Source organism: Acomys russatus, chromosome 20 (assembly GCF_903995435.1).
Source record: "Acomys russatus chromosome 20, mAcoRus1.1, whole genome shotgun sequence".
NCBI classification, from domain to species: Eukaryota; Metazoa; Chordata; class Mammalia; order Rodentia; family Muridae; genus Acomys; species Acomys russatus.
Window position 1 is genome coordinate 64,965,305 of NC_067156.1, and position 70,802 is coordinate 65,036,106.

General features: G+C 39.7%; 1 protein-coding gene and 1 pseudogene across 1 annotated transcript; both read left to right on the top strand.

The window, feature by feature from the left end:
• Positions 1-8,671: 8,671 nt before the first annotated feature.
• Positions 8,672-9,606, top strand: LOC127204300 (translocon-associated protein subunit delta-like). Its single transcript, XM_051163229.1, has one exon. It carries the CDS (start codon positions 8,672-8,674, stop codon positions 9,446-9,448), a length of 777 nt encoding a protein of 258 aa, XP_051019186.1. The 3' UTR covers positions 9,449-9,606.
• A 16,164-nt stretch (positions 9,607-25,770) lies between these two features.
• Positions 25,771-60,730, top strand: LOC127204301 (TAR DNA-binding protein 43-like; annotated as a pseudogene).
• Positions 60,731-70,802: the final 10,072 nt, after the last annotated feature.

Genomic DNA, 70,802 nt, shown 5'->3' on the forward strand with positions numbered 1-70,802 from the left:
AGCCTTACAGAAGCTTCTCAGCCTCATGAGGTCCCATTTATTAATTGTTGACATTAAGGCCTGGGCTGTTGATATTCTGTTCAGGAAGTTGTCTCCTGTGCCTATATGTTCCAGGCCTCCTCACTTTTTCTTCTAAGTGACTTAGTGTCAGAAATATTTTATTACAGAAGAGTGTTCTATTAGTATCAAATTGACCAAATGTTGGTGTTGGTTTGACCTTCCCTCACATTGAGAAGGTGTGCCCCTGTATTTTCTCTTTTTGTTCATTTGTTTGTTTTTGTTTTTAAGACAGGGTCTGCCTTGGCTGTGGTGGACTGGCTTTGTAGACCAGGCTAGCCTCAAACTCAGAGAAATCTGCCTTCCACTACCATTCTGAGTTGGGAGTACAGGTGTGTGCCATCATGCCCAGCTGTGTCCCTGTAATTTCAAACATTAATTCTGTGCCAATAGAGAGCTAAATGCTGCCAGGACTTTGTTATTGTAACTTCTATAGCCCATCACTGGCTTTCTATTTGTAAATATTTGTCTTTCCTCACCTGCCTGAAAGCAACCCATAAGAGATGGACTAGGCACTTTCTTGCTGCTTATTGGTTCAAAGTGAAATGTGGCGTTTTGTATAACTAAGAGCTGAGGGCCCAGAGCTGGAGCAGGAAGTAGGGGGGTGGGACTTCTGGTCAGGCGGAGACTCTAGGATGGAGCAGAAGGGAGCTGGAAGCAGGCAGTGAGAACCATATGAAGAGACAGGATGGTGGGTAAGTCAGGATAAGTTAGTAGCTAGCTGAGAGACTGCTTCAGCAGAAGGCCAACAGCGTTAAACTATATAGAAGTCTCTGTGTCTTAATTAAATTGCAAGTGGGATTCCTGAAAGCACTGCAATGTGCTGGAATTTAGGAACATGTCAGAGGAGAAAGTTAAATGCTAGTAGAGAGGAAATTTTTAAAGAATTAAGGCTTTCTTCAAACAAATTAAGGAATTATTCACAAAAAGCTTTGTGATGAGAGAAATAGCTATATTTTTTTTTGCTGTGTAAATAATTCATGTTATTTTAATAAATCTTTACATTTGTAATACATATCTGGCCCAAACTGTTGTGTATACGTGTACTACAGTGTATGAAAATGTAGTCAGCATTGGTGTGAGGTAATCACAGTTTGGCTTCCAGCTGTGCTAGATTGAGGGACTTGAGCGGATTAGTGAAGCCACCTCTGGATGTGTATGTGGCAGATTCCTTAGACTAGTATATCATGACACTTGCTGCTCATGGATTCTTTCCTCGCTGTCTTTGGAAGTGGCAAGGACTATAAGGTAAGGCTTAGTGAACAAAGTAGGTCACTAGGGGCATGTCCTTAGAGCTATATCTTGCTATGGTCCCTTCCTGTATCCGAGTTTTGTTCCATATCTGCTGTGTGTGTCTTTCTCTCTCCTTCTATGTACCTCCATGGACATGATGGATGGTCTCTCTTCAGATCCAGCAACACTGGACCAAGTGACCATGTACTGAAGACTCTAAAACTGAAAGGCAAAATAAATTCTCTTCTATTTGGTTTTGCTGCGTATTTTTTTTACCGCCGCAATGATAAAGTTAACTAATACACCGATTTTACAAGTGAATAAACTTAGATCTGGAGAAAGGAAATGGCCCAGAAACACAGGCATAGTTAATGGCAGGGATAGTGTCTGAAGTCCAAGCTGAATTACCTGGTCCTCTGTCTACTTTGCTACCAATGTCTAGTTCAGTATGCACATCTGTGAGAGACAAGGCATAGTTGATTTAAGGATACTTCAGTCACTGTTCAGAGTGGTTCATGAGGGACTGGGTAGATCTTTAAGCCCTTTGCTTGCTAGCCTTCCCATTCAGTTCCCTTCCAAGAGGGTGACTCAGCCTTGGAAACTGCCAGAACAGCCCAGGTATGCAGGCTTTGGAACTGAGCTGGAAAGTAAGCTTGATCTTACCATGACTACCCTCTGGAGTGGAAAGCTCATTAAATTGTATTTTGTGATGTTCAATGTGGAGAAATGATCATATTATGTTACATCTTCCCTGTGAGATAGAGATTCATATTTTGTTGGGAACCAGAAGACTAGCACAGTGGAAACAAAGTCACTGTCTAGAATGACTAAAGTTTGGATTAGCCTATTCATTCACTTTTTTATTCTTAAACACTAACAGGATATATGAAGAATAGCTGAGATCCCTACTCTCCTATGACTTGAAATCTGAAGAAAAAGACACACACAGACACACAGACACAGACACACACACACACACACACACACACACACACACATACACACAACCCTTTGATGTTGACTAAGGTGCTATAAATTTCCCTCTACCCAACTTCAAGGTGTCATCTAGAATTTTTCTCTATGACCTAAGTCAACGTTCCTCATTTATCACAATGATGCTCTGGCCATCACCTTCGCTATTATGCACACGTGCCTGGCCCACCTTCCTTTGACACATGTTTCAGAACTTCCACAGTACATCAGCCACTGTACCAACTTTTCAATTACTACTGAAGATCAGATGCCATGGCTGTCACCTTCTGGATCTGTGAGTCAATGTGTAGGATTTAGCACCAGGGAACTCTTTTTTTTCTTTCTGAGGTGTTTTCTTGAGTAGTCGATGTCATGTACCTTTGAATTCTAGTAGCTCCTACAGTAGGCTCCTTACAACAAGAAACATACTGGTTCTCAAAAAAGGGAAATTATTGCCAGAGTCTAATGTCATTTACTTTTGAGGCTTTGCCGAGTCCAGACAAACTCTTTGAGAGATGAGACTTGAAGTAGCCATAAGGAAGAGAGTTTGGCAAGCAAGAGAAAAGTTGTCAATGAAGAGACAACATGATTACCTTTAAAAAGGATTTACCTGGGAGGATTGTGTGGAGGGATACACATAATAAAAATGAGTGTATGAAATTCTCAACTAATAAAAAACGAGAAAAATTATATTATATTCATGTATCTAAAACACAACTCAGTTTATAAAATTTCAGTTTGCTTAACACTGTCCAGAAATACAGACTGAGAATGGTGAACCAGAGCAAGCAGTTTTCTGAGAAAGCACAAAATTCATTTCCAAAGTGGCTGTACAAGTTTGCACTCCCACCAGCAATAGAGAAGTGTTCCCCTTTCTCCACATCCTCACCAGCATGTGCTGTCACATGAGTTTTTTATCTTAGCCATTCTGATGGGTGTAAGATGAAATCTTAGAATCATTTTGATTTGCATTTCCCTGTTGACTAAGGACATTGAGCATTTCTTTAAGTGTTTCTCAGCCATTCTATATTTCTCTGTTGAGAATTCTCTGTGTAGCTCTGAACCCCATTTCTCTCTCTCTCTGTCTCTGTCTGTCTGTCTGTCTCTCTGTCTCTCTCTCTCCTGCTTTCTCAAATAGCTTCTCTTTCTTTTCTGTTATTTATTTATTATAATTTATTGATATTATATCCTGATTGTTATCCGCTCCCTCTTATCTTCCCATTCTCACCCTCCCTCCCTCTTCTATCCTATTCCCCTCCCCTAGACCTCTGATGTGGGGGGTGGGAGTGGGGGGTGGGGGAGGGGGCTCCTCCACTACTGTCTGACCACAGCCTATCAGGTCTCATCAGCATAGCGTGCATCCCCTTCCTCTGTGTGCCTGCAAGACTGCCCCACCAAGGGTCAGTGATCAAATTGTGGGCACCATAGTTCATGTCAGAGGCAGTCCCTGCTCCCTGCCTCCTGACTACATGTTCTCTTTCAAGGTGGGCATATCCTATTCTGACTCATTCTCTCAAATATTTCTGTCACTTTGTCTGCCTTTCAGTTAGACATCACTCTCAAACATGGGTGCTTCCTCCTACAAACTAACTTTACTTTCACTGTTTGGGATGAAATGTATGTACTAAGGACATATATGCACACCAGAGGGATCACACAGACCTAGAAGGTCTTTGGATGTGATCAGAGCAGCAATGATGCTCTGTTAAAATTCCTCTACAAGAGCGTATTAGATTTTTCAAGTGATCAAGCTGGTGCTCAGATGATAAATGGCTTGGGCTGGCTTGAGGAGTGCAGTGCAGAGGGAGATAAAGTTTGGAGATTTATTATGGCGGAGCTAGCTTGATGAAACATCTATAAAATGTTAAACATGTTGACTCATTTAGTGATAATTTTTAGGATTTTAACAAGTTCGATACTGTGCATAATTTAAGATATGACTCAAGATATGTCCCACATTCAAACAAGTGTGACCCCTTGACATGCCCAGAGACCACCACCCTTCCCTCCCCAATATCTTCTTTCTGCTTTGGCCAACACTTGTCAAACAGCCCTTCCGGAAGGACTCGCTGTGCTGATGGTTGTTTCTCTTCTTCTTCCATGTGCTTTGGTGCAACCCTTTGTCTGGACAAGCTGTCCACACTGTGATCACGTGCACTGAGTTATATCTGTTCTAGCACTCAGAAGCCATGGGGGATTACAAGTCAGTTAAAAGAATTTGCAGCCAGTTTAGTCAACCTTATCGGTTATGCCCAATTTCAGAAAGCTGGATTGTTTTCCTAAAATCAGTTATTCTTGAAGATCAGCCTGTGCCAGGTTGAGATTGCAGTGTACCCTTAGAAAAGAAAGTCAAAACATGAAAATCAAGAGTAAGGGAGTTTTATTCATGACTTAGAGGAACTAAGTGTTTGGGGTCAATACCCATGCTTGTTACTTACCATTTTTCATGCTTCAGGGATTATTAACTTCCTATGTTTCAGTTATATTACCTATAGAATGACTTTAGGAAAAGCACATGTCTCATTGATTGGATAATTCACATTAAGTGGTTTAAAAATACAAGTGCTGAAGAGATACCTGTAGTTATAGTTTTAAATAATTTTACTATTGTTGTTCTTATATGGGGGGTGTTGCTGGAGAGGTTGAAGTCTGAAGTTTTTTGATAGCCTCTAAGCACTGTCTATAACGGTACGCTCTCTTTCTTAGAGGGGTTCCTACTCTGAACCCTAGGAACTCTAAGGAGTGTCACATAGGCCTCAGGGAAGGTGACAGGCCTGACCCTTTCCTGATAGCAAGTCTCAAGGGAATTCCTGCAAGTACCCAACCCTATGCAAAGGAGATATTAGTCTCCAGCAAATGACCTGGAAGTTCTTTCCTCACCCATAGGATAATTAAGTACTGTGTTTTCCTTCTTGTGATAGGACCCTCTGCCACTGCATGTAAATGAGGTTCTGTACCCCAGCATGCAGTTTAAGTATCCTGGCACCTCAAGCCCCAGAGAATCAGACACCTTCACCCATAAACCCTCTCTGTTGCCTGAGGTTTATAGATAAAGGCTGGCTGGTGTATGCTTTTGGGCTCACCATTCCTCCACCATGACCATCTGAGATTCCATTTATTGCGGTGAAGAACTGCAGTCGGACATACAGGGCTTGACTGCCTGTTGAGGCAGCAATGGTGGAGCTGTTCCATCATCGCCAGCGCAGCCAGTGCTGACTGCTGGTGAACAGCAGCCTGCATCTCACCAGACCTGCCATCTGGATGGTTTCAAGCTTCCACTGGCTTTGTCTGCCGTGCTTAGCATGGCACAAAGAGCTGTAACACTTTTGGTATCATCACCGACTTGTGGAATTGCTGAGTCTCCATTGCTGTCTGGTACCAGCAATCTCATTCTAAAAGAGTTCTGCTGTATCATCTGGTGGAAACTAATTTTCCACTTCCTCCAGTAAGACCGGGAACCTGGCCTAATACCTGGGCCTTGGTGTCACCCTGAATGCTCTAAGCCACTCATGATCGATAAACTGGACCTTGGGGACTTTGATCTCAAGGTCTGTCTGTCCTCTTCTAGAAGCAAGCGGTATCCAGACTGACCCACTGGACATGTAACTCAGTCCACCTATCAGATGCTGAAGAACAGGGTTTCACTCTGTTACAGCTATGTAATCCAGACTGACCACAAGCTAGAGGTAAAATGCCTATTTCAACTTCTTACTTACCAGAATAATCTCATTTTCAGATCAGAAAGAATAAGATCCCAATAGGTATCTTACCCATGATCAGAATGAATTCAACAGTGTAACACAGCCAAACCTCGGTTGTCTTTTTATTTTATCCATTCAGTTTTCCTTAGAACTTCCTTTAAAACTTGACTTCCTATGTGGGATTCAAAAAAATTTCAATTACAATGTGTAAATGAAGTGCTGATGGATTAAGCTGCCCATCCATTAAATCACTTGTGGCAGGTCCATATGGAATTCTGATTGCCACATTCTAGGTGCCACATTTTCTACAACCCATTTTGATAATTGTGCCCACTTGGTCTGTACAAGTTAGGAACTCCATGTGACTCTGCTTTGCTGTGGTTCTATTGTGGTAACTGAAATTAGGGAACTCATTCCAATTGCTGTGTATCCTGCCATCACCGCAGACGACCAACGTCTCAGACCTTTCACTGCTCTGGACCCACTACGGCACACATGTGATGAACAATTGGAATCTGGGTAGCATATGGTGCTTAACATTTCTTCTTGGCCCTATAAGCTTTCACCAGAGAAACAGTGGTCTGATGAAATGAAGAGGAAGCTGAGGCTGAGACAGGATATTTATGGCACAGAATGATGTAAAGAGTTTATTTTACTAGGTAAATTAACTAATTTCTTCCAAGGCAAAAATAGCTGCTTCTCCACAACAGGATACAGGGGACTGTGTTTGAAGCTTTGGGGTTTCCAAGAATGTCTCATTGCTCTCATTCTCTAATGTTAATAAAAATTCAACATCCAAAAAAAGAAGGATTATAGTTTTGGGGAATGAAAGCTTGGTTTATTCCCAAATAAAGGATTCCTGTCAACTGTGGTGACAGTTGAACAGATAATACTACATCCTGAATGATGAATGTAAGATCAAGCGTAGCTTTGTGTTGAGACACAGTTAACTCAATTTTTTATTGTTACTACATTAAATATTTCTGTCCCCCCCCCTTATTTTATATAAGAAGCATCAATCATGGCTTGCTTGGAGAACAGGTTCAGACTAAGACTTAACAATAGGCTGAAATATTGTCATCTGAAGACAGAAAAGACTGCTGAAATTTTGTGTGATCCTTTTACTGGGCAAGGGTCAGAGTGTCAGCATTCAAGTAAGAAATGATTCTATCAATCCATTGACAATGTTCAAAAGCCCAAATGTAGAAAGTTCTGAGTATCCATGGGGGCTGGCTCTGTTACTATTTTGCTTTGTTTTTGTTTTTGTTTCTGTAGACAAGGTTTCTTTCTCTGTGTAGCCTTCGCTGTCCTGAACACACTTCCTAGACTAGGTTGGCCTCAGACTCATGGCAATCCACCTGCTTCTGCCTTCTGAGTGCTTTATTACATTTTAACTGCTGTGCCTCCATCCACACTCACTCCTCTATACATCGCTCCAGGTGGTGAGGCTCAGACAACAAACTACATTTCCCAGTCTCCCCTGACAGCTAGCTTTCTATGACCAACTTCAGTAGAAGGGGCTGGAGGAGGGGGAAGAACTTGAGAATTCTAACACCCGAGCTCCCTCATTCATGAGTATTACAGGCTCATCTTGAGTTAAATGCCCCCTGGTTTTGAGTGTTCTTTCCTCGCGTCCTCAGCTGCTGCTCTCTTGCAATCAGATCTTAGTTGTAATAACTCTCTATTTCCTGCTCAAAAATCTTTTATTCCCCCCGCTACTTCCTTAATTGAAGGCAGTAATTATCACCACATTTTAATTCTTTGAATGGCAGTTACTTGAAATATTATTATTTTCCTAAAAATCCATTTACAATTATTAGAATGTAAACTCCATGAAAGTAAGGATCCCTTTGCTTGTCTGATTGTCTGTCTGTTTGTCCTTCTTTCTGACCTCTTTTATAAAATGCATTTATCTATCTGGTGTGTGTGCGTGTGCATGTGCACATACATGCGTGTGCAATCACCTGTTTCTGGGCATATAGAAACTAAAGGTCAACACTGGGAATCAGATGTCTTCCTCAGTTTCTCTACTTTTAATAGGATCTCTCATTTAATCATGAGTTCATCAATTCAACTAGATGGGCTGGCCTGGGAGCCCCAAGATCCTGCTTCTATCTGCTTTCTCAGAGTGAAGGTGACAGATGTATGTCACTGTGCCTGGCTTTTATGAGGATGCTGAGGATTGGGACTGAGGCCCTCATATTATCCATGTAAGTCCTTGGTCCAGTTTATACACTGAACCCCACCACAGTCTTATCCCTTTCTTCCTTTTGAAAAAATAGTGAATATTGCACATTAGAAATTGAGCATACAATGAAGATATGGAAAATTGCTAAATTATTTTCCTTTACTAATACTTTCACCATTTCTAAGTTGAGTTAACTTCAGAATTATCATCTTCATTATCATGAGTATCAATAAGGGGGGAAAATCCCAGGATTCTATTTCTGGAGTCAAAACTCTTATACCAACAGTCTGACTTAGGATGAGAGCTGGGAGGGGGAAATGGCTTCTTTTCAGGACAAGAAAGCAATTTGAACAAGTGAGCATTAAGGCTCTAGACTGTGAGGATATGGGAACTGTACTGAACTGAACTGGGCAGTTATCCACTTAAGGTTTTTATTAATTTACATATTATGGCACCAAAGCTAACGTGACAGTGGTAGACTAGTGCAATTGGCAAGAGGAACAAAAGATTTAAGAGTATCATGATAAGTCGCCATCTTGGTGGTGGTGGTGGTGGTGGTGGTGGTGGAGGCGGGGTGGTGACGAGAAGAAAGGAAGTGCGACCGGTTGGAACCCTGGCTACGGAAGCAGACACGTTAGTGCCACCAGCTACGTCACCATGCCTGGCCCAGCCCACCAGCGCACCATTGGGTGCTGAGGCCGCTTACGCGTCGCACTTCCTTGTCTGTTCCGCATGTTCAGGGCGGCTTGCTCTCTTTTCCTTCGGCAGAGAAGAGGCCATGGCGACGGCGGTGGCATCTTTCGGCTCCCTGGCGCTACTCCTGGTGTTCGGCCTATCTTACTGCTCGGCAGAGGCTTGCCTGGAACCCCAGATCACCCCTTCTTACTATACAACCTCAGATGCCATCATTTCTACAGAGACCGTATTCATCGTGGAGATCTCACTGACCTGCAAGAACAGGGTCCAGAACATGGCTCTTTATGCGGATGTTAGGGGAAAACAGTTTCCTGTAACCCGGGGCCAGGATGTGGGCCGATACCAGGTGTCCTGGAGCCTGGAGCACAAGAGCGCCCACGCAGGCACCTATGAGGTCAGATTCTTCGATGAAGAGTCCTACAGCCTCCTAAGGAAGGCTCAGAGAAATAACGAGGACATTTCCATCATCCCACCCCTATTCACAGTCAGTGTGGACCATCGGGGTACCTGGAATGGGCCTTGGGTCTCCATGGAGGTGTTGGCTGCACTAATTGGCATAGTGATCTACTACCTGGCCTTCAGTGCAAAGAGCCACATCTAGGCCTGGGGGCAGCATCCTCGGCCCTCCATTACTTTGCTCAATAAACAGTCGCTGTTTGCCATGAGTACACTTAAGGCACAGGACTCCTGTGTCTATGGGGAGAGCTGGGGACCCAGCTGCCTTTGTCTGCCTGGACAGCAGAGATCCTGAGTGAAGAACTGCACGTACTGTCCTCTTTCTGTGCTTGTCCTGATATCCAGCATGGCTTGTGACTTGGTTTTCTCTTTTCTAGTATGTGGACTCAAAAACAAAAAAACAAACAAACAAACAAACAAAAAAACAAAACACCAAAGAGTATCATGATACCCATGAATTAAGGAGGACAGATCACACAGGCAGGGAAAGCACAGGAGGGAGATATGGACATTTTCTTTTTGTACAGTTAACCCTAGGGACATTTGTTTAATCCAAAGCAGCACATGTTGAAAGTGACACTTTCAGAAATGATGCAATTTTTTTTTTTGCTGCTCAAAGACAAAGAAGCGTGCACATTAAGGCTGTCCTGGAACACCAAAGTTTGAAGCGTACGAAGGAAGCAGGGCTCTGTTAAGCAAACATCCAGGTTTTAAGATGTAATACCTGAAAGGTTTTTACCCAATAAGGAAAAGCTTGAAGAACACTGGTCTCTACAGGACCCCATGTATGTGACCACTGTATCTGAAGAAAGATATCATATCACCACACTCTAATTCCTAACTAAGCATGTCGAGCATCATTGACAATTGTCAGCTAAGACAGGAGGCAAAACAACACTGAATAAGTAAAAAACTCCATGGATTGCAACCTATATCGTTCCATTATGATTAATATAGTCAATGTACACATTAGCAGAAAGTTGTGACCCATAAAAGTGAAATGAAATATCAGAACTGAAGAATAAAGCAACTAAAATAAAGAGTTTACTAGATTGATATTTTCAATAGTAGTGTAATATATGACAGAAATAACAAATTAGAGATAGAACAATAGAAACTACCCAAACTAAAATACAAACATAACTTAAAGTGACAATATGGAAAGATTACAAAAGGCATATAAATCATTATAAAGATAAATATATATGGGAGGAGGAGGATGGAGAAAAAGGGAGAGATGGAGAGAAAGCTAGAAAATTGGTAAAGAGATAATATCTGATAATGTATGAGTTTGACAAGACATAAAGTTTACTATCTGAAAATACTAGAGTAAAACTTCAGAAAGCACCCTTCGCCAGTAGCACACCAGCATGCACAGTAGTTAAGAACACAACGGGAAAGCCATATACTACTATGGTTTGAAAGATTGGCTTTTAGAATTCATGTGCTGCAAACTGGATCATCCAAGTGATATATTGTTGGTATTTGGAGGCAGGCCTCTTGAGACAGTTCAAGGTTTGATGGGCTATCAAGGGAGTGATTGGTATAAAAACCAGTTGTTTCAGGCACAATTGCTTTATATCATATAACTATGAAATACAGTGCCATACACAGGGGCAATATGAATGTCTGTCTTTCTACAATTCTGCTATCCTAATAACATCTTTAAAAATCACATAGCAGGGGCTCCAAGGACTAACTGCATGCCTGGTGGAGCATGCAGCTTCTGACCTCCGGGGCTCAGAGGAAGCTGTATTTTGCAAAAATACCAGTATCTTGGGATTCTAGGCCAGAATTCTATGTTCCAGAGCCTGGAACACAAGTGGATTTGATCTCAGGTCACCTGGCCAATCCACAGAAAGTACCAGGGTCCATGCAGGCATGGGTGCAGCCTCCAAGGACTAACTGCATGATGCCAGGCATGCAGCTTCTGACCTCCAGGCTCAGAGGGAGCTGTGGGCTACAAAAACAGCAGTATCACCCAGTGTCCTCTACCCTGAGGAGGACAGTTGGCCCAAGAGAGCAACTCTCTGCTCAGATATCTTTCTACATGTTCTTCAGCTGACTGGCATACCTGGGTCACAAACAGGGAGCCAGCAGAGAGAGTGAATGCTGCATAAGTGAGTAGGACTTGGAACATAAGCCATGTTGTCTATTCCTACCCCCAAACTCTCTGACCATCAGAGACCACCAACCTGCTCACACCAGAGAAATCACAGTGGGAAGAGGTCAGCATAAAAATACAGGCAATAATTCCCAGGGATGTTTTATACCAGAATCCAGCAGTCCCATCACCACAGCAAGCCCTGGAGATACTATCACATCCAGCGTACAAGTGAAATATTTCAAATATGAGGTTATGAAAATTATAGAGGCCTTAAAGGAGGAAAATAAATCCCTAAAACTAGAACAAGAATACACAAAGAGATCAAAGAATTAAACAAATGGTAAAAGAAATTAGTGAAAGAAAGCAACTACAATCAAACAGGAGAAGAAAATGAATAAAAAGATTCAAGACCTAAAAATTGAGATAGACACAATCTGAGACAATCCTGGAAATGGAAAGCCTAGAGAACCGGACAGAAAGTAGGGACACAAGCATCACCCACAGAATAGAAGAGACAGAAGACAGAATCTTAGGTGTAGAAGATATGATTGAAGAAATAGATACAACAGTCAAAAAAAAATGTGAAATCTAAAAAGCTCCTGAAACAGAACATCCAAGAAATGTAGGACACTACAAAAAGACCAAGCCTAAAAATAATAGGATATAAAAGAAGACTCCCAGCACCAAATCCCAGAAAATATATATTTTTTAAAATATCATAGAAGAAAACTTTCCTGACCTAAAGAAAGAAATGTCAAGAACAGTCATAGGGAAGGAGAATAAGGGGAAAATGGGAGGGAGGGAAGAATGGGAGGATACAAGGGATGGGATAACCATTGAGATGTAACAAGAATAAATTAATACAAAAAATAAATACACAAGAAGCTTAAAAAACTCCAAATAGATTCGACCAGAAAATTCTCCTGCCACATAATAATCAAAACACTAAACATACAGAATAAAAAAAGAATATTAAAAGCTGCAAGAGAAAAAGGCCAAGTCACATATAAAGGCAAACCTATCCGAATTACACCTGACTTCTCAACAGAGACTATGAAATCCAGAAGAGCCTAGATGTATGCTACACAGATACTAAGAGACCACAGATGCCAACCCAGACTACTATACCCAGCAAAACATTCAAGCACTAGACGGAGAAACCAAGCTTAAATAGTACCTAGCCAAAAATCCAGCCCTACAGAAGACACTAGGACAAAAGCTCCAACCCCAAAAGGCTAACATTACCCAGGAAAACAAAGAAAATAAATAACCCCAAATCCACAAAACCAAAAGAAAGGAAATACGCACACTCTACCAACACCAACATAAAAACAAAAGGAACTAACAAGCACTGGCCATTAACATCTCTCAACGTCAATGGCCTCAACTCCCCAATAAAAACACAGGCTAACAAAATGGAGGCAAGATCAGGACCCATCATGCTGCTGCATACAAGAAACACACCTCAGCAATAAAGATAGACATTACCTCACAGTAAAAGGCTGGCAAAATATATTCTAAGTGAACAGAACCAAGAAGCAAGCTGGAGCAGCTATTCTAGTTTCTAATAAAATATACTTTAAGCCAAAACTTGTCAAAAGAGATGGAGAAGGACACTACATACTAGTCAAAGGAAAAATACACCAAGATGATGTCTCAATGCTGAACATCTATGCTCCAAATTTAGGAGATCCCACCTTTGTACTAGAAATATTACTAAAGCTTAAATCACACATTGAACTCCATGCACAAATAGTGGGAGGTTTCAATATCCCACTCTCCCTAGTGGAAAGATCATCAAGACAGAAACTAAATGGAGGAATAATGAAACATTAGACATCATGAGTATCTACAGAACATTTCACCCAAACACAAATGAATACCCATTCTTCTCAGCACCTCATGGAACATACTCCAAAGTTGATCACATACTTGGTCACAAAGCACACCTCAACAGATTCAAGAAGATTGAAATAATCCCTTACATTTTATAAGACTACTGTGAATTAAAGCTGGGACTCGACAATAATAGAAACAACATAAAGCCTCAAACTCATTGAAACATAACAACTCCTTACTCAATGACCTTTGAGTAAAGGATGAAATTTTAAAAATTAAAAACTTCTTAGAATTCAATGAAAATGAAGGCACAACATATCCAAACTTACGGGACACAATGAAAGCAGTGCTAAGAGGAAAGTTCATAGATCCCATACAAGCAACTTAACAGTTCATCTAAAAGCTCTAGAACAAAATGAAGCAGACCCATCCAAGAGGAGTAGATGATTGGAAATCATCAATCCCAGGGCTGAAATCAATACATTAGAAACAAAGACAACAATTCAAAGAAACAATGAAAGCAACAGCTGGTTCTTTGAGAAAATCAACAAAGTAGAGAAACTCTTAGCCAAACTAATAAAAGAGGCAGAGATAGAGTATTCAAATCAACAAAATAAGAAATGAACAGGTAGAAATAAGGACAGACACCAAGGAAATCCAAAGAATCATCAGGTCTTACGTCAAAAGCTTACATGCCACAAAATTTGAAAATCTAAATGAAATGGACAATTTTCTTCATAGCTAACAATCACCAAACTGAATCAAGATCAGGTAAACAAATTAAATAGTCCTATTTCTCCTAAGGAAATAGAGGCAGTCATCATAAGTCTCCAAATGAAAACAAAACAAAACAAACAAACAAACAAAAAACCTCAGGGCTGGATGAATTCAGCGCAGAATGCTACTAGACCTTCAAAGAATCGCTAATACCAATTCTGTTCAAACTATTCCACAAAATAGAATCAGAAGAAGTATTACCCAACTCATTCACATCCTATGAGGCCACAATCATCTTGATACCTAAGCTACACAAAGACCCAACAAAGAAAGAGAATTTCAGACCAATTTCTCTTATGAACATAGATAAAAAAATACTCAACAAAATACTCAGAATCAAATACAAGAACACATCAAAAATATCACTTACCATGACCAAGTAGGCTTCATCCTGGACATACAGGGGTGGTTCAATATATGGGAATCCATAAATGTAATCCCACATATAAACAAACTAGAAAAAAGCCACATTATCATCTCCTCCGATGCTGGAAAAGCATTTGACAAAATCCAATACCTATTCATGTTAAAGGTCTTAGAAAGAGCAGGGATACAAGAAACATACCTAAACATAGTAAAGGCAATATACAGCAAGCCTATAAACAACATCAAACTCAATGGAGAGGAATTTAAATCAATGCCTGTCCCACTGGAATCAGGGACAATACAAGGCTGTCCACTCTCTTCATATCTCTTCCATATAGCACTTGAATTTCTAGCTGGAGAAAAAAGACAACTAAAGGAGATCAAAGGGATACAAATTGCAAAGGAAAAAGTCGAAGTATTACTATTTGTAGATGATATGTTAATATACATTAGTGACTCCAAAAATTCTACCAAGGAACTCCTACAACTGGTAAACACCTTCAGCATAGTGGCTGCATACAAAATAAATTAAAAAATATCAGTTGCCCTCTTGTATACAAATGACAAATGTGCTAATAAAGAAATTATAGAAACTATACTCTTCATAATAGCCACATATAATATAAAGTATATTGGTGTAATTCTAACCAAGCAAGTGAAAGACTTGTATGAAACAACTTCAAGTCTCTGGAGAAAGAAATTGAAGAAGATATCAGAAGATGGAGAGATCTCCCATGCTCATGGATTGGGAGAATCAACATAGTAAAAATGGCCATTTTATCAAAAGCAATCTACAAATTCAATGCAATTCCCACCAAAATACCTACACAATTCTATACAGACCTTGAAATATCAATTCTCAACTTCATATAAAAAAAAAAAAAACAGAATAGCTAAAACAATCCTCCATAATAAAAGCTCTTCTGGGGGAATCTCCATCCCTGACCTCAAGCTGTACTATACAGCAACAGTAATAAAAACATCATGGTACTGGAATAGAAATAGGCTGGTCGATTAATACAATAGAACCAAAGACTCAGGAATAGATCCACCCACCTATGGACACTTTATTTTTGACAAAGAAATAAAAAACATACAATGGAAAAAAGATAGCACCTTCAACAAATGGTGCTTATCTTGCTAGAGGTCTACTTATAGAAAAATGCGAATATATGCACCCACACACACATACATACATATGTATCACCCCACACAAAACTAAGGTCCAAGTGGATTAAAGACATCAACATAAAACCAAATATGCTAAATCTTTTAGAAGAAAAAGTGGAGGAGAGCATTGAATTCACCAGCACAGGATACAACTTCCTGAAGAGAACACCAACAGTTCAGGCTCTAAGGTTAAAAGTTACAAGTGGGACCTTATGAAACTGAAAAGCTTCTGTAAGGCAAAGGACATTGTCAATAGAACAAAATGACAGCCTACAGACTAGAAAAAGGTCTTTACCAACCCTATATCCGACAGAGGCCTAATATCCAAAGTATATAAAGAACTGAAGAAATTTAAGATCACAAAAACAAATTATCCAATTAAAAACTGAGGTACAAAACTAAACAGAGAATTCTCAAGAGAGAAATATCTAATGGTTGAGAAGCACTTAAAGAAATGCTCAATGTCCCTAGTCATCAGGAAAATACAAATCAAAATGACTTTGAGATTCCATCTTACACCCATCAGAATGGCTCAGATCAAAAAGTCAAATGACAGCACATGTTGGTGAGGATGTGGAGAAAAGTGAACACTCCTCCACTGCCGGTGGCAGTGCAAACTTATACAACTACTTTGGAAATCAATCTGGTGCTTTCTCAGAAAACTGCATTACTGCAAGACCCAGCCATACCACTCCTGGGCACATACTTGAAAGATGTTATACCATACAGCTAGGATATATGCTCAACTGTGTTCATAGAAGCTTTTTTCCTAATTGCCAGAATCTGGAAACAACCTAGATGCCCCTCAACTGAAGAATCGATAGAGAAATCGGTACCATATGTCATATACTCATGTATAAGTAGATATTAGCCAAACATAGATGTCCTCTGAAAGAATCCACTCAGCAATGAACTGAGACAGATACTGGGACTTGCATCCAAACTCTTGTCAAAGAGCTATGAGTTGTGTGGAAGAGATAGGGGATGGAAGGGTGGAGAGGGGTTGTCAGGAGCCCCACAAGGAGACTATCAAGGCTGGCAAATCTGGATCCAGGGGAGCCTACAAACAGATGCACTAACCTAGGACATTGCAAGCAGAAGACCTAGAGCCCCTGTTCAGATGTAGCCATTGGACAGCTCATTCTCCACTTGGGAAACTGTGGACGAGGGGGAGACTGCCTCTGACAGGAATTCTGGTGCCTGCTATTTGATCACTGCCCCTTAGTGGAAAGGCCCTGTGGGAACACAGAGGAAGGGGATGCAGGCTATCCAGATGAGACCTGATAGGCTATGGTCAGAAGGTGGGGGAGGAGGACCCCACTTGTCAGAGGTCTAGGTGAGGGAAATAGAGCAGAAGAGGGAGGAAGGTGGGGAACTGGAAGATAAGAGTGAGGGTATTAGAATTGGGATGTAATGAAATATAATAAAATAAAACAATACTATCACATAGCATGATAGACTATCTTAATAACCACGTTAAAAATCCTGGCTACCTCAATGGAATTGTATTTCAAGAGAAACCACATTCTGAGATACTAAAGGTTAGAATTTCATCAAATCTTATTTGAGAAATGAAGCCCATATCAATACTACTATTTTATTACAATGAACAGCAGAAAAGTAACAAACTAAAATATCTCATAGCAGGTAGAGATTTGTTGTAGTTTACTTTGAGAGTACTGACACCAAGACAGAAAGCAGGCCTTTAAAAACCAGTGGAGCAATGTCTGAAAGAAAACAATTTTTAGCCCACAGTTCTATGCCCATCAGAAACCCTAAAACCATCAATGTGAAGTGAAATACTGTTTAGACAAACAAAAGTCCTAGAAGAAATGTTATAGGAGGTTTCTCATACGGAAGAATAGTGCTTGTAAAGAGAAGTAAAGCACACCAGAAAGTACAAAGTGTGTAAGTTGGTCTAACTCAATATGTACTGTGTAAAGTAAAAAAAAAAAAATCTGGTAATCTGTGTTCCAAAAATTTATGGTAATAGTAATTTAGAACAAAAAGAACATAGGAAAGTTTGGAGGGTTCTCATATTGCTAGGGAGCAGTGCATACTATAAACCTTAGGAAAATTACTTTCACAATAATGATGATGAAAATGATGATGATGAAGATGACAATGAATACACAGAATGAGATACTGGTATGTAATAACAAAAATAGAATTCACTCAAAAAAAAAAAAAAACAGCTAGAACATAGTAGAAAAGAGAAAAAATAATGAAACAAACTGAGGTGTTAATAGCAATATTTAATGGAACCAGAATAAACATTTGAGCAAAAATAAAAATTTTTATCAGGAGAGACAAATCACTACTTCCAGGATTTGGAAAGCTAAGTATAAGGTAGGTTTGTAAAAAAGAATTCAGAATATGGCACAGCATCTCAGAAGAACAGAAGAGCCAACTTGAAAGCATTCCCACTGGCAAAATCTGATAAAACTAAAGCTTAAAATTAACAGTGGTGGTTACTAATTGTAGTTCAGTGAAATAATAATCTAAGTGGAATATTGTAATAAAAATAAATGAATGATGGGTTCAGAATTTAATATCTGCCAGTTTTATCAACTGATCAAAATAGTGGGTTAAACTTTGAGAGCTATCAACATTTTTATGTAGTCTCAAAAATCCTTCAAATATTAATTAGTTACAAGTGGAAATATAAAAGCTTTACAGAGGAAACCCATGGATGATAATCTTATCAGGTAATTGAAAATTATGTTACTAATAACAATTTGTGATCTCTAACGAGCCATATTGAAATTAACACAATAACATTTCAGTAGTATTCTTTCATCAAAATAGATCCCAAACTTAATCAATCATAAAACTCATACAATATGATGAAGAATGTATGTTCTGTAACCTACAAATTATTATAAACAAGAAAGAGATAATGGTATTGTCCATTTACATATTTCTTATTTTAATTAATATCTTATACAATATATTTTGATTATCTTCCCACTCAATAACTCCTAACAAACAAAATCACAATAAAATAACAAAAAGCCTAAACAAAACATAATTAAACACAAGGTCTCCAAAACAACAACAACAACAACAACAAAACGTGCAGTTTGTTTTGTGTTGGCTGACTACTCCTGGGCATGGGGCCTGCCGTGGAATTTGGTTGATATACTCAGAGACACTTCATTGGAGAAAACTTATTATTCTTTACCCTTAGATATCAATTGCAGATAGCTTCTCTGCTAAGGTGGGGGAGCCGGTGTCTACTTCCTTCTCTCAGATCTGGAACCCTACCTGTCCTGAATCTGTGCAGGTCTGTGTGTGCTGCCATTCTTTGTGAGTTCATATATGTATCAGTCCTGTTGTGTCTTTGGGTTCATCCATTACCTCTATCCTTTAAAATCTTCCTGCCTTCTTTCTCACATAGATTTCCAAGCCTTGAGGAGAGGGCTGTTCTGAAGACATCCCAATCAGGACTGAGATCTGGAAAAACCTTGAAGATTCCACCCAGGATACCTATACAGATGATAAACATGTTCAGCAAAGTTACAGGGTACAAAATTAACACAGAGAAATCAATAGCCCCCCCCCCCATATACAAATGGCAAATGGGCTGAGAAAGAAATCAGGAAACTATACTTTTCACAATAGTTTCAAAAATATCTTTGGATAACACCAACTAAGCAAGTGAAAGACTATGATAAGAAATTTAAGACATTGACGAAAGAAATTGAAGAGATGGAAAGATCTCAGACGCCCAAGATAAATAGCATTCATACTGTGAAAATGACTATACTACCAAAAGCAATCTATAGATTCAAAACAATCCCCATCAAAACTCAAACATAGTTTTTATAGAAGTTGAAAAAATGTTCTACTTCATGGGGAAACATAAGAAACCCAGTATAGCTAAAATAACCTTGAAAAATAAAAGAATTGCTGAAGGTATTAATACTAGCAAAAGAAAGTGTTTTCAAGAATGGTACTGGTCAAAATAGATAGTTACAAATAGATGGATCCAAATAGATCCTTGTCTATCACCCTGTGAAAAATCACCCCATGTGGATCAAAGCCCTCAAGTAAGACCAAATATCTTACTATAACAGAAGAGAAGGTGGGTGAATAATCTAGAACTCATTGTCACAGGGAAAAAAGCTTTTGAACAGGGTGCTGATGGCACAGGCACTAAGATCAACAATTAGTAAAAGGGCCTCATGAGCTGCGAAGCCTCTGTATGGAAAAAGGACACCATCATTCAGACATATCAGCAGACCACAGAATGGGAAAAGAACTTTCCCAATGATCTATTTACATTCTTTAGATATTTCCTTTTATTGAAAACACCTTCTCTTTTTCCGTACAATATGTCCTGCTTAAAATTTCCACTCATTCTACCCATTCCTGTTTCTCCCCATGTACCTACCCTCCACTCCAGAGCCACTCCCATTTTTTTTCACCAGAAAACAGTCTTCTAAGAGATGACAAGGAAACATGACAAAATAAAATGTAATAAGGTGAAAAAAAAAAGATGTGTTATAGTGAAGTTGCTTATGGTAACCCAACAGGAGGAAAACAGCCCTAAGAGCAGGCACAAGAGTAAGAGACCCACTTGTTCTCACAGTCGGGAATCCCATAAAAATACTAAGCCAAAAATTATAATATATACACAGAGGACCTGGGCAGACCCATATAGGCCCTGTGCTTGCCACTTAGAGTTTGTGAACTCATATATGCCTTGCTTAGTTGATTCAGATAGCTTTGTTCTCCTGATGTCCTTCATCCCCACTGCCTCTTAAAATCACCAATGAATTCCCTGGGCTCTGAGAGGAGGGGTTTGATAAAGGTGGTGGGTGTTTTGAATAGGAATGGCTCCCATAGACTCATGTGTATGAATGCCCATAAAGTGTTACTATTATGAGGTGTGACCTTGTTTGAGGAAGCTTGTCACTGTATAAGTGGGCTTTGAGGTCTCATATGCTCAAGCTAGGTCTAGTGTGACAAACACAGTCACCCTCTGTGGCCTGTGAGTAAGTTTTAGGACAATCAGCTCCTCCAGTACCAAGTCTGCCTGCAGGTTGCCATGATACCCACCATGAAAATAATGGATTAAACCTCTGGAACTATAAGCCAGTCTCAAGTAAATGTTTTTCTCTATAAAAGTTGCTGTGATACAGCTTGTTAGAGGTAGATCTATTCTCAATTTTCTGAGGAGATGCCAAATTAATTTTCAAAGTGGTTGTACAAATGTGCACTCCCACCATCAATGGAGGAATGTTCCTATTGCTCTAAATCCTTGCCAGCATGAGCTGTCACTTGGGTTTTTGATCTTAGCCATTCCGATGGATCTAAGACAGAATATCAGAGTTCTTTTGATTTGCATTTCTCTGAGGACTAAGGATGTTGAATATTTCTTTAAGTGTTTGTTGGCCATTAGAGACTCCTCTGTTGAGAATTCTCTGGGTAAATCTGTATCCCAATTTTAATTGGGTTATTTGGTGTGTTGATGTCTAGTTTCTTGAGTTCTTTATATATTTTGTATGTCAGCCTTCTGTCAAATATGGCTGCTTTGTCTAGCCTCAATATAAGAATATGCATCTCATGTTACTGCAACTTGATATGGCAAGTTTATATTCATGGGAAGATTTCCCTTTACTGAGGAGAAGAAGAGGAGGAGTGGATGGGGAGAGGTAAGGGGCACTGGGAAGATAGGAAAAGGGGAAACTGCAATCAGGATGTAAAGTAAATAAATAATGATGATGATGATGATGAAGAGTTGATGTGGTCATGGTGTCTCTTCATAGCAATAAAAGCTCAACTAAAGCACAAACCATTTAGACTCTCTCTCTGCATAATGTATGGCTGTGTTTCTCTGTGTCTGTTCCCATATACAGCTAGAGGAAGCTTCTCTGATGATGACCAAATAAGGCACTGATCTTTGAATATACCAGAATATCATTAGGAGTAATTTTATTGATATTTTTTGACCAGTAGTGTTAAACTTAGTTTCTCGGCTATCTAGTTTCAAGCTTTTGGTTAACCCAGCAGTGTGGGGTATGGGTTTCTTATCATGGAGCTGGCTTAGGACAGTTCTATGCTGTCATTACCCTAACATATTTTGCAAGCAGGACATATTGTAGGCCAACAGTTTTGTGGCTGGGTTGGGGTTTATATTTCTCTTTCAGTAGTTGGCAGAGTACCTTTCTATACCAAGGACACTAGAACAAAGGGGTGAAGGCTCCATGTAGGCACAAACTTGACTTCTTCAAGTTCAACAAGTTGTATGGGTGTTGCTTTAGCAAAGGGGTCCCACTTTCAGTTTGCAGGGAGAATCTTTTGGCTTAGCAAAAGCCAGGGTTATTTCAGATTTCCATGGAACCCCTCACGAAGCTGTTCCATGCCAACAACTCAACTTGAGTGCATCCCAGTCCTGCCACTAAAAGCCTTGTCTGGCAACAAGAGATATCCAGTAGAGACTCCATATCCTGATTATCAGTAGTACTCATTAGAATCACCTGCGTAGATTCCAGGCATTCTTCCTTGCACTAAGTTTCCACATTACTCCACAGCAGAACACCAATTCTAGCCATCTCTGCCTGCACTCTGTCCCTGAACCTCATCTTTCCTACTGCCTAGCCCTCCACTCCTTCAATCATCCTCATATGCTCCCAAAATTAGGGAAATAACACCTTTCACAATAGCCTCAAATAACATAAAATATCTTGGGGGTAACTCTGACTAAGTAAGCCAAAGATTTTTTATGATAAAACTTCAAGTCTTTGAAGAAAGAAATTGGAGAAGATATCAGAAGATGGAAATATATACCATGCTCATGGATTGGTAGGATTAGAATAGTACAAAAAAAATGGCCATTCTATCAAAGGCAATCTACAGATTCAATTCAATTCCCATCAAAATTCTAACACAATTCTTTATAGACCTTGACAGGACAATTCTCAACTTCATATGGAAAACCAAAAAACAACAACAACAACAACAGCAAAACCCAGAATAGCTAAAACAGTCCTGTACAATAAAAGAACTGGTGGAGGTCTCAAATTGCAGTGCATAGTTATTATAATAAAACCACATATTATTGGCACATAATAGACATGATGATCAATGGAATTGAACTAAAGACCCAGAGCTGCATACATATGGACATGTGATTTTTGATAAAGAATCCAGAAATATACACTGGTAAAAAAGGCAGTATATTTAAAAAATTGTGCTGTTAAACTGGATATTTGCATGTAGAAGAAAGCAAATAGATCCAATTCTATTACCCTGCACAAAACTTAAGTCCAAGTGGATCAAAGACCTCAACATAAAACCAGATACACTTAAAACGATAGAAAAGAAAGTGGGGAATAGTTTTGAACACATTGGCACAGAGATGTCTTTTCTGAACAGAACACCAAAGGCACAGGCACTAAGATCAACAATTAATATATGAAACTTAAAAGCTTCATTAAGGCAAAGGATATCAATAGGCCAAAACAGCAGGCTACAGAATGGGGAGATTTTTTTTAAAACAATCCCACATCAGATAGAGGATTAATATCCAAAATATATAAAGAACTCAAGGAATTAGATATCAAAAAACCAAATAATCCACTTAAAGATTGGGATACCAATCTTAACAGAATTCATCATAGAGGAATCTCAATTGGCTGGTAAACACATAAAGAAATGTTTAACATCCTTATCTACCAGGGAAATAAAAATCAAAGCTACTTTGAGATTCTATCTTACACCTGTTAGAATGGCTAAGATAAAAAACACAAGTGATAGCACATGCCCAAGAGAATGTAGAGCAAGGGGAATACTTCTCCATTGCTGGTGACATTGCAAAATTGCACAACCACTATGGAAATCAACATGGCAGTTCTCCCCAGTAAGTTAGGAATTGATTTACATCAAGACCCAGATATACAACTCTTGTGCATATACCCAAAGTATGCTCCACCTTAACACAAGGACATTTTCAACTATGTTTATTGTGGCTTTATTCATAATATACAGAAACTGGGAACAACCTGGATTCTCCTCAAAAGAAAAATGGATAAAAAAATGTGATATATTTATATATTGGCGCATTACTCAGCTGTTGAAAAAATAGAACATTATGAAATTGGCAAACAAATTGATGGACTAGAAAAGTCATCCTGAGTAAGGTATCCCAGAATTAAAAATATATATATATATCACACACATATATATAATGTATTCACTTATAAATGGATATTCACCATTACATAAATCATAAGCATGCTACAACCCAAAGACCCAGAAGGCTAGTTAAAAAGGAGGAATCTTGGGGCCACATGCATCTCCCTGACAGAGGGAATAAAATAGATTTTAACCATTCACATTTTGATTCAATACTTTGCTGACAGCCCTAGTCAATGCAATAAGAAAAGAAAATGATGACAGATATAATGGTCAAAGAAAACGCAGGAAGCTCTCCTTTTGCCGCTCTCATGTTGTATATAAAAATACAAGTGCTGTTTTCTGTGTAGAAGTTTGATAATGTGCTCCTGCTGGCTCAGCAGGAGGGCTGTTATTACATAGGACATTCTTCATTGAGGTTTTGGATAATCATGCAAGTCAGTATTGGTTGAGCAAATACGATAACCGGAACTTGTTGAATTCAATGGTTGATATTTATTGATTACTATGAACAATGTAGAGAAAGAACCATGACTTTTTAGAACATTCCTGAGGAATAATTTTAAGTAGTAGGCCCTACTATTCATTGAAGTGCTTCCCTCACATACATTATTTGAGTCTTCTAAGGTGTTATAAATTAAATTGAAGCTATCACTGCTCTCCTTTCAGAGGAGCAGGTGCTGCTGAGCCGATTTGATGGACTTTGCTTAAGCACTGTGAATCAATGGTAAAACTGAGATCAGAATCAACATCATAAGTCTTTTTTGCTGTAGTTGTGTTGTTGTTTGTTTGTTTAAAATCTTGCTTATTTGCTGTATGAAATACTCCATTTCCTTAAAAGTTAAATGTAACGATACATAGGGTACAAAATATATTTTGCTAAAATTATTTTTTGTGTGTGGTTAAATTGCTTTATTTAGAACTTAATAGAAGTTAAGAATCCTTCAAGTAAACTTTAGAATTATAACTAAAAGGTATTTAGTCACCCATTCTTCGTATTTTTTAAAAAATAAATATCACTTTATTGCAATGAACTTACAATTAACAACATCACACAGCTATATTAATGTGGCCACTCAAACACTTGCTCATTCTCAAACTCTGGACACCTCACTGAACTATACAATTAGAATGCCCATTCTAAATTATGGAGCTTTATATGAGGTTTTACACTTACAGTATCAATTATGTTTTTCTGTAGTTACCCACCAAATGGAAAAGATAAGGACAGAATTAAATCTAGAAAATCAATTAGCTTCATGACTTCTTCCATGACTCACATGTTCATTTCCCTATCCAGTCTCATCGCCCAAATGACCTTTTCCTAGTCTCCTTACTGAATGTTAAATTATACCATATTTAGACCTATTAGACTAGGTTCTTTTTTTCACCTTAGAAAAAGTTCATTTGCAATGGATTAAAGACCTTAACTGAAAACCTGAAAATGTTGGGTGAGGTGGTGCATAGTTGTATTCTCAGCACCCAGGGAGTCAGAGGCAGCTGGATTTCTGAACTCGAGGCCAGCTTGGTCTACAAAGAGAGTCCAGGACAGCCAAAGCTATACAGAGCAGCCCTGTCTCAAAAACCAAAACCAAACCGAAGCAAACCAAATAAAACAATACCTGAAAATGCTAGCGGAACACATGGAATGCTCCAGAATACTCTGCAAGACGTCAGGTTGGGGTGGGGAAGAATTTTCAGAACAGAACTTCAATCAAAAGCACTGGAACAAGCATCATCTATCAGCCAATGAGACTACATGGGATCAAGAAAAGTCTGCACAGCAAAGGAAGATACCAGCAGAGCACACAGACAGCCCACAGAATGGGGAGGGAAGTCTTTATCAGCACTGCTTGAGATAAGAAGGTAATATGCAGAATTTACAAAGAATTTCAGACATTAAATGCCAAAGACGTAAAACTGTCAATCAGTAAATGGGCTGATGAGACGAACAATTTTCAAAAGAAGAAACACAAATGGCCAGTAGCTAATTTTTTAAAACCATTTATAGTCATCAGGGAAATGTGAATAAAACTCCTTTGAGATACTATTTCATTCTAGTCAGAATGGCTGTCATCAAGGAAATTGACAATGAGTGTGGGAAAGGATGTTAGAGGGAAAGAGACCTCATTTTCACTGCCAGTGAACAGCCATTATGGTAATCAATTTGGGGATCCCTCAAAATTAAAAATAGAACTACCCTATGACCCAACTATTTACTTTCTGGGCATAACCTAGAGAACCCCATATTCTGCCATAGAGATATTTGCAGCCCATGTTTGTTACTATTGTATTTACTATAGAAGTGAAATGTAACCAACTTAGATGTCCATCAACAGATAATGGATAATGAAATACTGGTACATACATACCATAGAATATTATTCAGCTCTAAATAAAAGTAAAATAGTAAAACTTGCAGAAAACAACTGGACTTAGAGTACACAATATTTAAAGGTCATCCAGACTCAGAAAGATAAAACCTGAATGTTTTCTGTCATATACAGAAGATAACCTATTGTGTATATTTGTAAACAGCTATAGGTTTTAGCAGTTTTATTTTTTAAGACTAAACGCTATTCATTATCATTTCATAATAATTTTATTTTTCTAACACTAGGGAGGTTTTTCTCTTTTTTTTATATTTTTATATAACATATGCTCCCTTAAACTCTAACTTGTCTAAGATCTTACAACCTTCCTACAACTCAACATCATTCTCTCTCTCTCCCTCTCCCTCTCTTCCTCTTTCTCTCTCTCTCAGAACACTACAAAATTATTTTACATGTTAGATTACTCAGTTTACAACTCAAAACTAAGCAAATAGCTTTAACTTTGGAATATAAAAGAAAATCAAAACAATCCTCATTTTTCATTTTCTTCACATCTTATATGTTCTTAAAACTTTCTCTTCATTCCCACAGTTTGTTGATAACTTACATTCATATTTGAGTATGTGATCCTCAGAATGACTTGAGCATGTTGGTTTTTTTTTTTTCCCCACCAAAGTCCAACTGGGAAGGTTTGGCTCAGGAAAGACACATGTTATGTGTTAGCAGGACACAGTGACCCACCTCTAGACCAAACTTCAAATCCCTCCAGCCTGTGCCACTGCTGGACATAGATGTGACACTGCAAGGAGCGTCTGTCCTCCTGCAGTAGATGAGGGCTCTCCAGGAAGAGCTGAACTGCCTTGGAGCAGAGAGCCGAAGGTAGCAGCGGAGATGCATTGATTACCACTCCAGGCTTGGTTCTCAACTATCTATAGTCTCGGAATCTGTGTGATTTAATTTCTGTATATTTGAGAATTCTTCATCCATCATGTTTCAAATTTTTTGCATTGGTTTTGACTTATGTAAAACTACTTTTCATATATTACCTTAACCTAGAGATACTTCTGAATATTTAAACAAAGAAGCTTATTACCATAAATTACAATGTGATGATAGTTACAATGTGATGATAGTTCAGTAAATTTTTGACTAGCTTTAAACTATATAGATGATGGTGACCATGATATCTCTCAATACTAAATAGTGAATCTGGCGTCAGAAAGCTGACATTAAGGTGTGTGTGTGTGTGTGTGTGTGTGTGTGTGTGTGTGTGTGTGTACGATATATTCATAAATGCATATAGATACAGATATAGATAGGTAGATATAACAAAAATTTTAACTTTGGTAATTTTAACAAGTTATTATTATTATCATCATCTATGTGTTTGTATATGTATATATGTGTGTGTTTGTATGGGTTTACATGTACAGAGTGCCACAGTGGGCATATATGGGTCAAAGAATAACTTGCAAGAGCCACTTCTCTCTACCTTATTGTCACAGTCTCTCTCATTTTTATCATACTTTATACTTCAGGCTTGATGGCCATTAGCTGCCTCTCCATGCTCTAGTCTTCATCTTACTTGTTTGTGTATAAGACTGAGCTACATTTGTACGTTTCTGCTTATGGCTTTGATGTAGGTTACAAGAACTGAACTCAGGTTGTCAGGCCTCGGTGGGCTGGTACTTATACCCGCTGAGCCATCTCCTTGGCCTCATTTTTTGCTTATCATAGCTCCTGGTAAAAGGCAAGACATTGGAAGAACATGCCATTTGCACCTGCACTGTGAGATAAATGCTATATTTTCTGGCATACAGTTTTCTGGCATACAGTTAAGACTTCAGCAATAATATAGAGATGAATTTAGTGGTAAAGGAAGTACTAAATTGAAGTTCAGCAATTCTGGATTGCTTTAAACTCTAGGGACGTCCATGAGCCCAACAAATAAGTGAAATAAAGTGCATTTGGCAAAAAAAAGCAAGGAACTAACTTGACAAGAAGACTCCTGTTCTCAATTACCTCAGGAAGGAAGAGGATACGTGCGAAGAGCCAGGAAGTCAGAGACAAGGTGAGTGAGTGTGAGAGAAAGTTGGGGAAAGTTCCAGAAGACATTCATGAGAAACATGTACAGACAGGCCAGTAACACTCTGATTTTGTGACTGTAAGAAAGAGCTTTATAAAGAAAGATTTGTTGCTTATGCAGTTGAGCTAGGTTGAAGTTTGAGGCTGAAATAAGATCAAAATAGTATTATTAGGAGATTATTGGTTCTGTGTTGTATCCCTAGAAGAAATGCGTTTTGGAACAGCATCCCTCAGGAGACAGCATAAAGACATCTGGAAGTTCCTTTGTTCCTCCTTGTCTTTCACATGTGTGGCTAATTTGGCTCCAACTAAGAACACAAAAGAACAGGTTGCCTTCTGGTATGTGAGGGGAGAGAATTTGGGACAAATTAAAGAAAGCCCTTGGTGTGTGAGACTGTCCTTTTCATACAAAGAACACTATAATGATACATCAATTTTCCCTTCCAGAATATAGTGACATGAAAGTTGTTCCTGGGAAGGCTCCTGTGGAAAGGTGGAGATATGGTGCTTAATGTATGGCAAATAGTTCTGCTTCTTCCAGACACTAAGCCAGTCACTCATTGGGGCATAAGAGGGTGAGGAGAAATAAACAAAAGCTGAGGCCTTTGATGGAACAGGAAGGAAGCCCAGGTTTGCTCTCTGCTTCTTGGACCACTTAATGTGGTTGCTCTACTACACCAGGCCTTCCTGGAAACAAAAGACCAGAAACTCTAGAGTCAGAAGCCAAAGGGAGTATTTGTTGTTTAAGCTCTCCACTGTTGGCTCACAGCGACAAAAGTCTAACTGGTTCCCCCCACCCAGGACTTTGAAGATATGCAACATGATAAATATACCTCAAAGCCCAGCAATTGTTAACCGTCTGTTTTCAGTACTAGGGAGAGAACATGGGGTCTCATTCATCTGAGCAAGCCACAGCTCCACTTTTATGTATTTATATTTATTTATTTATTTTACTTTGAGATAGTGTCTCATATGTTGCTCAGGCTGTCTTTGAACTTACCTGAGCCCGCCAAGCAACAAAATTATAATCTAATACCACCTGGACTAGATAATTAATTATTAGACAGCTGGTACCAATTCCAAAATTGTGTTGGGCACGGAGGTTCACAGGCAAATCTTACGTTTTCCATCTACCTCCCTTAGAGCTACTAGGGAGTAGAGAGAGAATCTCACAATTGAAGATGATGAAGTGAAAAGACAGGTTTTGGCTTTGGAGCTAAATACACGTTGGGCTAGTGTCTGCATCTGCTATTGATAATGATGATTGCTCTTTTCTTCGTTATTTCATTTATAATTGAGTTTGTATGCTTCAAATTCAGACAGGGTCCATATAAAGTGAGAGGACATGCACACCATACAGCGGTATCTCAACATATTTGAGTGCGTGTAGTAGCTCAGGGCCATTCCTATCACTTGAGAGCTGTTTGTGGAGGAAGCATCTTTAGTGCTGAGTGGGCATTTCCACTAATTAGAGAGAGCTTCACAGGGTGGACGTAGAGATTATTAGTCCTAATGCATGAAAAGAATGCTTGTTTATTTGTTTGCTTTTGTCACAATCCCCATGCTGGCTGGTTTTATGTCAACTTCATACAAGCTAGAGCCATTTTGAATGAGTCATACTCTACCTTACCACACCTGATTAAGTGGCTGCCACCAGACTGGCTCCTTCCTAGTCAATCTTTCTTGTTCTTCCCTTCATGCTGTGCTGCACCCACATATACATTGTTTTACGTAGATTATTGCTTAGACTCTGCATATGAGACAGAGAACCCATGTCTTACTTCTTTCTGAGGTTGTATGACCTCACTTAATATTTATATCCTGAGTTCATCAATTTTCCTGGATATCTAAATAATACATTTACTTTAAAATGTTCTCAATAATTCAAGAAAACAACAAAAACCAAAAATATCTTCTTTTCTTGTACACACAGGATAATTTCCTCCACCTCACCCTACCCTGACTCTCTGTAATAGTCGTGGATCTTTTCTGTTGTTTGTTTGTTTGTTGTGGGGGTGGGGCTAGGGGCCTCGCTTCAGGCTTTAGACATGGGGGTAAGGTCTGCATCATTGAGCACTGCTGTTGATCTCTGATTTAAAATGTGTATTATAGTAAATGTATGTGGAATTCCCATTTATTGTGAAAGAAGAGGCTGAGATATTTACAGGACTTGCTCATAATTACAGAGCTGGTAAGTGAGCAGGCTGGGGCTCCTAGAACCACGCTTTGCTTGATACCTTGTATATTTTGTGTTGAGAGAACACTTGGGTGGTAGTTAAAGCCCGAGGATCAAGCAAGGTCTTGGCACACACATGAGTAAGATGGGTGGCTGCAGAACCAAGAAATCAACAGACATATGCTACTGAGGAATGAATTGTGGGCACTGAAGTCTCCCTGTGGTTCCTTTGTCATCACAGCTCTTGCAGTGTTTGCCTAACATAACTCTAGCCTAGCCTTCAGGGCCTCATTAATTGGTGTGAAGCTCTGACATGCTTTGTAACTGTTCGTTAAGAAATAGAAAATAAAAAAAAAATAAAATACACTCTACCTTACCACAATCCCAAATTAGCACAGGAGAACAGTGCTACCCTGTGCAAACCAAGGTGGAGGCTCCTGTCTTTGGTTTCTCAGGTAGAGCCATGCCAAATAAAATAACTCACTCTCCATGTCCGCCTCATTGCTTCCACTTAGGCCCTCAGCATTTCTCCTCTAGATTGCTGTGACGTCATTTATTAGGCTGTGGAAAATAGTGGAACTTACCATTTTTAAAGTAAATATAAGGGCTGGGGATGCAGTCATGGGCTAGAAAGCTTGCCTAGCCTGTCATTTTCTGGCTTCCACCTCATGTGCTACGTTATTCAGAAATAAATAAGAGAGACACCACACCATCCACATTACTTAACTACCCACCTCTGTCTATTGTTACATATTTTCTCCTAGTTTACATCCCTGGTAAACTGAGAAATACTCTCTTCGTGGGAAGTATTTAGGCTTCCTCAAAGCCACATGACTTTCCTACATGAATTTTCTCCTAGTTCTGTCTCTGAAATAGTGTGAGCAGAGTTGTAAAGACGTCCTCTATAGTCTACATTTCCACTGGGCTAATTTCTCTTCAGTGTGATATGAAGCTTCAGTGTCAATTCCCTGGGGGATCCCTTGTCCCTGCACTTCATTCTCTTCCTATGGGAGCTACATATAGTAACACAAGTCACAGGAACTGACATAATCGAACCCTATAGCAAACAAGATCACTATGAAAGTGTCATTAGTTTTTATGGAACACAAATTGGAAGACTGTTGGATTAAACTTCTGTTTGCAGGTGTTATTGAAACTGGAAATGAGGTGAGATAGAAGGTGGTAATGGGGGAAAGAAGGTAGGGTGTGAATTTTAAGTTTATTTCATTTTGTTATAAAATTAGTTAGCTAGCAAAAGGATACTAGACAGAAGCACAGACCTTTTAGCTCCTAAAGCAGTCCCCTTTTATTCCAGTATAGGTCAATTATTTGTGTAAGGGTGACTAAAACTTATCATTAGCCTTCTCAGGGAAAGAAAAGCAAGTTTTCGAGAAAAGAAAACAACCATCTCTACATCATTATCGCATCTACCAGTTGATGTTCGTCAGCCATTCAACTCCATTAGACAACTAGAAATTCAGCCAAACAACTGAGTGGACACATGTTCTACAGAGCCCAACAGAGTAAGTCTTGTGAAGAGAGTCACAGCCTGGTGTTTCCTGAGGGGGCGGCCCATAAACAAACACATGGGTAGCATAGGCACAAAGGTTGTTTCCTCTGAATTACCAAGTCAAGCTGATTAAACCGGTAACTTTGCTTTGTTTATGGACATGTTAGTTATAGGCGATGGAGGCTTCACCACTGACAATCAGCCAGGCAGAAAAACCAATTAACCAGTGGATCTAAATCACAAGAAAGAGGAGTCATTTTCTAAATGACTTGGATACAATCTTGGTATTAAATTACCAAGTTAATTAATGAATAAATTCCAAGACACTGTTGGTTCGCAACTTTACCCATCTATCTCATTTTATGAATCAATTTTTCCTTTGGCATCACTCATGGAGAAACAATTATAATTAAAATATATTTCTTATTATGTTAAATAAAGAGTTGCTCTAACTAGATAATTTCAAATTGATTTTTCTGAACATTCCTTAAGTTTAAAACTCTGGAAAGTTAAAGAAAATGATAAGGTAAGAGAATCGTTTGTTACACTTGATCACACCTACTAGGTGCAGCTTCATCCAGAAGGTCTGGCCTTGGAAAAAGGCAATCGACAACACATGACTCCCGTGAGTAGCACACACATCTTCAGGCAATTACGTTGGGTTTGAATGCCAATAAACAAATTAGACAATAGTTCCTGGCATTTGTTCTGGTACTTTTCACTGTATCACGTGCATTTCGCCCTGTATGTCTTTTTTCTTCATTTTAAGAGAGATAGGACAAATGCTATTAGTTCTGCTTTAAAGATGGGGTAACAGGCACAGAAAGACTGCTTTACACCACAGGCTTCATAGCTCAGTGCCCTATGCAGCATGTCCCATTGCCTTCTTTCAAAGACATGATAGTCTTTAGATGGGCACACTTTTACCAACGAGAGGCAACTTCCTGCTTGCATGATCGTCATATAAATGTCTGTATTTATTCAGTGTGGTGATGATAGAACATGTCACAATCTCCTTGTTGATGGCAGATAGGTGATGAAAGACAATTGTCTTTGTCTTATTTCTCTGCTTCTGCATCGGAACCCATGAAGGTTCCTGTGAAGGTGAGCTTGTAACCTTTCTTAGTTCCTCAAACATGCATGGCTTTGAACTCTTATATCAATACAAAAAGAAACTACTGAGATAGTTAATAGGCTCATATTTGACTTACTGATATATGTATATTATCTTAACTAGTAAATATATATTTATATAGTAAATATTTAACATATACTTACTATACAATACAAGTTTATATATATATATATATATATATATATATATATATATATATATATATATATCAACTTGAGACTAATAAAAATAAGTAATGCCCTATTTGTGCTCAACCAGAGCTGGAAACAAAGCCATGGCAATTTGAAATATTCTGACAAAATCTTCTTGTCTGTGCAGGCTCTAATGAGCAAAGGTCTGCTATGCACACAGAGTGAAGAAAGGAAGGCTACTCGTCATTTAGCTATTTTAGCTATCTCCTATTAGCCCATTTGCCCTACCTTTATAATCTCAGGTACCATGTTTGAAGCTGGAAATAAGAAAGATTTTGACATAAGGAAATGTGCCTGTTCTGTCAGTGATGTGCAAGCACAGGAGAGGTTAAACCATTCAGCATTTTTTTTGGAATGCTAATCATATTTAATATTGTTTATTTGCTCCTTTTTACTAAGGGATCATAAGTCTTTTTTAAAATTTTATTAATTTATTCATATTACATCTCGATTGTTAGCCCTTCCCCTGTTTCCTCCCATTCTTCCCTCCCTCCCATTTCTCCCCTTCTCCCCTCCCCTATGTCTGTGATTGAGGGAGACCTCCTCCCCCTATATATGCTCTTAGAATATCGAGTCTCTTCTTGGTAACTTGCTATCCTTCCTCTGAGTGCCACCAGGTCTCCCCATCCAGGGGACATGGTCAGAAAAGGGGCACCAGAGTTCGTGTGAGAGTCAGATCTCACTCTCCACTCAACGGTAACATTCAATCAGGTGAACATCAGCTTCCTACCGCCTAAATTCAAGATGGCCCTACCTGGGAGAGTTTCCATTCACCAAAGGGAGCAATATGTTGACATTTCAGAAAGACTGCTTTAAAAGGAGCATTTCCCCTCCCAGGTGCTTCTATGCCCCAAGTCTTCCGTAAGACTCCCTACCCTCTACCCCAATGTACGGTTGTGAGTACCAGACATACTTCAATCCCTTGCTAGGTGGAATCTTTCAGAGGACTTCTATAGTAGGCTCCCCTCCTGTTCCTTCTCTTCAACCACTTCTGGTGTCTATTCTATTTGGTCTTCTGAATGAGAATTGAGCATCCTCCCTCGGGTCCTCCTTGTTATTTAGGTTCTTTATGTCTGTGTATTATAGTGTGATTATTCTGTATTATGTGGTTAATATTTGCTTATACGTGAGTATATACCATGCATGTCTTTCTGGGTCTGGGTTATCTCACTCAGGATGACCATTTCTAGTTCCATCCATTTGCCTGCAATTTTCAAGATTTTCTTGTTTTTAATAGCTGAGTAGTTCTCCATTGTGCAAATGGAGTTTCTTTTTCCATTCTTTGGTTGAGGGACATCTAGGTTGTTTCCAGATTCTGGTTATTATGAATAAAGCTACTCATAGTTGAGCACAGAAGCTCCATAAGCAGACCAATGGAGCCAACAAATCCAGTGGTGGGAGGGTGCTGCTGCAGAGACTGATGTACCAACCAAGGACCATGCATGGTGAGGACCTAGACCCTCTGCTCAGATGTGGTAGGCAGCACAGTTTTCCTGTGGTTCCCATAATATGGGGAGTAGGGACTACTTCTGGCATGGACTTGGTGCCAACTTGTGGATCACTTCCCTCTGGCAGGGCCGCCTTACCAGGCCACAGAGGAAGAGGATGCAGGCAGTTCAGATGAGACTTGATAGGCTGAGGTCAGATGATAGGGCGTGAGGATTTCCCCTTTCTGAGGACCAGGGGAGGGAGGTTGTGGGAGAGAGGGTGGAACCGGGAGGTGAGGAGGGGCTACAGTAGGGATGTACAATGAACAAATTGAACAAAAAGATTCACAGGTATGAACAACATATGAGATATTCAGAAATATAAGCTTTCATTTATTCGCATCTCTGCTCTTCGAGGTTCAATCTGCTCAGTGAGGCAGCTTTCCTGGGGTGTCTGTGAACATTGCATACCTAAGCAATTCATCTGTAGCCTGGTCAGCCTTGTGATGTCAAAACACTCAGAAGTGTCTAAGCAGTGATGATCAATTTAACAACATTGAGACAGAGGGACTCCTTTGAGCAGATTGTCTTGTTTAATAATATTAGTATTATATTAGCCATTGTAACTTGGTACAAGCTTTGCATGGTAATGGTTTCCAAACTGACTGTTTTTAGAGGGATTATGTTTAATTAATGTATTTGTTTGTAATATATCAAAGTATGTAGATTTTAGGTTGCAACCTTAACTAGGACCAGATGATTTTTAACTAATCAAATGTCATCATTTTAAATTAAATAATAAATACATAAATATGAAAAAATAAAAGGAACATTTCCTTATGTGTATAAATTCTAATGTATTTATGAAAAACATCCACATTGGGTTTTATAGGATTGGAAAAATCCTCATATTGTTTGATTCTGGGTGTCGGGAGAACATGAGAATAAAATGACCACAAATATTAGAGAAAAAAGTACAGATCTTGGCGTTTCATTTTCATTGAGGAAATAGAATGAAGTGACAGTGAAAGGCAGGATCTGGCTTAGGAGCATTAAGGAGTTATCTATGGCTTATGGAACTCTATCAGTGTAGGAAATATTCTTGGCATATTCAAGGAAGTGTTTGGGAGAAGATGGAACTAATTGGATATTGAATAAGATGTCAAGAAAGTTGTTAGAGTACATCCACATGTGTTTACCCAGTAGTGCTCATAAACAAGAGCTCTTAATCAGGTTCCAGCATCACCTAGAAATCTAGCCCGACTCTCCTACTCTGTGACCTTAAAAGGCAACGTTGTACTCACTAGCACCAACTAAGCCAAGCAATCTAGTTACGCGGGAGACAGAAGAATCAGCCCTTGCCCTCCAAGTTTTTATTCAAAAATAAAGAGTCAAAGAAGGGAGGAAATGCTTCTCATGCTGAAATGATTTGGTGGCTTCGGGAATAGTAGCTGCTAATAGTGACCAACTTCAGAAGTAATTATGCAGTCCTTTTCTTATTTGTTACAGCAGACAGAAACCTGGCCTCAAGTTGCAGATTGCCTGATAGATGCGTTCTGTCATCATTCTCCAGAGACAGGGACTTTGTTCTTCTGTAGAACTAAGCACAGCTATGTGTTACCTGTCCACATACTCAGACATCTTTAATTGAGGACAATATTAGTCCAGGCTCAGGGGCTGCCATTTTTAGGAAGAAGGCAAAGAGAGCCTGGATTTACCAATATACCTTTGTGCAATTTTTGGAAATACCCTTGAACCAGGAATCTATGTGTGTGCACTGCTCACTTATCCACTGGGGCTGCTACAAATGCAAAATATCATCATAGATTAAAAAACGTGTGCAGAGAGAAAACATAAAACTCATGTCAGAGAAGTTTAACTTCAAGTAGAAAGAGTTTGGAATATTCTTTGTCAGTGTCTTTAAAAGTAAGAAAGGCAATTGAGGTTAGATGGATGAGATCTAAATGCCAAGAAATTTTTATTTCATTGATTACTTAGATAGGACCTTACTATGTAGTCCTCTGTGGTCTTAAACTTATGATCCTCCTGCCTCACCCTCCTGTGTATGGGGATTACTATTTTTCTCTCATTTTTAGCACTAATCTGAGACACTGTAAAATATATTTCTAATACTATGGTGAACATTTTGACATTTTCCAAATACAAAAATGACTTCTATGGAGAAGAAAGAGATGCTGCATTTATAAACTAAAATAAAGATTCTTTAAAAAGCAGCAGTAATGAATATTTAATACATACCCAAATTTCTTCTACAAAATGAAACTTACACAAAAAGTTTAGAAAAACTTGGTAAAGGAAAATAATGAAAACTAAAATTTGGATTGTAAGCTTGCAATAGCATTTTACAAAACAATAGAAACAACAATAATCTTACAAACTCTCTACAATGTCTTTAATTCTTTTGGTTCTTATACAAAATTATATCTCCTAAAGTTTGTAACTTACATTTGTTAGCCAAATTCTCCATGACTATTCAACATGGAAAGGGAAACACAATGGATCTTTTATTTTTGTGGTAGAAAATTATTGCTATTAGGAGGCACATTGAATATTTACAAACAAAGATCATTTACAGGCAAATATGTTAAAATTAAGTTTGTTCAGTAGAGAAGGAATCTTGTTAATGGGGCAGCTACCCAGAAAATTAACTGACTATGTATAGTAACTAAATGGGAAACAGACTTTCTTTTCTAGCATTGGCTAGAAATAAGTGACAATTCCCAGTTTTCTCCTGTCACAGGATAGAAAGCTCACAACAATGCTTAGCTTCCACCTGTGCATCCTTGAATTCAATGATGGGTTCTTTTGCATTATCACTAATGTTAATTCTTACACTTCTCTTTCTACTTTTGACCTTGGATGCTGCATGAGCTCTTTGAAGTTTAAATTAGCCATAATAACATTGACATAATGATTAGCTTGCCTCTCTTTTTATCTTGAAAGAATTAACATGAGACTACAATATTAATTTTCTAGCTATCCTTGGCATTTAATAAACTTATGAATTCATTAGAACACAATCAAATGTCATTTAGTTTGCTTTATATTCAAGCAGATTGAAATGGGTCCCTATTGCCCTATGAGGCCCCAAAGTTTTCACTGGTACTATGTATATTTCAGATTCTTCCATCAGATGCAAAATTCCAAGTCAGTTGTATATTTTATAATTTTTTTTGTCTGCTTGACACATACTAGACTCATTTTGGACAAGCAAACCTCAATTGAGGAAGTGTCCTTCTTAGAGTGTTCTATAGGCAAGTGTGAGAGGCATTTTACTGATTGGGAACTGACATGGAATTGCTCAGGGCACTGTAGAAGGTCATGGTTGTATAAGTCTAACCAAGCCATGGTAAGCAAGCCAGTAAGCAGTATTCCTTTATGGTTTCTGCCTCTGTGCTGGCCTCCAGGCTCCTGCCTTGGCTTCTCTGTCAACGGGTTCTGACCTGGGACATATAAGTAAAATAACCCCTTTGCTTTTCATGTTGCTTTCAGGTTATGGCTTTTATCACAGCAATAGAAAACTACCCAGAACAGTAGTATTTGATCTTGTCATTTTCCTGTACCGAGAAGCTGTCCGGATTGTCTCCAGGAAGGTTGCTACTTTCTGTGTGTCCACACATTCAATCAGCTTTGTTAAAGTCTTCATCTTTGGAAAGCCTGAATTGTTCGTGGACTATAGAGTGGATATGCTGTGTAAGACAAAGAAGAATTAAACATGTCACATTTGCCTTCTTGCTTAGAGGAAAATCTATAATAGATATTCAGTATTGATTAAATTGATACTTTGATGTATGAATGTGATTTTTACTACTAATTTAGTTGGAACAAATCAAGTTCAAATTAAGTCCATTAAGCATTCTACTAAACCCTGTTAAGATTCAGGCCCCACATACCCAGAGAGAAAGAAAGTAGGATAAATGACTGAGAACAATATCTACATTTATTTGATTAAAAATAAACCCTTTTCCCCTCTTATTCAGTTTTTCAACTTCTAATTCTTTTTTTTTAAAAACTGATTTATTTATTCACTTTACATCCTGGTAATAGCCCTATCCCTCCTCACTTCCCAGCCCGACACTTTCTCCCTCTCCCAAATTCCTCTTCCCGATTCCTCAGAAGAGTGGATCCTCCCTTCCCACCCCACTCCCACCACTGCCCAGGGTTAACAAGTTGTATTAGGACTGAGTGTATCCTCTTCTCCTGTGGACCGACAAGGCAGTCCTGCCAAGGATGAGTAACTGAAAAGCTGACAAGAGAGTCCATGTCAGAGAGAGCCCCCACTCCCCTTACTAGGGGACCCACAGGACTCCTGATCTGGCCCTCAGCTACATCTTTGTAGGGGGCCTAGGTCCATGCAAGGTCCTTCGTTGGTGCCTCAGTCTTGGCAGGCCCCTCTGGGCCTGGTGAGTTGGCTCTATTGGTCTTCTTGTAAGGCTCCTGTCACCTCCAGGTACTTTTCTTTCTCCCTCCCCGCACTTTTCCACACAGTTCCCTATGTATCGACCAATGTTTGGTTGTGAGTTTGAGGTGCTGCTGGGTGGAGCCTCTAAGAGGACAGCTCTGCTTGCCTCCTGTCTGCAAGCACAGCAGAGTATTATTAATAATGTCAGGGGTTGTTTCCCTCCCATGGGGTAGGATTTGGGTTGGACCGTCCCTCAATCTCAGCTACATCTGCTCTATATTTACGCCTGCACGACTTGCAGGCAGGGTGAATTTTAAGTCAAAGGTTTTGTGGTTGGGTTGGTGTTCCACTCGCTCTACTAGGAGACTTGTCTAGTTAGAGGCTATCCTCTTCAGTCTCATGGCCCCTGCTACTAGGAGTCTTGGCTAGAGTCCCTTTCATATCCCCTAGGAGCCTACCATGACTTAGGTCTCCAGCTTGTCACAGAGATGGCCCTGCCCACGGGTTCTCTTCTCTCTGCAGACTCTTTGTTCTCTTGCCCCCACTCTCCCCAGGTCTGCTTTCCCTGGTCATATCTATGTTTCCTCTCCGACTCAGTTCTCTCTCTTTGGTCACTACCTCTGTCAATTCTATTTCGCCTTCTGAGTGAGTTTTAAGCATCCTCCACTGCATCCTCCTTTTTACTTATCTTCTTTGGGTCTGTGCTTATCCTGTACTATATGGTTAAAACCTACTTATAAGTGAGTACATACCATATGTGTCTTTCTGGGTCTGGGTTACCCCAGCCAGGATGATTTTTGCTTGCAAAATTCATGATTTCTTTGTTTGTAATTGCTGAGTACTATTCCATTGTGCAAATGTACCATAGTTTCTTTATCCATCCTTCAGTTGATGGCTATCTAGGTTGTTTCCATCTTCTAGCTATTAGGAATAAAGCTGCTATGAACGTAGTTGAAGAAGTGTCCTTGTTGTGTGTACCTCAACATAACACAAGACACATTACATGTACTAGAAGAGAACTGGAGAAAGAGCCTTGAACTCACTGGCACAGGAGACAACTTCCTGAAGGGAACACCAACAGCTCAGGCTCTAAGATCAACAATTAATAAATAGAACTGCTTGAAACTGAAAGGCTTCTGTAATGCCAAAGACACTGCCAATAGAATGAAACAATAGCCTATAGACTGGGAAGAGATCTTCAATCCCACATCTGACAAAGGGCTAATGTCCAAATTAAATAAAGTACTCAAAACATTAAACACAAACAAACAAAATAATCCAACTTAAAAATGGAGTACAGAGCTAAACAGAATTCTCAGCATCTCTAATGGCTGAGAAGCACTTAAAGAAATGCTCAGTATCCTTAGTCATTAGGTAAATGCAAATCAAAATGACTCTGAGATTTCATCTTACACCTGTTAGAATGGCTAAGATCAAAAACTCAAGTGATATAACATGCTGGTGAGGATGTGGAGAAAGCAGAACACTCCTCCATTGCTGGTGGGAATGCAGACTTGTACAACCACATTGGAAATCAATCTAGTGTTTTCTCAGAAAATTTGGAATAGTGATACCTCAAGACCCAGCTATACTACTCCTGAGTATACAAAACCTATTTTAAAAAATATCTAGAACATACATTGGCAAAAAACTGCAAAAACGGTGTTGACAGAATCCATATCAGAAGACTGAAACCAGATTCCTGTCTCTTACCCTGTACAAAAGTCAACTCCAATGGTGTGAAAGACCTTAATATAAGACCTTAAGGTCTAAAACAGAAAAGGGAAAATATTTCAAGATGGAGGAATAGGCAAGGATTTTCAAGAACTTCATAGCTTAGGACATAATACCAAGAATTGACCATTGGGAGTGTATGCAATTTAAACGTCTTTGCACAGAAAACAATTACTTGAGTGGAGAGATAATTTACAGGGTAAGTAAGTTAGCTGTGTATTTGAAAAAGGAATAGCATAAGGGAAAGGGGTAGGGAAAGAGGGAAAGAAAAAGGCGACCATAGGGGAAGGTGGCAGAAAATAAAGGGAAGGTCTTTGAAAAGAGGACCATAAGGTGATCAAATATGAGCATGTGATTATATGTGTATATGTGTCTTATATTTATACATAGAACATATGGTATATTTACTTATATATAATACAATCACATAAAGAAAACTTGTGTTGAAGTAGCTATCTTCTATAGCTAAAAAGATGATATGAAGATATCTGTGACGTCTATGGCAGAAGTTTCAAGTGTACTACAGAGTGTGAGTCATTTATTTAAACACACACTAATTGACCTTTTCGGATTTTTTTTTAATTAGGAAAACTGAGAATAATGTTTCTACTTATAAAGCAACAATTGGACTAAGAAATGTTTAATTTTAATTATCATTCTAAGCTCAGTATAATAATCAAAATTTTAAGCTTCAAATTCAGACAAGACAGCTGAATTTTAAACCCATCACCAAATATTACCATCAAAGACAAATTATTAAGTTCTGTAAGACTTAGTCTCTTCATATGCTGTGTGGTGCTAAAAACAATCTACTACATGTGTGGTTTAAAGACTAAATAATAAATATAGAGGACTTGGCATAAAGTCCAGGATTTAATAAGCAATTAGCAAAAGGCAACTATGTATGTATTAGGGAATCGTCTCTGACAGGTTAACTAATTAAATATTTGAACTAAAATCAGTTTGGAAAATTCTTGAGGCCCCGAGACAATCTTTGAGGAGTTTATCTGGTCCAGAAAATGATGAAAATTGAAAAACAAATCGTGAAACATAGAGATAGTACAAAGCTGAAAAGATAGGTTCTATGTAGAACTTCAATTAAAAATTGAAAGCATTATGGTGTTAATGCTAAATAAAATGGATAATTAGAGAGTTTTATAGATTATGAATTAACAAAAAGTTGTTGTTTATCACCCTCATTGGCAACAGTTTAGCTTAGAATATCCATTCAGAGTCAAAGCATGTTCCGAAAGCAGGCCATTGGAACCTCTTTCCTGTACTCTGCTCTGAGGAACTGAGAATAAATTCTTCCTGCACTGTCAAAGTCTAGTGGCCACAGCCAGGGCTCACACAAATTCCTGCTAAAGACTTGTTCCTTGTAGGTCATACAGCTTTGCTTGCTTTCTTTTGTCAAGCTTAGAGGTAGCAAATCACAATTAAGACCAGAGATAGTGTTTATGATAAAACTTACTTTTAAAGTGGCTTTGCCATTAAAAAAAAATAAAGAGACTGGGGGAATTTAATATGCATTACCTGAAAAGTTTAAGACTATAAGCACTGGGGTGGAAACATGGCTCAGCTGTTAAGAGCTCGCTGGCTGCTTCTGCAGATGACACAAGTTCAATTTCTAGGACACACATGGTATTCACAACTGTCTGTAACTACAGTTCCAGGGCATCTGGTACCTTCACACAGACATGAATGCGGGAAAAACACCAAAAAAAAAATCTCTAAGAAAAGATGAGAAAGCATTATATACCTATTTCAAGGGTAATAAATTTTACAGTAATGTGAATATAAATACGTGGGTCTGTATTTATTGTCTTTCCAAAACCATCAACAGATCATTAATTTGTTCATAACTTTAGCAATATTTTTCTCTGTTCATATTTCAATAATATGAGTAGGGCGTATTAAACTATACAGGATGTAGCTACTCTAGATTCCAGTGAGTTTAATCATGACTTCTGTCCATGACTGGTGTTGAGATCAGTAGCATGACTTTTTGACAAAGTCATTCAAGGTTTTAAGCGAACATCTTGCCTGTGGTTGCTAAGACTGCTCTGGCAGGGCCACCATTGGAAGGGTAGAAGAACGCAGCGGTAAACAGGCAAGTGTCTTCAGTGGCCACATGTGAGAGTGATGCTGACATAAACTGTTTAAATTGAGGTCTACTTGCTTACATCCAAGCCAAAGGCGGGAGCTCAGTGCAAGGGACATTTGAAGACATCACTTAGCTGTGTCTTCAAGATGGAGAGAAGACAATGGCCAGCTGGCAACAAGCAAGGCTTCTCCTTCCTGCTCAGAAGGCCTGCCTAACCATTTGTTATGGTGGGATCTCAGCATCTTGTCTTCTGTTATTTCACATGCTTCTCCTCAGTCAGAATGCGTTGACAAGGACAAGATCTTGTGCCTCTCACATGACACAGGCTCTCAGGAAATAGTGGCTATTGTAAGTAGGAGATTTTGGGAGCTTCTTCTCATAATTAAATGTCACCCCTTTAAAATTTTCCCATGCCTGGCTGTGATCTCATGTTCTTATAATTTTCAGTCACACTTTGTGGAAGCGGTACTGGGAACAATCCCCCAAGAGGACTACTGATTGTGAGTGACTGTCGAGTTTTTACAGTTTGTGAAACATTTAATAGCTGCCCAGATGTTTTTGTTAGTTTAAGACAAATCACCACAAATCTGAGATGACTCTCATTTTTCATTAAACATGAAACAAAAAGAAAGCGCGACCACTTTAAAAATTATCCAGCATTGATTTTTACAGTTTTATTGCTTAGATCTCCAAAGTTTATATCACAGAACAAATGTGCCAGCAAACAATACTTACTAGACATCAGGATGGAATCATGCTGGTGCCTGTGGAGCAAATGCTACTTAACGGCCTTAGGAAATGACAGTTTCTTTGGTGCAGCCAAGGCCAAGTTATACCAAGGTGGGGCACTAACGTCCAAGGTTGGTTTTAAGTCTGGATGTGATGAACTACACAAACATCGACTAGTGATGAACACATAGCCCTTAATTTCTGCAGGTTCTGCACTCTCTGACTTCGCTAGCTCCAGATGGTAAATACAGGAAAAAGGAACTGTACAGACTAAGCATGGGCATTATTTTCTCCTTAGCAATGAGCCCCTTAAAACTCCTATGACAACTATTCCCCCAGCACTTACAACCATTGTACTAAGTGTGCTAAGCAGTACAGAGATTGTTGAAAGCCTGCAGAAAGTGTCTGTATGTTATGGTACTTTATAGATTTGAACATTATGGATTTTGGTGTCCTTAGGTGAGGTATCCTGTATCTAGCCTTGCCCATGCATACCAAGGTCCAGTTGTATTTTCATTAGCATCAAACCTCACATTTGTGTATGAAATAGAGTGTTAAGATTGCCTTTACATATTCTTAAAGTGTTAACATTTCCTAAGACAAAAGTTGAAGACCTTTGGCTTCATTTGACTTTGATCAGTCAACATAGTCAAATAGCGCCCAAGAAAACTTTTAAAGAAAATATGATACAACTGTGGCTACGGTGAATGTAAAAATATAGCAAAAAGAATTATAAAGAAAAACTTTAGATCAAAAGGAACATTAACAAGTAAATTTGTTTTTCCTGTAAATTTTACAAACACATGTTATATGTAAAATTTATATATGAGCTCTAAGACAAATTTTGAGTTCTGTATTTTTGTAGATTATATTCTCCAAAGGCTAAGGCAGCACACATTTAACAAGAAGAGATATATTTTGCCTCATTAGTGAAGATTACTAACGAGAAATGAGAGTTGAGTTTGGATGTGTGTGTGTGTGTGTGTGTGTGTGTGTGTGTGTGTGTGTGTCCTGCTGAAAGTTTTTAGTGCCAGGTGAAATTGCCTTCTAATATCGTCTACTAAAAGTCACATTTGAATTGCTGTTATCGACAGTAATATCAGCATTGAGGGAAAAGCAGCATGCAAGATGATCTGGGACACTTGATTTTTTTTATAGTTTTTTTTATTAATTTATTCTCTTTACATCTCAATGTTTATCCCATCCCTTGTATCCTCCCATTAGACACTTGATTTTTTTTATTCAACATTCTGAGTTGGTCTGACATTTATATAAACAAAGCTACTTGGCAATAGATACAGTGATTTCAGAGGTGAGGGGTCACTATTCCCCTCTTGTGTCCCCTCTCTATCCATCATTACTTGACTACAGATCCAGGACTGAAAATGTACCTGGTTGGCTTTAGGTCTGCAGTTTGCTATCAGCAACTATGGCTCAGTAGACAATTGCCACTGGCTCACACAAGCAGATTGATCTGTCTTACTGAGTGGGACCACACTTGTTTCATGGCAAAGATCAGAGAGTGATTCAGCATTCATGACAAAATGTAGCATCAAAAAGTTAGTAGAATAGTCCTAGAAGTGAAGCCATATTGGGAGCGATTGTGGAAGGAAATGGTCTGGATTTATTATCTACATTAAAGAAATTGTGGGCCCCATGGATGCCAGGAGTGTCATGGAGACCCAGCTAATAGGTTTTTATTGGTTTATTGTCAGGCTGCGGCACCTGGGATGCTTGCCTGTTTCCTGGCAGCGGCTACAGGCTATGATGTTGTGAGTAATCACTGGGGTTGGAAGTGGAACTTACTGTTCTAAGGAACATCTTCAGGGTCTGTAAGACTGGTTGTTTATCTATGGAAATAGAGGAGAACACTAAAAATTTAACTAAAAGAAAATTCCCTTTCAGCATTCATATTTTGCTTTGCATCCATGATACTTATCTAAAAGAAGTTTGTTTAGGTAAAATCTTGAAGGTCTATATTTAGTCAGTGAATCAATTGTTCAGCCCAGCAGTAATCCTGTCTCTTCTTTTATTCCATTCAATATTGGCCTTATGTGTGTTACTAATGCATGTTAGTTATCCAGATTAATGGCTTTCATTGGTGACATATTCACATATACATATTACATACCTCCATGCTGTCTACTCCCCATTACCTGCCTTCTCTTCCTACCCGTTGATTTCTCCTTCTTCTCTTACAGTCTTCCTCATCCTTTCTCATCGCTCCTTTGATTCCACATGTAAGAGAAAATATGTGGACTTTTTTCTTTTTTTCTTTCTAGTTTATTTCACTTTCCATGATGATTTCCAGTGCCATCCATTTTCTTACATCTTTATGGTGGAGTAACACTCTGTTGTTTATATATACCACATTTTAAAATTCCATTCATGCAGGGGTAGGTACCAAAGCTAAACCATAACTAAACTGTTCTGGATATTTCTCCAGTAACAATGAGTGCAACAGTATATCCATCATATGTAGACTTTGAGTATTCATATAGATATTTTTAATATTTATCAATAAGTTTGTGTTAAATACTGAAGAGTAAAAAAGCCTGAAAGAAAGATAACCTCTGTTGTTTTTTTTTTCTCCCTGAATTTTTTCCTCTTGTATTCTTCAGATAATTAAAGCGAAGTGTAGATCTGAATTACTTTTGTAATTTAGGGTTCGTGTGAATAGAGATGGTCTGTTACTAGTCTGGAGCCTGGTCAGTAGTAAGTACTGGTATGGGGCACACAGAAGTAACCACAGCACTGTGAAGTCTTTTAATAGTTCTGTGAGTTTTCTTGAGTCATCTCTTCACCCAAAGGGAAGTTAGCCAACATGAAATGGACTCCATGTTCTCCTCCTCCTCTTCCTTTTCTTTCTCTTCTTCCTCCTCCTCTCCCTCCTCCCCCTCTTCCTCCTCCTCCTTCTACTTCTTCCTCCTCCTCCTGCTCTTTTTCTTCTTCTTTTCTCTCTCTCTCTCTCTCTCTCTCTCTCTCTCTCTCTCTCTCTCTCTCTCTCTCTCTCTCTCATTTTCTTTTAAAAGATAAAGAATATGAACTTGGGTCTGTGAATGCACGGGGAGGATCTAAGAGGAATTGAGGAAGGGGAAATATGACAAAAATGAACCCCAGAAATACAGGGAGAAGGAATTGTGGGAGCCAGAGAGGCCAAAACACTGGGAGAGCACAGCCCCTTAGATCAACTACGGAGGCTTGCATAAGGCTCACAGAGACTAAAGTGATTATCTCAGAGCCTGTGTGGGTCTGTGCTAAGTCCTCTGTATTTTATGGTTGTTGGCTTTTATTTGGGCAGGGGGCACTCCTGAATGTCGGGGTGGGGTGTCTCTGACTCTTTTGCCTGCTCTTGGAACCCTTTCCCTCCCACTGAGTTGCCTCTCCCAGCCTTAATCTTTGATGTGAGGGTTTGTGCCTGGTCTTATTGTATCTTGTTGTGCCATGCTCAGTCTGTGTCCCTGTAAGGCTTGCTCTTTTCTAGGGGGAAGATAGGATGGGAATCTGCGGGAGGGGATCTGAATGAAGGGAAATTTGAGGTCAAGATGTATTGTATGAGAAAAGAATAAATAAAAATTTTAAAAGAAAAGTATTAAAGATTAAATTCCCAACACTGCAGGAAAAATGTTAATAATGAATAAAGTCTGTGAATCTGGGCTGTTTCTGTATGTTCTTTTTCATTGTTGCCTATGCTTTGCCCCTAGCCTCTCATCTTTCAAGATTATCACTTTCTCCTCTGAAAGTTTTTCAAGGCAGTTCCTTAAAAGGACAAAATAAATCATTTAGGAATCACAAATTTATTTTATGTGACATTCTGGACACATGAGCGTGGGCGCATTTTGATAGGCCGCCATCCACTCAAACTTCTACAGTAGCTACAGATGAGAGGAAACATACACACACATGAGCTAGTTGTGGCAAGAAGCACCTTTGAGCCACCTCAGGATGGCAGGATGGGCTTTTGTGTATGCCTGCTTATCTGGAAAATATTTCTGCGAAGACAGTGAGAGGCTCAAAAAGACCAACCTTGAAATGTAAGTCCTTGAATCAGCTCTGACTCAGAAGCACGGATCGGGGACCCATAGCTGCAAGTCAGCTTTGGAGTGGTACATTCAGGAATGGTCTTGATGTGTTATTTAACCTCAGTTTTGCTTTGACTTGACTAATGAAGATGGTGACTTTGGCTTATCCTTTGCCACCATATTCTATATATACTGTGTATAGAAACATCATGGCATAGGAACACAAAGGTTTACTCCCATGCTTGCTTGCTGCCAATTAGATCTGTGTGTGGAGTGACATGACTATGTCTGGTCTCTGTGTTTATAAATTGAAATCATTGGCACCACATTTTCCTTCCTGTGATATTTAACTTTTTCTTTATTTATTTTACTGTGATAAGAATACTCATCAAGAGATCTACATTTTTCTCTTTACGTTTATCTTAGTACTAGGGAGCAGCTCTAGGGGAGCAAGTATCCTGTAGTACAATTATTGTCAATGGAGCAAGGGAATTATGAAAAAGTGTGCTATCTAGATACATGAAGAAAAAAGCTGGGATTGGGTTGATGGGGATCTCTTTGAAGGAGAACCCTAAAAGCCTAGCACTTTTATTAAATGGAATTGAACACAGAGGCTGGCTTATCATGTACAGATGAACAAGAAGTTGGAGCTATTGCATTCATAAACAAAGAGTTAGGACCACCAAATACAACTGAATGAGGAGACAGCCTTGGCTAATCTCTGTGGGAGCAGTGAGTTCCTGTAGGGAACCAGTCTTCTGGCCATGAACATGGCGGGGATTATGGTGGACATTTTCTGCACACAGTCAATCTCTATACACGGCCCAGAGGAAGAAGGTCATTCCTCTGAGTTTCATCCCAGGAAGAAGGCCTTGTCACACATGGGAGGAAGAAAATTCTCTTTAATTTCATCATTTGGTGTATGTCTTGGTCATAGACATCTTTAAAAGATCAGTATTGCGAACGCAGGTGTCGCCCTCCACATGGTCAGCTCACTCACTCAAACATGTTACTCTACCAAGATAAAGATCTTGAAAGAGGAAGGAACGCGTAAGCCTGACAGTTGCTCAGGGTGACTCTGAACTTTACGTGGGCTGCTGATGTTTACAGTCTATGAGGGCTAGATTGAGCTGCTCATGTACTCCCTGCACAGGTGAGTATTTAAGAGCCTCCTTACAGCACTACCTGTCAGCCTGGTATAAGGTCTTATGAGGATCTTCTCTTAGAACAGGAAAAACGCCAAGTGGACACACAGAGGAGAGGTTCAGGGAAAAACCCAGAGTCCTGGGATCCTGTTTTTTTCTGACTGTGCAACCATGGGGCGCTCTTGGGGAAGATGTCCAGCCTCTGTGTGCTTGGTTTCACATGAAAAGGATGGTACACATCCAATAATGTTATAAATACATATAAGAGATAACAATAAGTCATGAAGAAGGTAGAATACACAAAAGGCATTAGATGTTAGTGTACGAAATCAGGCTATATTTAGTCAGAAAAATGTTCTATGGCAAAACTTCAAATAAGCCAGATGTTGTGAGTTTTAAAACACTCATAAATAAGGAAAAGCAAACATCCATACTTTTTGGGTCTAATGGCAGCCGTAACCTGATTCCTCCTTTGGATTTGTGATTCATCACTGCCCACTAAGGAGAACTGAGACTGGACTTGGCTGTGTAGAGCAGAGAAATGTTCACATCCCCCACTGACTAGTTTGAAGGGACTTGGAAACTATGTCTATCCCAGAAAGCCCAGGTGTTCAGGGGAAATACTTTTCGTGCATGAAAAGCTCCCCAAAGTTTTTTTCTCTTTAACATTTTTCCTTGCTTTTTTGGTGTGTGTGGTGGTGGTGGTGGTGGGGGGATGACTGGAGTAGGAACGTCTTCAGATGGTAGCTGAGCAGAAAGGGTTAAATGAGGCGAGGCAGTGGAGTTGGCCTCCCAAAGGTTGGTATAGAGAAAGACTACGAAGAATACGAAGATCAGGGAAACCATGGTTTATAGCAGGGCACAGGACCTGGTACCCCCTTTGCCAGCCTAAAGCTCAAGCAGGACCACAGTTATGATGGCCCCTGTTCTGGTCACTCAGGTAACGTTCTCAATAGAAAACTGTAAAACAGAAAGAGTTATAAAAACCCCTCTACCCATGGCTTTACTTTGCCATCCAAACTTAGCACAGAATTCACTCTTGGCATATCCTTTTCCCATCCTGCTGTTCAATTCTAACACTCAGCTTCCGCTTAGAAACCTGTGGAGGTTTAGACTCTGTGTTTTCCTCATTCCTTTATGCTACTGGGTTCTCACGCCCAGGAAGGTACAAACACCATCTCTCGTTTTGACACTGTAATGATAAGGGGTGGTAAACACTGCATCGCTTTGCACTTACTCACATGCCTGTCTCACACTGCACACAGCCTGGGAGTAGTGCAGTCTGTTGCTTCATGGTTTGCTTTATCCTCTTTCTCCTGTTATTTTTTTACATTCTGTGGACCACGACACCATCCTTCCTTGACCTAACATAGCTCCCCTTGTCCCTTCTTTGCCACTTGACAAAGAAGCCCTGCTTATTTTCCTTAAGACTCCCTGCTTCTGTTGCCAGCATCTCCCTTTCTGGCTTACTCTCTTGCACTCAGAACACTAATACAGTTTTTACTTGGTGGCTTTCACTCTTGCTCATTTGCTCCCGGGAGTCTTCTCCACCCTCGCAGCCAAGTTCAGTTCCTCTTGTGGACACGTCTGTTGTGTGCTCCACCTGGCCATCACTTCTTGTGCGATGTCAGCACCTCAAAGATTTTTCCTTTTGAGGAAATCCTCATTCCCCAATTCAGGGAACAAAGAATCTAGAAGGTGAGATGATCTCCTTGGGGGAAAAGTGAGTGTGGGGCTGAAATTGGACAAACCAGACTTGCTGTGTGAACTGTGTTGAAATGACCTGATACTAAGAATCAGGAATGACCGGAGCTGACTATCCTGATAACCGATCCTGTTCTCTAGTCTCAGGAAAGGGCTCTGTCCCTTAGGCCTTAAGCTTTCTTAAACACCCAAACCTTCCCACTCTTTTTACTCTGCACTTACATAAGCCACAGTGCATGTCTGGGCTTGAAATGAATTGCGGTCCACACAGGGGCTTGTTTAGAGCAAAGGCTTACATGACCCATCGCCTTCTCTGTTCACATTAGCTTCTGATGGGTTAGGCTAAACCCCATCTCCCTAACCTGCTTCACTGCAGTTCTGTCCCCAAAGAGTTAACTCTTCAAGGACACCTCAGTGTGCACTTTGTGTTACTTGCCCTTGTCTTGTGAATTGTAAGGTAAGAGATTAAAGCTAATCTGTGCTAGTGAACTCACAAGGAAGGAACTGTATCTGACTACGGGGTTGAGCAGCAGGAGGTAAGTCGGAAACCCACACAGCCAGCAGAGGAGGAAGGAGGACTTGTTCTCAGAGGAAGGTGAGCAGAGTGAGAGTGACTTTGAGATGCTGAGACAGTGTGGAAAGTAAAGGCTAAATCAGTTGTCACACTACTCTGTGGAGCAGGAAGTACATACCTTCAGAGAGGCTATGCAGAGAAGATGAAACTTTCTTTAGGAAGGGCAGGTCTACAGTACTGGATTTCCAGTGAAGAAGTTACAGTTGTACACATTTCCTCTTAAAGTTTCACCAGTAGGCTGCTGCCATCCAAAGCCAATGTGGTGTCCTGGGTGCACAGGCTGTGGCCATGGAACTCCAAACATTCTGACTTGAGAGACCAATGCTAGCAGGCATGGTGCCATCTTCTTTGTAGGGTTTTCTTGTAAGGATAAAGCCAAAGGAGCCGCTAAGAACCTTTATTCCAAAGCTCCACAAACTGCAGCCACTCTCATTACCTTGTCTCTGTAGTTGCTCACCCTGACGTCATTCATGGACCACATTCATTGTATCAGTTACATTGAATGCATCCAGGGCTGGGGAAGTTATTGAAATATAGTGGATCCTTGCAGTCTCTGATTCTGTACCTGCAAAATGGATACTAAAAAGTGTTGTTGCCATCATGCACATTGACAGGAAATGTCTGCATGTGGCAGAGGATGGGGAACTTTTCTGGAAGCAAAGATGCTGTAGTTATTGTCAGTATTATTGCCACTTGGTGCACATCCACTCGGCCCCGAGTTTAAATTATTTTGACGCAGCATCCACCTGCTTTGCCATCTTCAAGAAGACAGACAGGGACCTTATAATACCAACTGGATAGAGGAGGAGTTAATATTCCCTTGTTCCCTTTCACCTTTCCTTAATATAGGTCATGGGGTCTAACAAAATACAGATTTGTGACTGTCATGGTGTCAAACTTTTCATTATCTTTCTGTGTAAGCTGGGTGTGAAACCTATGTTTTAAACTCTGTCTTCCTTGCTTTCTTCCTTTCAGAAAGGAACTGTACGACATTTATGCAATATATAATCAAAGGTGTGCGTGCCTCTTCCAATTCCCCAGGGCTCTCATGATGGGGAACTAGAGACCAGGCCCATTTGGTACTTTTTTTTTCTTTTGTAGTTACAAAATCCAGGGTATCCAAGTCCCCAAAGAGTCAGTTTCAGCCCCTCCTCCTCTCTTAACTTTGCCTTGTGGTGATTTTTTGTCACTCTGTGGCTTCTTCTTCATCTTTAGTGGGAACTCTCTCACAGCAATATTTCTCTGTCTCATCTAAAAACAACTTTCATTATGTGTATGCATGCTTGGGTGTGCACTCATGCATAAAGCTGCTCTCAGAGGCCAGATGAAGGTATCAGATCCACTGGAGCTGGAGTCATAAATGGCTCTGAGCTGCCCAGTGCCGGTGCTGGGAACTGAACTCAGGTTTTCTTCAAAAGCAGCAATCCTTTTCTTTTTCCCCTCCTTTTGGAAGACTGTAGATATTTCAATCTGGAAGTCCCTGTAACCCCATCCAGCTGTGGGCTGCAGCTTTACACAGTACAGAGAAGAGACAACCACACTGATTTCCATAGTGGCGGCACCTGTCCACACCTCCAGAGGCAACGAGGAAGGGTTCCTTTTTGCCCACATCCTCACTAGTGTTTGACACTGTTTGCTTTCTTGATGCTGCAACCCCTCTTACTGGGACTCTCAGAATGGCTTTAATTTTCATTTCTCTGCCAGCTAAGACGTTTGCACACTTAAAATATTTATTTGGGTTTCTTCTTTTGAGAACTATCCATTCTGTTTATTAGCCCATTTATTGATGGGAATTTAGTTTGGCGGTACATATACACTATGAAAATTTGGAAGTAAAATATAATTATTAGTTTTTTAAGGAAAATATACATTATTACGCAAAGCAAAGCAATTCAGAATAAGAGGAACAAAAGCCACATGCTCTCTCTCATATGAAGATCCTACCTTTTAGCTTTTTTATGTGTGTATGTGTGAGTAGGTAGGTCATAGGCCAAGAAGCTAGAACTGGAGCCAGGGAAGGCACTGCACTAAGGAGGGTCATAGAATGCATGTAGTATGGGGTGGAAAGAGGCCTGCACATTGAGAGTAGAAGGTTCTGTATGGGGAAGGAAGGAGCTAAGATAAAGGACCAGAGGAGAAAAAACAGCTAAAATAAGCTATGCACAAACTTATCATAATGAGACATATTACTTTGAGTGCTAGCTAAAACGATAAAATTATTTCTGATTGCAACAAACAGAAAGAGCTAGAAGGGCAAAAACAACCCAGGCAGTCAGTTCAGAACCTGAACATCCTACAGAAAACTGAAGCCTGTAATATCTGCCTGAGTCATTGTGGGTGGAAACATCAACCTAAGGGGTACATGCTTTCTCTTTTACAGCAATTTATGGTGGTGGAATGCTTGCCACAAGGAGAACGTTTGGGTAGGTGGCTTATACAGTATTCTACTTGAGATAATGCCTCGAAGTATTCTACTTAGAGTTCTAAATATATTAATGGTTGCCTTTATTTTGTCAGTGATTCTTTACAGATTATGTAGCTATGGAGTATAGGCAGTTGTGTTTGAAAGAGAGAGTTTCCAGACAGGTTTAAGTGAGGAGAGAAGACCCACCCTGAATGTGCTTGGTGCTGCCCGTGGCATAGGGTCTTAGACTAAAGAGAAAGAGAATGAGGAACCAGCAGTCACCAGCATCCACTGCCTGTTCCTTCTCAACACCGGACTCTATGTGGTCAGTTGATCTCCCTTTTCCTGCTGCTGCGCCTTCCCTCCCATGATGCTCTGCATCCTTTCAAACCGCAAGATACCCAAATCTTCGTTAAATTGCTTTGGTCAGATATTTTCTTACAAGATTCAGAAAAAGTGTCACAGATGGGATGGAGAGGGGATTATATATATTATGGAGATAGCAACCACACACATAACTAACATTAATTGTTTGTTTTGTGTTTATGTGTGTGCATGTTCCTGTGCTACAATGAATCAATGAGAATGTGGGGATCAGAGGACAATTTGTGGGGCCCAGGGATCAAACTCATAACATCAGACTTGATAGCAAGCTCCAGTACTTGCTGAGCCAACTTGTTAATCCCCAGGACATACTTTAAAATGTAAGTTACATGTCCTGAAGACATTACCTATCAACCTTTTCTGGTGATTTGTGAAAAATATTGAGGGGGAAAATAAAGGAAAAAAATCTCCAAACAAATGCTTGAATGAATGAAAGAATAAAAAAATAAAAAAATGCTTGGAAAATCTTCCCACAGGTTCACATTAATATTCACTTTTCTCTGCTATTCCATCATGTGTTTGGGTAATGATTGATCTGAAGTTACAAAGATGATCAGGAAACAGAGTACTGCTAACCCCAAGACAGTTCCCTAAATCTGTAAATTTTCCTTATAATCCACTTAGAAAACAATTCCTTTAAAACATCTTTTCAGATTTATTTATTTTATGTGTAAGATTGTTTAGCCTCTATGTATGTACATGTACCATGTGTGTTCCTGGTACCATGGAAGTCAGAGGAAGGCATGGGATATCCTGAAACTAAAGTGAAGGGTAGTTGTGAATGACCATGTGAGTGAGAGGAGTCCAACCTGGGTTCTTAGGAAAAGCAACAAGCTCAAGCTGAGCCATCTCTTGAGCCCCTTGAAATCAATTTTCAATAGTTTATTCTGCATTTCCTAGTCTATTCAGATTTCTTGGGAAGGAGGACTTTACTTTTATTTTTTGTCCTATTGACATAAAACAGGGCCCAGAATGCTACAAAGTGCTCTGGCCTCTCCTATCCTCTTCTGTCTTGTATCTCCCTTTGTCTCCTCTCCTTTTCTCTCCCTCCACTTCTCTCTTCCTCTCCCTACTGCTCTTCTTTTTCTCCCACCTTTCTTCTATTGCTGTCTGCCCCACCCCCTCAAAGATAGTGTCTCCTGACACAGCCTCTCCTAGGCTGCTATTTGTTATGCAGCCAAATCTGGCCTCAAAATGTCATCACCTTGCCTCAGACACTAACGTGCCGGGATTACAGACACATGCCACTGTACTCAGATGCCCCATGGCTTGCCGTCTGCCCGTCATGTGCTCTGAGCATTTCTACTGCATTATGTGAGCATTGGCTTCTGTGGATGGCTGAAATGCAAGGAAGTCCCTGTATCCAACGGATCCACTCTTTCCTCCTGGGAATCTTGTTCAAGTCACACAGGCAGACATCTGTAGTCTGAATAGCCGTGGAAATACTTTCCAATGAATCTCTGTGTCACACTATCCTGTCGGAAGTTCTCACCTCCTAGCAGGGTGCTGCCATTTGCAGAGCACCCTTGCTAGGTAGGTGGCCCACAGTTTCTGTTCTCAGCTTACAATGTGCTGGTTTAGTTATATTGTCTGTATTGTGGATGTCCTGAAAGGTGTGTGTGTGTGTGTGTGTGTGTGTGTGTGTGTGTGTGTGTGTGTGTGTGTGTGTGTTGGAATTCTCCCATTGCAAAACTATTTCTACACTTCTTGGATAAGTATTTATTCTCTTTCTCCTTCAGTCTCCATTCTGTTCTTAGCCTTCTAGTTTTGCCTTTCTTATGTTCCCTTCACTTTCCAAGATCCACATACATAGATAGGCATACCTCTCACAGCTCAGTTATAGAAATCCACATACACAGTAAATAATTTAAGCACTAGGGGTTTATATAGGGGCATTATTAAATGATGTACTAAATTAGCCACTGAACTTAAAAAGCCAAAATACATATTAAGGCTACAGAAATAGCTCCCGAGGCCACCATAGCATATTGGCCTGCCAAGAAGCTGCTGATTTCTCATGACAAACAATAATAGCAAAATCCTAAGGTGACATGACCGAAAATGTTCATTACCAGCAGCGAACTGCTATTGTTAGGAAGTCGTTAGTGTTGTGGGCCCAAGGACCACAGTTGAACATGCTATAATTTGCATCAGGAAAATGAAAGTCCCTTCCTTGACTCTTGATATGCATGAAGCTATTGACTAGAGCCCTAAATCCTTCCTTTAAAAACCAAACATCTCTATGGCTCTGCCTGCTGCCAAAGTAGCAAAGGCAGGCAGTGGATCCCCCCCACTTCATCTCTGCTTTCCAAAATACCACACATGCATGTTAGTTGCAAGGGCTTCTGGGAAATATGGTCTTCAGCTTTCTGCTCAGCAGACCAGGGTATCATAGCACACAGGATATGTAGATGGTAGAGAGTGAAATAAATGTGGCTTGCTAATTCACATGTGGTGGTTTAATGAGAAATGCCCTCCATGGTCTCTGGCATTTGAAATCATGGTGCCCAGTGGTGACTCTGTTTGGTGTTTTGGTGGTGAGGACTTGCTAGAAGGAGAACTTCACTGAGGGTGTGCTCTGAGATTGCTCGTTTGTTCAGCTCCCCGCTCCTCCTGCCACGCTTGCTGCTTGCTGCCATGCTTCCCCGCCACGCCCTTCTGCAGCTGTCAACACACATAAAACCTTTCTTCTGTAAGTTGTCATGTTCATACTTTTTGTCCCCTCCGTCTGTTTTTCTGTTTAAGCTCAGCAATGGAAAAGCAGCCGCCACACCACCACATCTGTTGCAACACCTCTTTCTCAGTTGTAGCCTTTAAGATTTGAGGACCACCACTCTTGCCACACGGTGCCTTCAACATCACAGGGGGATTCGTCCCTGTACTTTCTAGTTTAGTTCCTTATCCTCCAAGTCCATGTTATTATTACAGGCTTGTGGCCTACAACCATCCTGCTGTCTTTTCATTAGTCACAGGTTGCTTTATCTGACGCATGTTCCCTGATCAATTTACTCACCTCGCTCACTAGTCATTTACTGACAGCCTGCCCTGTGCTGACAAGTGGGCACTCGAAGCCCAACTAGCACATACCTGCTTTTAGGATGTTTAGTCCTCTTACAGTGTCGGTGGAAAATGCGGTTCTGGGAAACAGAATGAAGTTTCTCGTGATGTATGTGGCCAGTGGAGGAAAGTAGATAATCAACGAGCAAGCAAACAAATTATTTCTCTGCTGTCTAATCAATCTTGTAGACCTTCGGTGCTCTCTCCAAGAAATGAATTAATTCGCAATGCTTGACCTTGACTTTCAAAAATCCTTAATCTGACTTATTTATCTGCTTCGGTACTTCTCTGTGAAACACAACTCAAGGCAATTTAATACTTTGCCTAGTCTACTCAGTCTGCCTTTTAAGATGTCTGTCCTCATTGATCATTTGTCTATAAAATCAATGTCCACATAATATTCACTGTGGTCTCATAGAAACATGGTTCGTATCATTTTATTCTCCAGACTCTATCTTTCCAATGGTTGCTTATTAAAAAGAAGACCAAAGTGAAGCCATCATACTGGCACCTTCTGTAGAGCCTTCCCCCAGCTACCTTAGGATCCTGTCTCTTAGCACCATCCTTCTTCCTTCTCCTGTCTTGAACACCAAAGGCTCATTGCCACCTTCCTGCCCTAGCAGCTCATTCCTGAGACCTCTCCAGCTCAGGTTCCTTTCCATCTCCTAAACCTGAGGTCTGGAGCCCTATTCCAAGAGATTCTGTTGTCTTATTAATGAAAAATACTAAAATGCTAGGAGGCAATGAGGTTGTTAGTATGTCTTATTTATTTTCTTTGTGGTAATAAAATCCACTTGAAATTATTTGTCTACTTATTTTTTTTCATGCCTGCATGTAAAAATCCACAAGAAGCAATGGTTTGTTTCAGGGCTATGAATTCTAGACCCATGTCTACAATTATATAAATATTTGTTGAATTAATAAATTAATAGGATTTCCATCAACATGTTCTTGATCTTGTATGATACATTCTTTTTAAAAGTATTTTTGGTCAGATCTTCCTTCTCACTAGGCTTCTGAACCTTCCTATTGCTGATTGGGTGCACTTCCCATTGGGATTTCCTGCAGGTTCCCCTGGGCATTGTATCTGAATGTACCAAGTCTCCCTGTCTTGCCATTCCATTTCCATAGAATGATTTTGGAGACTTTCACTAGGACATGTACCTGTGTGCCATATGCATGTAAAGACCTGTTTTCTAAGGCAGGTAAACCTGCTTGACACCCTGAAGTGATGGGTACTATTCTGTCATCGGACTCACTCTGAGGAGTCCAATTACGTCTTGGAGTTGTCTAATGTGACAAGAGAAATGCTAGGTGCCATAGGGAAGGCCTGGCAAGGCCATATCATTGGCTGGCTTGCTGATTCAGAATGTTACTGACATACTTGCATGCACATAGAGGTCAACTTGTTACTGCAGCATACTGACTATTCCAGTGATCTCTCTCTTGTCTCAGTCCTAGATGCCTATACAATTTCTCTCTATGAGTTTATCTCTTTGACTTTGAGTAGAGAGTAGATGACATCCTGAATGAATGTGTACTGTTGACCTGAGCAATCTCAATGCCTCAGATTCATGGAAATGCCAAGCTAGGCCTTCCCTGAGTCAGGCTCAGAGAAATAACAAGGCCTGACCCAGGTCCAAGTAGAGGTCTTGTGAGGCCTGTCCCAGGTTCAAGTAGAGATGTTGTGAGTGTGTGCATCACCACAGATCTTTCCTCCTGAATGGCTGCATCCTGGGACTACTATCCTTCAAAAACTTCCCAAGATTAGCTAACCCACCTCCTTCTTTGGCTGTATAGAATAAATATCCAGAGTTTCAGGGCTGCTGGTGTATCTAGATCAGAATGCGTGGCCTATCCAACCCCAGCTTGTCTGTATATGCGTCTCTCATTTCTTCATTCCCCAAGATGCCACTCATAAAATTTCCAATGCTCTGCAGGTCATGGCAACCTGGCCATTTGATCTTCAGAATACTGATTACATTTTCTAAAAGTAACCCCTATATTAGCATAAAGAAAAAGAAAAAAGAAAAAACAAAAACAAAACTTTAGCAGATACCAACTGTAGAATTTTCTAAACTCTGTATTACAGAAGGCTAATTGGCAAGTAGAAATCAGAAAAAATGTACACATATTTTGTTTGACATGAACTGTATTTTTATAAATTTGACTCAATATTCCAAAATTAGAGTTTTACACTAAAAATTTCTATTCAGATTATGTGGAGAAATTAGAAGTTATGTCAGCCAGTGTGTCACATTTCCACATAGCAACATAAGTCCACAGTGAGCAGAATAAGCAGTCTTTAAGTGGGTCACACATTAATTCTGAAAGGCCCTACTGATCTCAGAGCATATGCTTAGAGCTTGTGACCTGTTCCCCTATGATCTTGCGTCTGAGACACTGGAACTACAGTAGACACGAAGGATATCTGATATGAAGTCATTAGAGGGATTTGCACAGAATAATTCAATTTGAATTGTATTTAAATATTGTTCTGAATACTTCATACATTACAGCCTGTACTAAGGATGGAAGAAGAGAAAACAACATTTAATGGTGACTACTTTGAAGTAAAATTCACAAGAAGGTCATTTTGGATTCCTCACGTCTCCGTTTCTTCATGGTGCTTCTTAGTAGTGGCCTAGTGGAAATTTAAGCAAAGACGTCTGAATATATTTGGGTAACAGAAGATGAGAATGATGAACTCATTGAAATTCCATCAGAAGACGATGGGACAGTATTACCACCCACAGTCACAGCCCAGTTTCCAGGGGCATGCAGCCTCTGCTACCAGAATCCAGTATCTCAATGTGTGAGAGGCATCTGGCTGGTGGAAGGACTTCTGCATGTCTCAGATGCTGGCTGGGGCAATCTGGTATATGTTGTCAACTGTCCCAAACATAACAAAAGAAAAATGGATGGTATGTATGCTTCCTCAGATGTGAAAGTGAAAAGAGAAATCCAAAAACAGTCTAATCTAATAGTGTTGGGTCTCCCCTGGAAAACAACAGAACAGGACCTTAAAGACTGTTTCCATACTTAGGGAGAGGTTCTTATGGTTCAGGTCAAGAAAGGTCTTAAAACTGGTCACTTGAAAGGGTTTGGTTTTGTTCGATTCACGTAATATGAAACCCAAGTAAAAGTAATGTCACAAAAATATATGATAGATGGGTGATGGTGTGACTGTTGACTTCCAAATTCTAAGCAAAGCCCAGAGGAGCTTTTGGGAAGCAGAAAGATGTGTGTTGAGCATGGTACAGAGAATGTGTCTGCTTCAACAGTTCTTTGGTTCCTATTGAGAAGTAGCATGTCTTCATTCCAAAATCATTCATAGCTTTTGCCTTTTTAGCTTTGTAGATGATAAGGTTGCCCAGCCTCTTTGTGGAGAGTATTTGATCATTAAAGGAATCAGCATGCATATATACAAAGCTGAACGTAAGCATAATAGCAGTAGACATTTAGAAAGAAGGGGAAGATTTGGTGATACTCCAGGTGGCTTTGGGAATCAAAGTGGGTTTGGTAACAGTAGAGGGGGTGGAGATGGCTTGGTAAATAACCAGGGTGGTAACATGGTAGAGGCACGAGCTTGACGCTTTTAAAAGTAATGGCTGCAGCCCAGGCAGCTTTGCGGAGCATCTGGGGTACAATGGGCATGCTGGCCAGCCAGCAGAACCAGTCCGGCCCCTCTGGTAATAATCAAAGCCAGGGCAGCATGCAGAGGGAGCCAAATCAGGCTTTTGGTTCTGGAAATAATTCCTACAGTGGTTCTAATTCTGGTGCCTTTCTTGGATGGGGGTCAGCATCAAATGCAGGGTCAGGCAGTGGTTTTAATGGAGGCTTTGATGTAAGCATGGAGTCTAATATATCCTCTGACTGGAGAGTATAGGCAGTGCGGTTGGGTCAGTTGGTTGGTGGGTAGGGTAGGTAGATATAAAATGGTGGGGTTTCTAATTTTTCAAAACTCGTGGTAAGTATATTGTATATTGTATATATGTATATAAGTACATTGCCCTATGAATTTTTTCCTTAGGAATATCTCCATTGGAGAGATCATGATGTCATGGTGTTTGGTTCTTTTGGGTTTGTTTTTAACCCTTGTCTTCCTTCATATACGAGAGTACAACATGAAGCCTTCCTTTAACCTCTGCAGTTCATCTCACCTCAAGTGTTTATGGAAGAAGCACCTCATTGAAAGTAGTGCTGTAAATGTTCTGCCATAGGAATACTTCTGTATCATGCTGTCTCATCCAAGAATTCATCATCACGCTGCACAGACTGCATCTTTGACGGTGGGCGTTTCACTCTTATCTGTTACTCTTTAATTCATGGAGCAATATTAATGCTATGAACGCAAGGCTGTGATGTGGAACCAGAGGGCTGTTTGAACTTTTGAAACCTTGTGTGGGTTTGATGGTGGTGCCTAGGCATGAAAGGCTAGTATGAGTGAGAAAAGGGGAGAGCGTCTGCAGAGACTTCGTGGTACAAACGGACATTTTTTTTTTTAACTTGGAGAGATGTGTCACTCAATCCTGTGGCTTTGGTGAGAGAGTGTGCAGAGATCAATGATAGCAAATATGTACAAATGTTTTTGCATCAAAGCACATCCACATCTGCTGGAAGGCTTGAGTTTTGTTCTTAGAAGACCCACTTTAGTTGAATGTGTTAAGTGAAATGGTTGTACTCCCCTCCCTCTCTGTCAACTGCTGTGAATGCTGGGTGGTGTGTGTTCTCCTCTGTCACTGATCTGGAGGTGTGGGAATGTGAGCTGAAGCTGATGGGCTGCGAACAAGGACTGAGCTTGTGGAGTGCTTTGCAGGAGAACGTGGAAGCAGAGCTCTCCAGTGAGCTCAGGTGTCTCAAAGGAGGGTGGAAGTTCTCATGTCGGCCAGCTGATCACAAGAATGCTGGATGCTGCAGTTCTGTGTCCTGGGCATGGATGCTTTTTATAAGAGCTGTCATTGTTGGAACTTGCTAAATAAAATTGATTTAAATAAAAAAGGAAAAATCTCATACGGATGTCCGCCTGAAACTCTTAGACGTATACTTGATCTGTAGAGAGTTCCTTCTCCATGGTGGGCTTTGACCAGAATCACAGAAATAAAATTGAATATTCTTGATGTTATCAGTACTTTTCCATTGGTGATTATAAGAGGGTTGCATGGCTCCTTACCATTTCTGTCCGTGCCCCTCCCCTGCTCTTAAACGCTGCTGCATTAGCTGGCTACAGCTTTTGGTAGGGTGTGGTATATAATTCCTCTGCACTGGAGCTCACTGCTGCCTTCGGTTCCTCTAGCCCAAGGGTTGTAGCTGCTATTTGTGCTTTATTCAGCGAGGTAAAGTGGGATTTCTTTCAACCTAGAGCAATCTGATTATTAATGAGCTAAGACACACAGATGAGATGATCTTGTTGTGTTGTCACTCTTTACTTTGGTGCATTAGACTACTCAACTCTGAGACACATAGACCTGTTGGTATGGGTCATCACTGTTTTCTGCATGGATGCTATAACACAACCATTCCTTGAAACATTTGTTTAAAGAGCTCTTTCTGGTTTTATTTAAGTCAATGCTGATTGCGCTCTTGATTTCCACCAGGGAATTTCATACATTTCCTAGCATCAAGTGTCTTTCCCAGCATACATTTGGGCACTCTTTCAACGGAGGTCCTTCCAAAAGTCTACAGCCTAAGTTTTATATGTAGGCAGCATTGTACGATTCACCCTGGGTAAAGAGTCTTAATCTGTGGTGTTACCCTGTATCTTAGAGATAGAAATTCAGGCAGTCAGAATATATAATAAGGCAGCAAGATGCTACCTAAAAAAAAATACAACTTAATAATGATTAAAGTAATAGTGATTAAAGAGAAGTAAGTTCTCCCCATACATATGGAACATGAATGCTCTCAACAAACTCATTTTTTTATTAAATGCTTATTGCACACACACAGTGCATAAGGCATGAAGTTCTGAGAACACACCAAAGACATGGTCCATACCCTTTGGGGACTTGTGATCTAAAGCAATTTAGGTTTCCGTTTGTGACAATCTGTTCTGGCTGTGACTCTGTAGATAAAACAAAGACTCCAGTTCAAAGCAGCTCTGCGTTCCACTGCTCACCCTATTTCAAAACCTTTGCTTCACTCTCTCTAGTGAAAGAGAGTGCCCTTCCTGCCATTTAGGTATCAGTGCGGAGCCCACCTCTGTGCACTTTACACTGACCCTCCCAGCAGTGTGGATGCCTCCATCATACTTTAAGAGAATTAGATGTCCATTATCTGCTTTATAGCTTTGCCTTATCATTTCTATGCTTGTCTTCTATGTCTCTCGATTCTGATTTCTTGAGGATTTGACGGTGTTGTGCTATATTTCTAATAGTAAAATCATTCTTTTCGAGCTAGGTACCACCTTAGGAATCTGGGAATCGCATGTTCACCTGTTCAGTGATGTAAAGTATCCTCTGAGCTAGGCACTGCTAACAGTATGTATTTTTGGACATGGGAGAATGCAGGCATATGATAAACAAGTGCTGGGGTAATGGACAATGATTATTGCACCAGAAATGTAAAAATTACATCCTGACTTAAGTGTCCTGAAGAAGCTTCCTTGCCAATGTGACATGGATATAGAAATTAAAGCAAGTAAGAAAAGAGAGGAGGGAGTTAAAAAGACTCTGGTCTAGATTTCAGATGCTATACTCTCAAGGCCTAGAGAAAGGAAACTCTTCTAGCTACTCTTGACCTCTCAAAATATGAAAGTCTTCCATCTCTATAGCTGTAACTTAGAAAACCGTTCTTAAAAACAGCCCTCTATGCTTTATTAATTTATTCTAGTTCCATTTTAAATTGTATTTTAGTTTATATTTTACCTGTGCAGATCCTTATCTGTTAACTCTGCCTTCTAACACTTCCTTGAGGAAATGGATTCTAAGCATATCTGAACACATTTCACGTCTGCAAAGATATCCAAAGCGATATGTCTGACAGCTTATCCGTAGGTCTATTTTAGGTACCATTACTATGGGGCCATGGATGATAACCCCTTCCCCCTCCTCTGTGACCTCGGATGTTGGAAGTTAGCACTGCAGTCCTTCGCTAGTCACTGGGGACATGTAGCTTTCAGGTGTCACTCCAGATTCAGTCATATTTTGATTTACATGTTTTATTCTTGCTCTTTCTCTAATTAACTATAACCACAAATCTGTGAAAAACCATCATAAATGCATAGACCACCTGTCTTAGTTCTGTTGTATTCTATAGAATATTCAGCCATGTGTCCAGGATACTTTATATTTCTAGGGACTATTTTTGTCAGAATCAATGGATACATAAAATTAAAAAGGAGACAGATTAAGTCCAATTGCAGGTAATGGTTTTTGTTTAAGCATTAAAAAAAAAAAAAAAAGTAAACACCTCAAAAGTAATGCATTTCCTACAGTATCTACCTCTTCTCAGTGCCATCTAATTACACCAACAAGACCTCAAGATCTTAAACTGAGGGGCATCAAAAGTTTTGGCAACTGGGAAACGTACCAAAGACGCAAAAACAAAACAATGAATTCAAAATCAACCACATAGTGCATTGGAGGTGTTTCTGGCAGAGCATTCCTGTGTTGTGTCACATACAGTCACTTTAGCCTTCACTGTGAAAAAGAGACATGGTGCAGTTCATACAGCGTATACGGTTCTATTGTGCATTGTCATCCAACACTGCCTGAAACACCACCCCAGACCATGACGTTGTAAGTTGTAGTATTCATTTCTTTTAACTGAATATACGAAGTTTTTGGTTTAATTGTGGAAAACAAAGACTTTTAATATTTCTTACAGTCATTCCTTAGAATGAAAGTATCAAATTAGTATATTCCTTGGACTGGACTGTATTAGAATGTTTAACTTTAAAAAGTTATCTTTGAATTGCCTACTGGACTTCATTAAAAGTCATTAAGTGAATTTTGACTTGGGATTAGGTCAGAATTTCCAAGAACATCTGAAATGGCTCTGAAAATGTTTCTGCCATTTTGTAGCTTATATTTATGTAAAGCAATGATGACTGTAAGATCTGTACACTGGTCAGCTCTGAAGAGTCTTCCTGTCCTGCAGGACTAAGCAGTCAGCCAAGATTCAACTCTTTATGTAAAAATAAATAAACACAGCCATCTTATTAGTTTGAGGTTTTCTTTGGTCTTCAATAAATGGTAAAATTATATATATTTGTGTGTGTGTGTGTATTATTTTAAAATAGTACCTTTCTTGATTTATTATTCTTAAATGTTTGACTCCTGTGTTTATTTTATATACCTAAATACCTAGATCAGCATAAAAACTTGCAGGAGTGAAAAGCGGTCATAAGTAAAAAAAAGATTGAGAAGCCCTGTGCTGTACCATGCAAATTACAAACCCAACATAAGGCCGTTCATGAGGAAACACCTTCCAGTCCCTAAGGGAAGGTGAATATTCTGCTTCACTCTGTCAGATGCCTCAGGACTTTCGGCTCGAATTACATATGTTTTCCATAAAGAAGGCTGCTGTTATTAGTATCTGCCTTCGTAGACTTACACATTAAAGTGACAACACTTAAATTTTCTGTGTGCGGCTAATTACAGACTACCTAACAATAAGGGTAAATAACCACTTTGCCATTTTAAAGACTTAAGGATTTTTATTAGCTTATGGTAATTACACAAAACATCATTTCACAGTGACATCTCAACGATGTATCTAATGTGTTTTGATCACACTCATACCATTTTCGAAATGAGAAAGTCATAGCTCCAAAAAGTTGCGATGTGCTTCAGGTACCAGGGGCCAGGCTGTGAGGCCTCTGCGGCTTTCACCAATCTTGTGCAGGATAGCCGTGCTAGACAAAAGAAGCCTCTGTCCTCTGAGGGCTCTGAGAACTAACTTCTCTCTTGGCCAGGCCATAGTTGAGGTTTCACACGTTGTTCCATCTTGCCCTGAAAATGGTTGTTAGTGAAGCCCTTTCCAAACTATTCCTGTAATAATTTCCGTCCTGAATCCCAGAAAAATTGAGCACACGGGGTGGGGCTCTGTTGCTCCGGCAAAGCTCTTGGCTTGTTGCTATTTACTTAATGATTAATCCTTCAGCACTGCTTCATTAAACAGAAGGGTAATATTTTCCTTCTGTCTGGACTGGACAGACTCCCAGCTCCAGTCAGGTACCTTCAGGCCATGGAGATGACGACAGAATATACTTTTTGTGTTAGCTTTTGGAAACTGATCTCGGGTTGGGGAGGGTGGGAATGAAGGATGCTCCAAGCAATGGATTTCTTTCAGTTTTTCAGGTCCAGGGTCAAGTGGAAGATTTAGAAACACATTTAAAGATTTTTAAGGTGGAGAGAAATGAGAGAACACAGAGAGCTAACATGAGGCATTTGTGTCTGTCCCCCCTAGATAACTTAAGCCACTGTACAATCAAACCTCCATAACTGTCACGTTTGTTATTGTGGAATCTGAAAGTTATTGTTTTAATGTGATAGTTATGAATGTTATTGCCAGTAGTTTGTTTGTACTTGTTATAGATAATTCAATCAAAAGTGGAACCTAAATCTTCTATTGTAACTTAGGAGTTAAAGTTTAACTGGAAGGTGGAAGAAGACAGAAAAAAACAAAAAACAAAAAACAAAAAACCCTAGTGATCTATCAGGCAGTTTGGAACCCTTAGCTTTTATCCCAGAGAAAGGAAACTGAAAGCGTGTTGATACAAGAAGGTTTTCCTACTAAAGCACATGAGCATTTCAGTGTGTGTTGCTTTCCACCTTCCATATGAGTGGAAAGTTATTCTTTTATGTACGCATTTGAAAAACTGAGATTTTGATTGTGTGGTGGGTCTGTCGCGAACATCTGTAGTATATTGTGCAATATATCCAGACACAGAAAGAAGTAGTGATGTGACAAGTTTGGTTGAATATTGCATTATTGTAGCCTTTCTGTGATCTCTGATAATCTCTTTGACAAATGTGGAAGCTGTTATGAATTTAATTTTTCTTTTTCCTTTAAAGTATTTATTTATATGATATGTATGTGTATTTACATGTATGTATGTGTGTATGCATGCGTGAATTTATGTGCACCATGTATGTATAGGTGCTGATGAAGGCCAGAGGACAAGAATCTCTTGAAATTGGAGTTAAAGGTTGTTGTGAGCCACCTGGTGTGAGTGCTGGGAACCAAACCTGAGTCCTTCTCAAAGGCAGTAAACACTCCTATTACCTGAGCCATCTCTCTAACTTCTTTTTTCCCCATACCTTCTTGGTTGAAGTCAAATAGTAAAATTTCAAAGAACTTTTACTAAATCAAAATGAAAACAAAACAACAAAGCTACCACCTAAGAAGAAATCTGTCTGTGTAACCATGTTTTTAAATAAAGTTACCCATTATTATTGTTGGGTTAATATTTCTCTTGTGAGCACTCAGATTTATTTAACCAAGTGAAGTTGAGTCTATTTTAATAAAGATGAGAACAAACAGCTTCAAAGAAATAAATAATGAAGTGCAGTCATTGATTTGGTTTTTGCATATTTAAATACATGATATTCAACCCAGTACCCCATGCCATGTCCTGTGTGTTGTGAGTTATGTTGGTGGGCCATTGCACTGACAACTGTGTTTTGTTTTACTTTGTGGAAACTCAGTTCCCAGAGGCTGTCACAAGGCAGAAGAAAAACAATGGGAAGACTTTGCTAAGTGTTTTTGAACCTTAGTTATTTATAAAGTGGGGTGTAGGGACTCTTTCTTGAACAGCAGGATTATTAGTAAAAGGAAATGAAATAGATGGATGCCAAAGCTCCATGGGATGTTTTCTTTTTCTAACTCATCAGGTATTGTTTTCAGCTTTTTGTAGCCACTCTACAGAGGAATGAGCAATGGCTTTTGTCTCATGAGGCACAGACATTTGATGCCAGGGTCAGTACGTATGTTGAGTCTAATGTGTGCGATAAGCATGAAAGATAAAGATATGGAGGGGAAATAAACACTTTCTTTTAAAACAGCTATGGCCTCTCTGCTTTGATAGAGTTCCTTAGCATGGTTCTGTGGTGGGATAGGCAGAGTCAGACAGCCCTTCAATTGCACTAATGGCTGTTAAAAATCTATATTTTATTAATTTTTAAGAATTTCATATAAATCAATTCCTGCCACATGCATAGTCACCTCCCTAGGTTTATGTCCTCTTTTTATTTCCCCAAATAACCTACTGAGTATAATTTGTGTTGCCCATAAACTCCTAGGTGTGTGGCCATCCACAGGAGACTAGTCTGCCCACCAGGATGCACACTCTTTAAGGCAACTGATTCCTTCATCCATAGAAGCTATTAGATGGCAACAGTGCCTCAGGGACAGATGACTGTCACCCCCTAACTGCTACTTGCTAACGTGTTGACTTGCTTGATTTTGTGCAGGTCTTGCACAACCAGCCATGGCTGCTGTGTGTTCTCATAGGCAGTGAACTTGTTACATACAGAAGATACAGTTTTATTCTGCTTCTCAGCTCCTGATTCTCATGGTCATTTTACCCTCTTTTCCATGATGGCTTTTGACTCCTTGGTCCAGGGATAGTTGATACAGATTTCCTGTATGTGTTTGAGCACTCCATAGACACATATTCTCTGCACTTTAATACTTTGTGAGTTTTGTTGTCAACCACTATCTCTTCCACAACAAATTTTCTCTGGTCGGGGGGGCGGGTCCCAGGGAAGCATTAATCTATGGATATAGAGATATAAATTTAGAGAGCCATTGAAAGTATGTCCATTTATAGAATCCTTCTAGACCCCTCTAGGGCCTATAAGCCCCCAACCCGAGGTTCTTGGCTAGATTTGCAGTAATAAGCCTGTGCTTCCTCTTGTGGACTAAGCCTTAAATCCAATCAGAAAGCAGTCGGCTAGCTCTATAACATTCAGGTTGTTGTTGCATGCATGGGAAGTGCTTTACCACAGACATCCTGAAGGTTAGTTGCCTTGCTTGCCCTCTTCTGTGTCCTTACCTCGCATTCCACACCTTTCTTAAATTTTTATCTCCGATATTGCCCCTTCCCCCTTTGTATTGCTCACTTTCTATCAACACTCCCTAACGTCTCTCTTCTTCTACCCCACTGATAGTTCTTTTCTAGTTTCTTGGATTCTGCAAGTACTTTTAAACATGCCAATCTGAAGATTCAAAATTGTGATCCACGTATGAGTGAGAACATGTGATACTAATCTTTCTGAGTCTGAGTGCAACATTTTAAGCTCCATCTATTTATCTTTAAATTTAATCATCTTTTTGTTTACAACTAAATACAATTCTATTGTATATAGGTTCCACATTTTAATTAGTCATCCTCATTTGATGGATATATAGGCTGTTTCCATGTCCTAGTTGCATGATTAGAACAGCTATGGATGAACACATGTCTTTGATGGTGGGAGTACAGTTCTTTGGGTATACGCCCTATAGTGCTGTAGCTAGGTCATGTGGAAGCTCTATTTCCAGCTTTCTGAAGCACCATCACACCGATTTCCATTGTAGCAGTACCAATTTGCACTCCCACCAACAGTGCAGGAGGGTTCTTCATCCCTCCATATTCCGCAGCATCCATTGTCTTTATTTCTTTATGTTCATCTTTATTTCTGCTAGAAAATTATTTAGATTATTTTTATTGAAAGTAGTTTTTTCACATATTATATTATGAACACGGTTTTCTATCCTGCATCTCTTCCCAGATGTTTTCCACTTCTACCACCTTCTGACTCCATGTCTTTGTTATTGATCTCTGTAGAAAAATATAAAAACAACAACCCAAAATAAAACAAAACACACACACAAAAAAATATGAGAAGCACACACAAACATGCACACATACACACTCCATTAAAAAGACAAAATCAGAAACCATACAATATAAGCAAAAGAACCGTAAGATGAAAAAAAAAAAAAAAAAAACAATACCCAAAGAATTATGCAACAAAAAATTCCCAAGTACCATTAATTTTATTTTGTGTTGGCAACCTACTGCTGGGCATGGTGCATTCTCGTCAATGTGGTTTGTATACTGAGTGAGATTGCATTAGAGATACACAATTTTTCTTTGTGAGTCTGCTTTAGAAGTGGGGATTTCATGCCTATGGCCCCTCTCAGTGTTAGGACCTCCTCTGGCTTGGCCCTGGGCATGCCTGGCATGATCTCTGGGAGTCTGTTTGTGTGTGTCAGTCCTGTTGGCTCTGGAAGGCATTGTTTTCTTGGTGCCATCCATTGCTCTGGCTCTTACAATCCTTTTGCCTCATCTTCTGCATAGCTCCTGAGACTTGAAAGAAGGGGTTTGATTAAGACCTCCCATTGAGGACTGACACTCCAAGGCCTCTCACTCTCTGCACATTGTTTAGTTTGCTTACTCTCAGTCATTCTGACTGGATTAAGATGAAATATCAAAGTAGTTTTCATTTGCATTTACTTGAATGTTATGATGGTAAAGACTTTTTAAAGAATTTCTCAGCCGTGTGTATATCTTCTTCTGGAAGCTTTTGTTAGAGCCAACTTTTTAATTGGGTTGTTTGTTTTTATTGGGGTTTAATTTTTTCAGGTCTTGTATATTCTAGAGACCAATCCTTTGTCAGATGTATAGCTGTCAAAGGGGTTTATTTTCCATCCACAGGCTGCTTCTTTAGTTGATTAACAGTTTCCTTTGTCATATAGAAGCTTTTAAGTTACGTAAAATCACACCAATTGACTTTTTGCTGTATTTCCTGGTCATCCAAAATCCTCTTCTGAAAATCCTTATCTGAAGCTTTATCTCAAGTGTGCACATACTGCCCTCTCAGTGTCTCTGCTCTAACACTAAGATCTTTGACCCATTTTGAATTAACTATGCAGAATAAGAGTGAAGGATCGAGTCTCATTCCTCTGCATATAGATAATCAGTTGTCCCAGGACAGTTGTTTACAATGTTATCTTCCCTCCAATGTATG

Bases quoted from the DNA above. Each gene is read 5' to 3' on its own strand.
- LOC127204300 (XM_051163229.1), top strand. From the start codon at position 8,672: ATGATAAGTCGCCATCTTGGTGGTGGTGGTGGTGGTGGTGGTGGTGGA.